Source organism: Salvelinus fontinalis, chromosome 14, assembly GCF_029448725.1.
Source record: "Salvelinus fontinalis isolate EN_2023a chromosome 14, ASM2944872v1, whole genome shotgun sequence".
Classification (NCBI taxonomy): domain Eukaryota; kingdom Metazoa; phylum Chordata; class Actinopteri; order Salmoniformes; family Salmonidae; genus Salvelinus; species Salvelinus fontinalis.
This window is the reverse complement of record NC_074678.1, coordinates 16,464,571-16,536,659: the sequence shown is the minus strand read 5'-3', so window position 1 is coordinate 16,536,659 and position 72,089 is coordinate 16,464,571. Positions and strand designations below refer to the sequence as shown.

The 72,089-nt window shown below is 43.9% G+C and overlaps 1 protein-coding gene across 1 annotated transcript; it reads left to right on the top strand.

Moving 5' to 3' along the window:
- Window positions 1-27,998: 27,998 nt before the first annotated feature.
- LOC129869557 (desmoglein-2.1-like) lies at window positions 27,999-52,876 on the top strand. Its single transcript, XM_055944062.1, has 14 exons — window positions 27,999-28,185; window positions 31,047-31,178; window positions 33,389-33,547; window positions 33,677-33,818; window positions 34,176-34,339; window positions 34,761-34,895; window positions 35,231-35,416; window positions 35,547-35,992; window positions 36,148-36,290; window positions 43,037-43,258; window positions 43,948-44,187; window positions 46,660-46,790; window positions 46,946-47,263; window positions 47,916-52,876. Exons 1-14 carry the CDS (start codon window positions 28,135-28,137, stop codon window positions 49,095-49,097), a joined length of 3,651 nt encoding a protein of 1,216 aa, XP_055800037.1. The 5' UTR covers window positions 27,999-28,134; the 3' UTR covers window positions 49,098-52,876.
- Window positions 52,877-72,089: the final 19,213 nt, after the last annotated feature.

The window sequence follows — 72,089 nt, the reverse complement described above, 5'->3', positions numbered from 1 at the left end:
GATAGCCTTCATTTCTCAGAACAAGAATAGACTGACGAGTTTCAGATGAAAGTTCATTATTTCTGGCCATTTTGAGCCTGTAATCGAACCAACAAATGCTGATGCTCCAGATACTCAAATAGTCTAAAGAAGGCCAGTTTTATTGCTTCTTTAATCAGAACAACAGTTTTCAGCTGTGCTAACATAATTGCAAAAGGGTTTTCTAATGATCAATTAGCCTTTTAAAATGATACACTTGGATTAGCTAACACAACGTGCCATAGGAACACAGGAGTGATGGTTGCTGATAATGGGCCTCTGTATGCCTATGTAGATATTACACAAAAAATCAGACGACTCCAGCTACAATAGTCATTAACAATGTCTACACTGTATCAATTTGATGTTATTGTAATGAACAAAAAATGTGCTTTTCTTTCAAAAACAAGGACCCAAACTTTTGAATGTTAGAGTATATATATTTTTTACAGTATTTGCAAACTGATATGTGACACGTATTGATGACAAAATAATATGCAAAACAGGCAAGCCGCCCCAGAAATTTGGGGCTCAAAACAGGTGGGGCAATCATTTGGGATTGAAAACGTATAGGCAGCCTAGCAAACCTAATTTTGAATATAAACCAAATTTGATCACGTTCACATTTTCTCCTGACACCCAAATGGACTATAAATATATAACGTTACCAATTAGTTACCCTTACCAAATGGACAGCGCACATAGGCTGTATGCATATGCTCTTATTCGTAGCCTACAGTTGATCAGGTGGGAAAATGGTCTCGTTTTCATCCCATACAGCAAGTGAAATCTTGAATGTTTAGGTGTAGCCTAGGCTGCTGCAACATTTATTTAATTCGTTTTTGCTTGTGTCTGTTCGGAGTGATTATGTGTTATCATCTTTGCTAAATAAATACCGGAGGAAAGTGGAAAGCCTACTTGAGCGCGCGTTAAAAACAACCTCTCTAACTTTTAATGGATGATGCGATGGAAGCTATCAAATCATTCTGAATGATCACATAAAAGAGAGTAGAAAGTTCCATATGTTCAGCAAGTAAAGCATCGTTACGTGCAATTACCGCTACAAAATCCTTGTGGTTGACCGAGGTAAAGAGAAGATTCAGGTTGGATATTCAACGAATATTCACCTGTAGTTTTCCTTAAATCCACCAACAGCAGTTAGGGACCATCAACTATTTTTTCTAATTTCAATAGCTCTTTAACCATTACTCCTAAAACTTTCAAAACTGGTTCAAGCTAACCCAATGGCATAGACACACATTGCACACACTTTTTTTTGTTGGTTTAAATCTCACACTATTTTAAATCATTTATTTTAATTTCTAAAATTCAATAGTGCCGTGGTCTTTTGACCCACACACCTCAAACAATATTCAGAATGGACACTCAGTGGGCCTACACATTGCACACGCTTTTGTTTGGCCATTTGCATCTCATGAGATTTTATGATAATTTTTTTAGCTCCTTAGTCTTATGACCTATAACCCTCAAACTACTTTCAGAATATCCACTGAGTAGCCTTATATGTAGTACATCCTTTTTTTTGTCCATTTTCATCTCACACGATTTTACTTTAATTTTCAATGTTTTTCAATGTTGCTCATTTCAATATCTCCTTGGTCATGAGACCTACAACCCTCAAACTACTTTCAGAACATCCAGTCACTTAATTGCACACCCTTGAATTGTCCATTTTCAACTCAGGTGATTTTACATTAATTAAAACTATGTTTTTTATTGTTTTGAATTTCAATATCTCTGGTCATGTGACCTACAACCCTCAAACTGCTGTCAGAATATCCACTGACAAGCCTTATATATTGCGCACCCTTTTTGTCCATTTTCATCTCAAACGATTTTACATTTTTCAAACATTCAAATTTCAATAGCTCCTTGGTCATGTGACCTACAACCCTCAAACTGCAGTCAGACTATACACTGAGTAGCCTTATATGTAGCCATTTTAATCTCAAGAGTTTTTACATTAGTTTTCAATGTTTTTCAATGTTTCTAATTTCAATAGCTCCTTGGTCATATGACCTACAACCCTCAAACTACTTTCAGAACATCCAGTTACTAGCCTTATATATTGCACACCGTTGAATTAGTCCATTTTCATCTCAGGTGATTTTATGTAAATGTTTCAAATTTCAATAGCTCTCTGGTCATGTGACCTACAACCGTCAAACTTCTGTCCGAATATCCACTGACAAGCCTTATATATAGCTGGACTCAAACAAGGTTCAGAATGTCCAATGACTACCCTTCCATATTGCACAACCTTTAGTTTGTCCATTCTCATCTCACACAATTTAACATTAATTTTTCAAACTTTCTCATTTCAATAGCTCCTTGGTCATGTGACCAACTTGACTCAAACAAGGTTCAGAATGTACACTCAGTGCACCTACACATTGCACACCCTTTAGTTTGTCTATTTTCATCTCAGTCAATTTTACATACATTTTTTTACATTTAAAATAGCTCCTCAATAGCTCCTTGGTCATGAAACATACTGTTAAATAATTTAAATGTTAAATTTCAATAGTCATGTGACCTGCTGACCTCAACCAAGGTTCAGAATGGCCACTTACATTTACATTTAAGTCATTTAGCAGACGCTCTTATCCAGAGCGACTTACAAATTGGTGCATTCACCATATGATATCCAATGAAACAGCCACTTTACAATAGTGCATCTAAATCTTTTAAGGGGGGGGGGGGGGTTGGAAGGATTACTTTATCCTATCCTAGGTATTTCTTAAAGAGGTGGGGTTTCAGGTGCCTCCGGAAGGTGGTGATTGACTCCGCTGACCTGGCGTCGTGAGGGAGTTTGTTCCACCATTGGGGTGCCAGAGCAGCGAACAGTTTTGACTGGGCTGAGCGGGAACTGTACTTCCTCAGAGGTAGGGAGGCGAGCAGGCCAGAGGTGGATGAACGCAGTGCCCTTGTTTGGGTGTAGGGCCTGATCAGAGCCTGAAGGTACGGAGGTGCCGTTCCCCTCACAGCTCCGTAGGCTAGCACCATGGTCTTGTAGCGGATGCGAGCTTCAACTGGAAGCCAGTGAAGAGAGCGGAGGAGCGGGGTGACGTGAGAGAACTTGGGAAGGTTGAACACCAGACGGGCTGCGGCGTTCTGGATGAGTTGTAGGGGTTTAATGGCACAGGCAGGGAGCCCAGCCAACAGCGAGTTGCAGTAATCCAGACGGGAGATGACAAGTGCCTGGATTAGGACCTGCGCCGCTTCCTGTGTGAGGCAGGGTCGTACTCTGCGAATGTTGTAGAGCATGAACCTACAGGAACGGGTCACCGCCTTGATGTTAGTTGAGAACGACAGGGTGTTGTCCAGGATCACGCCAAGGTTCTTAGCGCTCTGGGAGGAGGACACAATGGAGTTGTCAACCGTGATGGCGAGATCATGGAACGGGCAGTCCTTCCCCGGGAGGAAGAGCAGCTCCGTCTTGCCGAGGTTCAGCTTGAGGTGGTGATCCGTCATCCACACTGATATGTCTGCCAGACATGCAGAGATGCGATTCGCCACCTAGTTATCAGAAGGGGGAAAGGAGAAGATTAATTGTGTGTCGTCTGCATAGCAATGATAGGAGAGACCATGTGAGGTTATGACAGAGCCAAGTGACTTGGTGTATAGCGAGAATAGGAGAGGGCCTAGAACAGAGCCCTGGGGGACACCAGTGGTGAGAGCACGTGGTGAGGAGACAGATTCTCGCCACGCCACCTGGTAGGAGCGACCTGTCAGGTAGGACGCAATCCAAGCGTGGGCCGCGCCGGAGATGCCCAACTCGGAGAGGGTGGAGAGGAGGATCTGATGGTTCACAGTATCAAAGGCAGCCGATAGGTCTAGAAGGATGAGAGCAGAGGAGAGAGAGTTAGCTTTAGCAGTGCGGAGTGCCTCCGTGACACAGAGAAGAGCAGTCTCAGTTGAATGACTAGTCTTGAAACCTGACTGATTTGGATCAAGAAGGTCATTCTGAGAGAGATAGCAGGAGAGCTGGCCAAGGACGGCACGTTCAAGAGTTTTGGAGAGAAAAGAAAGAAGGGATACTGGTCTGTAGTTGTTGACATCGGAGGGATCGAGTGTAGGTGTTTTCAGAAGGGGTGCAACTCTCGCTCTCTTGAAGACGGAAGGGACGTAGCCAGCGGTCAAGGATGAGTTGATGAGCGAGGTGAGGTAAGGGAGAAGGTCTCCGGAAATGGTCTGGAGAAGAGAGGAGGGGATAGGGTCAAGCGGGCAGGTTGTTGGGCGGCCGGCCGTCACAAGACGCGAGATTTCATCTGGGGAGAGAGGGGAGAAAGAGGTCAAAGCCCCAGGTAGGGCAGTGTGAGCAGAACCAGCGGTGTCGTTTGACTTAGCAAACGAGGATCGGATGTCGTCAACCTTCTTTTCAAAATGGTTGACGAAGTCATCCGCAGAGAGGGAGGAGGGGGGGGGGGAGGAGGATTCAGGAGGGAGGAGAAGGTGGCAAAGAGCTTCCTAGGGTTAGAGGCAGATGCTTGGAATTTAGAGTGGTAGAAAGTGGCTTTAGCAGCAGAGACAGAAGAGGAAAATGTAGAGAGGAGGGAGTGAAAGGATGCCAGGTCCGCGGGGAGGCGAGTTCTCCTCCATTTCCGCTCGGCTGCCCGGAGCCCTGTTCTGTGAGCTCGCAATGAGTCGTCGAGCCACGGAGCAGGAGGGGAGGACCGAGCCGGCCTGGAGGATAGGGGACATAGAGAGTCAAAGGATGCAGAAAGGGAGGAGAGGAGGGTTGAGGAGGCAGAATCAGGAGATAGGTTGGAGAAGGTTTGAGCAGAGGGAAGAGATGATAGGATGGAAGAGGAGAGAGTAGCGGGGGAGAGAGAGCGAAGGTTGGGACGGCGCGATACCATCCAAGTAGGGGCAGAGTGGGAAGTGTTGGATGAGAGCGAGAGGGAAAAGGATACAAGGTAGTGGTCGGAGACTTGGAGGGGAGTTGCAATGAGATTAGTGGAAGAACAGCATCTAGCAAAGATGAGGTCAAGCGTATTGCCTGCCTTGTGAGTAGGGGGGGAAGGTGAGAGGGTGAGGTCAAAAGAGGAGAGGAGTGGAAAGAGGGAGGCAGAGAGGAATGAGTCAAAGGTAGACGTGGGGAGGTTAAAGTCACCCAGAACTGTGAGAGGTGAGCCATCCTCAGGGAAGGAACTTATCAAGGCGTCAAGCTCATTGATGAACTCTCCAAGGGAACCCGGAGGGCGATAAATGATAAGGATGTTAAGCTTGAAAGGGCTGGTAACTGTGACAGCATGGAATTCAAAGGAGGCGATAGACAGATGGGTCAGGGGAGAAAGAGAGAATGTCCACTTGGGAGAGATGAGAATCCCAGTGCCACCACCTCGCTGACCAGAAGCTCTCGGGGTGTGCGAGAACACGTGGGCAGACGAGGAGAGAGCAGTAGGAGTAGCAGTGTTATCTGTGGTAATCCATGTTTCCGTCAGTGCCAAGAAGTCGAGGGACTGGAGGGAAGCATAGCCTGAGATGAACTCTGCCTTGTTGGCCGCAGATCGGCAGTTCCAGAGGCTGCCGGAGACCTGGAACTCCATGTGGGTCGTGCGCGCTGGGACCACCAGGTTAGGGTGGCAGCGGCCACGCGGTGTGAAGCGTTTGTATGGTCTGTGCAGAGAGGAGAGAACAGGGATAGACAGACACATAGTTGACAGGCTACAGAAGAGGCTACGCTAATGCAAAGGAGATTGGAATGACAAGTGGACTACATGTCTCGAATGTTCAGAAAGTTAAGCTTACGTTGCAAAAATCTTATTGACTAAAATGATTAAAATGATGCAGTACTGCTGGCTGGTAAAGTAGGCTAGCTAGCAGTGGCTGCGTTGTTGACTTTGTTTGAAAGTGTTGTTGGCTAGGTAGCCTCTATAACTGGCTAGGTAACCTCGATAACTGGCTAGATAATTACTCTAAACTACACAATTATCTTAGATACAAGGACAGCAAAGACAACTATGTAGCTAGCTAACACTACAATAATCAAATCGTTCCGTTGTACTGTTTCGGTAGAAGTTAAGTAATTTAAATGTTAAATTTCAATAGCTCCTTGGTCATGTGACCTGCTGACCTCAACCAAGGACTAGCTAAGCTGTCTTCATCAGGGTATAATCACAAACACTGCGAGATGACTCGTTTATATAGTGTCAAAAGACACACAGGTGTCTGTAATCATGGCCAAGAGTGGCCTAATATCATTAGTTAATTCTCAAATATTAAAATGACATACAAAGTGCAGCATACAAAAAACTGATGGCCACTAACTACCCTTCTATATTGCACACCCTTTTGTTTGTCCCTTTTCATCCATTTTTCAAAATTGTAAATTTCAATTGCTCATTGGTAATGTGAGCTACTGACCTCAAAAAAAGTTCAGTATGTACACTCAGTGTGCCTACATATTGCACACCCTTTAGGTTGTCCATTTACATCTCACACGATTTTACATGAATTTTGTCAACTTTAGAATTTCAATAGCTCCCTGGTCATGTGACCTACTTGCCTCAAACAAGGTTCAGAATGTACACTCAGTAGGCCTACACATTGCACACCCTTTAGTTTGTCTATTTTCATCTCACTCATTTTTACATACATTTTTTACATTTATAATGTACATTTTAACAATTCATCTCAGGAGATTTTACATGCATTTTTCAAAATTGTACATTTCAATAGCTCCTTGGTCATGTGACCTACTTGAATCAAACAAGGTTTAGAATGTACACTCAGTGGGCCAACACATGACACACCCTTTAGTTTGTCCATTTTCATCTCACACGATTTTACATTCATTTTTTACATTTAAAATGTCAATAGCTCCTCAATAGCTCTTTGGTCATGCGACCTACATGACTCCTTTTTTTGTGGGTTTACATCTCACACTATTTTAAATCATTTAAATGTTACATTTCAATAGCTCCTTGGTCATGTGACCTACTGACTTCAACCAAGGTTCAGAATGTCCAATAACAAAACTTTTATATTGCACACCCTTTAGTTTTCCATTTTCATCTCACTCGTTTTTACATGCATTTTTCACTATTTAAAATGTCAATAGCTCCTTGGTCATGTGACCTTCTTGACTCAACAAGGTTCAGAATGTACACTGACTACCCTTTTATATTGCACACCCTTTGGTTTGTCTCTTTTCATCTCACACATTATTACATTAATTATGTAAACTTTCTCATTACAATAGCTCCTTGGTCATGTGACCTACTTGCCTCAAACAAGGTTCAGAATGTACACTCAGTGGGCCTACACATTGCACACCCTTTTGTTTGTCCATTTTCATCTTACATGATTTTACATTAGTTTTCAACATGTTACATTCAATAGCTACTTGGTCATGTGACCTACTGACCTCAACCAAGGTTCAGAATGGCCACTAACTACCCTTCTATATTGCACACCCTTTTGTTTGTCCATTTTCATCTCACTCGTTTTTACATGCAGTTTTCAAAATTGTACATTTAAATAGCTCCTTGGTCATGTGACCAACTGACCTCAAACAAGGTGCAGAATGTACAGTAGGTGGGCCTAGAGATTGCACACCCTTTGGATTGTCAATTTTCATCTCACTCAATTTAATATGAATTTTTTAAACTTTAGAATTTCAATAGCACCTTGGTCATGTGACCAAATTGACTCAAACAAGAATAAGAATGTACACTCAGTGGGCCTACACATTGCACACCCTTTACTTTATCAATTTTCATCTCACTCGATTGTACATGAATTTAGTAAATTATAGAATTTCAATAGCTCCTTGGTCATGTGACCAACTTCACTCAAACAAGGTTTAGAATGGTCACTAACGACCCTTCTATATTGCACACCCTTTTGCTTGTCTATTTTCATGTCAGGTATTTTACATGAATTTTTTTTTAAATGTACATTTCAATAGCTCCTTGTGACCAACTTGTGACCAACTTGACTCAAACAAGAATAAGAATGTACACTCAGTGGGCCTACACATTGCACACCCTTTACTTTATCAATTTTCATCTCACTCGAATTTATATACATTTTTCAACATGTTACACTCAATAGCTCCTTGGTCATGTGACCTACTGACTTCAAACAAGGTTTAGAATGTACACTCAGTGGGCCTACACATTGCACACCCTTTACTTTATCCATTTTCATCTCACTCGATTTTACATTATTTTCAACGTGATACATTCAATAGCTCCTTGGTCATGTGACCTACTGACCTCAACCAAGGTTCAGAATGGCCACTAACTACCCTTCTATATTGCACACCATTTTGTTTGTACCTTTTCATCTCAGGTGATTTTACATTAATTAATAAAAATTACATTTCAATAGCTCCTTGGTCATGTGACCTACTGACCTCAACAAAGGTTCAGAATGGCCACTAACTACCCTTCTATATTGCACACCCTTTAGTTTGTCCATTTTCATCTCACTAGATTTAAAACAAATTTTCAACATGTTGCATTCAATAGCTCCTTGGTCATGTGACCTGCTGACCTCAACCAAGGTTCAGAATGGCCACTAACTACCCTTCTATATTGCACACCCTTTTGTTTGTCCCTTTTCATCTCAGGTGATTTTACATTAATTAATCAAAATTACATTTCAATAGCTCCTTGGTCATGTGACCTACTGACCTCAAACAAGGTTCAGACTGTAAACTCAGTGGGCTTACACATTGCACACCCTTTAGTTTGTCCATTTTCATCTCACTCGATTTTACACGCATTTTTCAAAATTGTACATTTCAATAGCTCCTTGGTCATGTGACCTACTGACCTCAAACAAGGTTCAGAATGGCAACTAACTACCCTTCTATATTGCACACCCTTTAGTTTGTCCATTTTCATCTCACACGGTTTTACATTCATTAGATATATATATAAATATATATTCCAATAGTTCCCTGGTCATGTGACCTACATCCCTCAAACTACTTTCAGAACATCCACTGACTAGCCTTATACATGGCACACCCTTTTGTTTGTCTATTTTCCTCTCATACGATTTTATATTAATTGCCTGTTCTGCTCCCCCGAAGGACAGTTTCACTCACACACCTAATCACTTGGGCCTTCTCCCTGGGGCCTTCCTGACCTCCAGGCAGACCCCATTGAACTGGTGACCTCTGACTCGAGGCCTCTAGACCTACACTCCCTGCCCGCCTCCTTGCCCTCTCCCTGGGCCTGAGAGTGTATAGCTTACTCCCTGGAACTACAGACCTCCAAGCCTCCACACCCACTCTCCCTACCCGGTCAACACCCTTCTCACTGGGCATCACCCATCATCGCGTCTCGGCCGGGGCTCAGCCATCTCCATAACCTTGCCCACCAGGCGAACCGGGGCACCCACACGTCCCTCCCTGGACACTAAGACGTCTATATTTCCGCTGTCAGGAACCACGCTCATCTGGTAACCCGAAACAGGCTCTGTGTGCCAGGTAACCCAAAACAGTCTCTGTGCACCTGGTGACCCGCATACTTTTTTCCACTCAGAGACTAAGTCCCCTCTCCAACCTCCATGGCCCCCGAGTCCGGCCGCCCCTGCTCGGACTCTGAGTGCACTCGTGCACCTGGTGACCCTTTGACTTCCACAGCGAGTCCCAACCTGACTCACAGTCCCACCAGAGGACGACCCCGGGTGACCACCACCTGGCCCCCTACCTATCCAGAGCCCCATGTCAATGTCTTACGCCTTCTACCTGCCTGCCTGGCCTCTCTCACACTGTGTCCAACCTCTGGTCCCTGGCCCTTCTGCGTGAACCTGGTAACCTGTAAGTAAAGAAAGAGGATGGTGGAGGAAGACGCCTTCTGTCCCGACAAAAGCTTGGACTGAGTGCTGACTTTCAATAGATCACAGCGAGTGAGCTGCTCTGCTACGAATGAAACCCTGACCCAGAATCAGGTCGTCTTCGAGTGATTTAGAACCAGGTTCCCCACTAAATGCGGTGCGCATCAGGAGAGGGGCGGAAACTCATCCGGCCGCACCCCAACCCCGTCACGAACGGCTCTACTCACCTGCCAAAAGAGGCAGACTATCCTGGGCCAACCGAATATCCATGGTGCTACGGTATCGTTACGTTTAGGGGGGATTCTGACTTAGAGGCGTTCAGTAATAATCCCACAGATGGTAGCGTCACACCATTAGCATACACCAAATGTGCTTGGGTGATTTGAGTGTGGCCGCGACAGGTGGGTACGGTCCTTTGAATTTCATCAAGTTGACATTCAGTGATCCATGCCCAGTGGGAACCCAGGCTTTTTCTGTCCGTTTTATGGGTCCGCAGCAAATCAATGGGAGTGGGTGGTACTACCCACATCAGATGTAGGCCTCCCTCCCTAGACAATCTGGAGATACCTCTCCCCACTTTGTAGGGCATGATCCAGATCCATGCAATGCCCTATCACTGCTGAGCCAATGGGTTTAGTCTCCCACTCGAGTCTAGTGAGCGTAGAGGAGACCTCCCCACCTACAATGTGTGGTGTCCCACACTTAGCCAGCATTCAATTCAAACCTTCGCAGTTTAGAGTTAGCTAAGTATACGGGGGACGCGTGTTTCAACGTTTCACCACAGCCGCTCTGTGATCAGACTGATGCCAGTAGTACACTTTCATCAGCCGTCTCCCAGGACTTAACTCCCCCCTCCCAGCCAAAGCCAGGGATGCGTTCAAGCCATCATTCTCTGATTGGATTCCTGTCAAGGTCAGGATTCGTTTAAAAGAGCCCTCAGCAAATCATTGAGTCTGATGGAACCGCCCTCACATTTTCATGCTTGACCTAAAGCCCCATATTCCAGGACCGACTGCCGCCTTTCCGGGAACGATCAACAGCCGTCACCATCTGCAGGACTCTCTTTGCGTACGGACTAGTACCGAGGTAACTCCCGTTTGGTTTGCATTGTTAGCGACACCTGAAAACAGGTGACATACAGGGAGGGTTTGGAAGAGCCCTGCTAGAGGGTTACCTCATTATCTCCCTTACTAAGGCTAAGGACTCCTTAAGAGAGTCATTGTTACTCCCACCGTTGACCCGCGCTTTATTGAATTTCTTCACATTGACATTCAGAGCACAAGGCAGAAATCACATCGTGTCAACACCCACCTCAGGCCTTCGTGATGCTTTGTTTTAATTAAACAGTCGGATTCACCTGGTCCACACCAGTTCTAAGTCAGCTGCTAGGCGCCGGCCGATGCAACCCGCCGGAGACCCAGCATGAACAGGGCTGGCGAGCGCTGTAGCTGGGACAATCCGTGAAAAGGATCTCCCCAACACTCCAATGGTCTGCCTTCGGCAAGCCGACGGACACTACCCTGACGAACACCCGCACACAGTCCCTTGCAAGACCACGTACGAGAGACCGCGAGATGGGTCGCACAATGAACTTCTAACGGTGGCGAGAGGAGGGAGACAGAGCGACTGCTCCCCCAGCCGCGGCTTGAGCCCTGCTTCGCACCCCAGCCCGACCGAACCAGCCCTTAAAGCCAATCCTTATCCCGAATTTAAGGATCTTACTAGCCGACTTCCTTAACCTACATTGTTCTAACATGCCAGAGGCTGTTCACCTTGGAGACCTGCTGCAGATATGGGTACTGCCCGGCACGAGATTTACACCCTGTCCCCTGGATTTTCAAAGGGCAGCAAGAGCTCACCGGACACCGCTGGAACTGCAACGCTTTCCAGGGCTTGGGCCCCTCTCAAATCAAATCAAATCAAATGTAAATTGTATTAGTCACTTGCGCCGAATACAACAGGTGTAGAATTATTATTTTTTACGTATAATAATAAGAAATAAAAATAACAAGTAATTAAAGAGCAGCAGTAAAATAACAATAGTGAGAATATATACAGGGGGGTACCGGTACAGAGTCAATGTGTGGGGGCACCGTTTAGTTGAGGTAATATGTACATGTAGGTAGAGTTATTAAAGTGACTATGCATAGATGATAACAACAGACAGTACAGCTAGGGGTAGAAGCTGTTTAGAAGCCTCTTGGACCTAGCTCCGGTACCGGTTGGACCAAGCTCCGGTACCACTTGCCGTGCGGTAGCAGAGAGAACAGTCTATGACTAGGGTGGCTGGAGTCGGTGATAATTTTTTGGTCCTTCCTCTGACACCGCCTGGTATAGAGGTCCTGGATGGTAGGAATCTGGCCCCAGTGATGTACTAGGCTGTTCGCACTACCCTCTGTAGTGCCTTGGGGTTGGAGGCCAAGCAGTTGCCATACCAGGCAGTGATGCAACCAGTGAAGATGCTCTCGATGGTGCAGCTGTAGAACCTTTTTTGGATCTGAGGACCCATGACAAATCTGTTCAGTCTCCTGAGGGGGAATAGGTTTTGTGTCGTCGGCAAACTTAATCATGGTGTTGGAGTCGTGCCTTGCCGTGCAGTCATGAGTGAACAGGGAGTACAGGATGGGTCTGAGCACGCACCCCTGAGGGGCCCCTGTGTTGAGGATCAGCGTGGCAGATGTGTTGTTACCTACCCTTACCACCTGGGGGCGGCCCATCAGGAAGTCCAGGATCCAGTTGCAGAGGGAGGTGTTTAGTCTGATGGTCCCTTAGCTTAGTGATAAGCTTTGAGGGCACTGTGGTGTTGAACACTGAGCTGTAGTCAATTAATAGCATTCTCACATAGGTGTTCCTTTTGTGCAGGTGGGAAAGAGCAGTGTGGAGTGCAATAGAGATTGCATCGTCTGTGGATCTGTTGGAGTGGTATGCAAATTGGAGTGGGTCTAGGGTTTCTGGGATAATGGTGTTGATGTGAGCCATGATTAGCCTTTCAAAGCACTTCATGGCGACAGACGTGAGTGCTACGGGTCGGTGGCCATTTAGGCAGGTTACCTTAGTGTTCTTGAGCACAGGCACTATGGTGGTCTGCTTAAAACATGTACGTATTACAGACTCGGACAGGGAGAGATTGAAAATGTCAGTGAAGACACTTGCCAGATGGTCAATGCATGCTCGCAATACACGTCGTGGTAGTCCGTCTGGCCCTGTGGCCTTGTGAATGTTGACCTGTTTAAAGGTCTTACTCACCGGCTGTGGAGAGCGTGATCACACAGTCTTCCGGAACAGCTGGTGATCTCATGCATGTTTCAGTGTTATTTGCCTCTAAGCGTGCATTGAAGTAGATTAGCTCGTCTGGTAGGCTCGTGTCACTGGGCAGCTCTCGGCTGTGCTTCCCTTTGTAGTCAGTAATGGTTTGCAAGCCCTGGCACATCCGACGAGTGTCAGATCCGGTGTAGTACGATTCGATCTTAGTCCTGTATTGACGCTTTGCCTGTTTGATGGTTCGTCGGAGGGCAATAGCGGGATTTCTTATAAGCTTCCGGGTTAGAGCTCCGCTCCTTGAAAGCGGCAGTTCTAGCATTTAGCTCAGTGCGGATGTTTCCTGTAATCCATTGCTTCTGGTTGGGGTATGTACAGTCACTGTGGGGACGACGTCATCGATGCATTTATTGATGAAGCCAATGACTGATGTGGTGTATCAGAGGAATCCCAGAACATTTTCCAGTCTGTGCTAGCGAAACGCTCCTGTAGCTTAGCATCTGCTTCATCTTAACACTTTTTTATTGATCTAGTCACTGATGCTTCCTGCTTTAATTTTTGCTTGTTAACAGGAATCAGGAGAATCGAATTATGGTCAGATTTGCCAAATAGAGGGCGAGGGAGAGCTTTGTATGCGTCTCTGTGTGTGGAGTAAAGGTGGTTAAGACTTTTTCCCCCCTCTGGTTGCACATTTAACATGCTGATAGAAATTTGGTAAAACAGATTTAAATTTCCCTGCATTAAAGTCCCCGGCTTCTAGGAGCGCCGCCTCTGGGTGAGCGTTTTCTTGTTTGCTTATGGCGGAATACAGCTCATTCAATGCTGTCTTAGTGCCAGCCTCAGTCTGTGGTGGTCTGTAAACAGCTACAAAAAATACAGATGAAAACTCTCTAGGTAGATAGTGTGGTCTACAGCTTATCATGAGATGCTCTACCTCAGGCGAGCAATAGCTCGAGACTTCCTTAGATATCGTGCACCAGCTGTTATTTACAAAAATACATAGTCTGCCGCCCCTTGTCTTACCAGATGCCACTGTTCTATCCTGCCGGTACAGAGTATAACCAGCCAGCTGTATGTTGAAAGTGTCGTCGTTCAGCCATGACTCCGTGAAGCATAAGATATTACCGTTTTGAATGTCCCGTTGGTAGATTAATCTTCTGCGTAGGTCATCAATTTTATTCCCCAAAGATTGTGCGTTTGCTAGCAGAATGGAAGGAATTGGGGGTTTATTGGATCGCCTACGAATTCTCAGAAGGCAGTCCGCCCTCTGGCCCCTTTTCTCCGCCTCCTCTTCACGCAAATGACAGGGATCTGGGCCTGTTCCCGAGAAAGCAGTATATCATTCGCGTTGGGCTTGTCAGACTCGTTAAAGGAAAAAAAGGATTCTGCCAGTCCGTGGTGAGTAATAGCAGTCCCTGATGTCCAGAAGTTATTTTCGGTCATAAGAGACGGTAGCGGCAAAATTATGTACAAAATAAGTAAAAGAAATATGTTACAAACAACGCAAATAAACAAACAAAAACCACAATCGGTTGGGGACTCTTCTCTGGCGCCATTGTCATGCTTCCTCTTGGGGCGAACCCATTCCAGGGCGCCATGCACTTCACAAAGAAAAGAGAACTCTCCCTGGGGCTCCCACCAGTTTCTCCGGGATCGGTCGCGTTGACACACTGGACGCCTCAAGGCGCCCGTCTCCGCTAGTCCGTGGATATTCTGAAAGTAGTTTGAGGTCAGTAGGTCACAAATTAGAAAGTTGAAAAATGTATGTAAAATCTTGTGAGATGAAAATGGACAAACTAAAAAGGTGTGTAATGTGTAGGCCCACTGAGTGTACATTCTGAACCTTATTTTAGGTCAGTAGGTCACATGACCAAGGAGCTATTGAAATTCAAAAGTTTACCAAATGAATGTGAAAACGTGTGAGATGATAATGGACAAACTAAAGGGTGTGCAATATAGAAGGGTGGACATTCTGAACCTTGGTTGAGGTCAGTAGGTCACATGACCAAGGAGCTATTGAAATTTGAATGTAAAATTTTTTTGTACTTTGTTTACGCTCCCTAACTAATTCAACTAGGAATACAAAATGCTGCCCATATTTCCACATGTTTATTAGCTTTGGAAAGCGGATGAATGTCCAAATCGTGAAAATAACACCTGTGCAATTTTGTGCCCAATTTTTCCAACATCATGACACTTATTTGGAGTCTGTGGCTCAAGTGGTTTGAAAGCTATTGAGGTTTGAAAGCGTGAATATCCGTTGAATATCCAACTTGAAACTGTCTTTACCTTGGTTTGTGACTGCACTTGTTAGTTACCGGAACATTCCCTCTCGTTGTGTCCTCTAAAAGCCAATTATTGCATGCTCAAAAACACAGTGGTTTTGATAAGCCGCTTGAGAACATCCCTGTTTCATCTTACTTTCTCGTTGTGTTGCGCATTTTGAATACGCAGACCTTCGTCATGATCGATGCAGCTTTTTCCCAGAAGCTTGAATCTTATATGCTCCCTGCTTTTGTTTTGCCGTTTAGCTGAACGATTGATGATCTTCAGGTCACTGTACCCTCTTTCGCCCAAGGCTCACTTTCCAAAAAGCAGACAAGGCCAGCAATATAAGCGGATTCATGAAAGGCTCCCCGTTAACCAGCTATACTTTTGATACCAATTGGTATTAAACGCCCTCACCTTTTCATCTTTCTTCATGAAACAGATCTCAGGCAGAGGTCGACCCTTGGTTTTAATTTGCACCTTTTCTGTGTACCCCAGAGAATGAAAGGGGTTCAACAAAACCTAAACACAATTTGCGGTAGCATTGGTGGCGAAAGGTGCACACTCGAGCTGATAACTAGCTAGTTAGCTATTGCTAACAGTACTTGCTACTGAAGTTAGCAGGGCAAATTGAAATAAATTGCACTAACTGGACACAAAAAATAAAGTTATAAAACCAAGAAAACAATGTTTAATCTACCTCCTCCGTCTCCTGTAACTTGAAGAAACTAATTTGAATTGAAAAATATCAAAAAAATACTCAACTATCACTTTTCAATCTCTATCCAATAATGTCACCAACTCAAGCTTCTCAACACATAGAACTCCTTATAATCCTCTCGAATTCCTATACAACGCACTAGGTTCGTTTTCTGATCCTAATCGTATGATTGGATGGACAACATGTCAGTTCATACTGAAAAAGCTTTGATTGGTTGGAGGACGTCCTCCAGAAGTGGTCATAATTACCATGTAGGTCTATGGAAGGGGGTGAGGCCTACGAGCCTCCTAGGTTTTGTATTGAAGTCAATGGATCCAGACGAGGACAGAAGCTAGCTGTCCTCTGACTATACCATGGTGCTGACCCAGAGAGTGCTGTTGAAATTACTATAGATCTTCCTTGCAAAATAGTGTTTTAATCAATTATTTGGTGACATATGAATATATTTAGTATAGTTTTATCTAAAAAGGAAAACTTTTTTAGTGTATCACTATTTTTATAAAATTTCACTGAGGAGGTTGGTCCTCCCCTTCCTCTGAGGAGGAGCCGCCACTGGTTGTTACCTCACAATAACTAGTGTTAGACAGGGTGCTAGGCACCACAGGTAGATCCTGCTTTTGGGTGTGTCTACCTGGCAGGACACCCTGCCATGCCCCACCTGGTCATGCCTACCTGGTGACGGCCTTGCCACGCCCTGTCATGGCCTAGTAGGAGTGTCTCAGTCATGACAACGCCTGCCTCAGGGGGATGCATAATGATACCCAGAACGATACTGTTGCTGTCTCACAGAGGAGTGGACTGTGGAGTTCAAATATTCACTCTGTCTCCCAAGTTACATCTAGTCTATGAGACCAGGCTGGTGGGAAATAACCAAACTACTGTAACTGATGTTATAACAATTATGGTGCTATTTGGGACTCAACCCACAAAACTTTCAACTGAACTTAGTCAAATATATATACGTTTTGTTTTATTCCCAACTCCTAAACACACCACCGACCACACACACCACACCTACAGCAGCACCCTTGAATAACTCATTAGCAGTGTTCATAAACCTTTCCTCGACCCTGATCATCAATAAAACTCCCTCCAACTCCTCTATATTTGACAGAGATGTTTCCTCTCTCTCTGACCCCAATAATAACTGCCATGAAGAGGAACAGGTATGTGCATGTGTGCACCTGCTAGTCAACAGACATGTCTTAGGTGAGTCACCTGTTCAGTCTGTTCCCAGAACAGTCACATCTAATTAACAAGGTGTGTCCATCTCTAATACCTGTGTGAATATAGTACACTTGTGATCATAATACCTTTGTGAATAATAAACCTGTGATGATCATTATCTCACACTGGATTCCCCTCTTATTACTAAGAACAGCTATACCACAGAAGACAAAACACAAAACCTCCAGGACTTTCTGCAACACCTGATCAAGGTGAATTTCCTGAAGCCTTCGTAACTAAAGTAGCATGTTATTTCCCTCAACAACCCAGACTCACCCTATTTGTAGAACAGCAAAGTGTTTCAGTTCACATTCTCATGACTGTTTAGCAGGGTTGTGGAGTGAATTTATGCCTGTGTCCCAAACAGCACACGATTCCCTACATAGTGCATTACGTTTGACCAGGGCCCACATACTTCATTACTTTGACCAGAGTCCTATGAGCCCAGGTCAAAAGTAGTGCACTATGTAGGGAATAGAGTAACATTTCGAATGCAGTACGATTGTAATAATTTATCTACAAAGAAACCCTCCCCAGTGTGTATTCTACTGGTTAATTTAACATCATAACCCATATGTCCACATGAGGTTGTGTCAGTATAGACTAGAGCCAGCTCAGGGATGTCTGTATGCAAGCCTCTCTTTATGTCTCTCTCTGTGCCTGACGCCACCTCAGTTTGGGTTACACCAACACTGCTTCACCATGACAAGAGTGTCATGTTTCAAATGGAGCAGATAGAAAGAGAGGACAGAGAAAAGGAGAAAGTGAAGGTAGAGGGAGGGAGAGAGAGGGAGAATTTACAGCTGTACTCCACCCTTGTTATTAAGTTCCATTAAACATGTTAGAGCCAGTCTCTTTGTGTGTGTGTGTGTGTGTGTCTTTGTATGACATGCTCATACAGGGTTTGATTGTCTGTGTTTATACCTGTGGTGGACAAGTGTTGGGGCGTTTCCAGAAAGACTGGTTCTGTCTCTCTCCCTTTCCTCCCTCCAGTCCTATACCCACCTACAGTATATCCTCCTCTCCCTGTCCACCGCTCAAAGTTCTATTCTGCACTCTTTTTCATCCCTTTTTTCATTCTCTCTTCTTCCTGTACCCCCTCTGCCTCTCTCTTCATTCTCCCTTTCTCCCCTTCTCTCTCCCACTCTCCCTGTCCCTCATCTCTATCTCATTTTTTTCTCTCAGGTTCAGGTTTCCCTGAAAGTATGACTCATCCAACACTCCTCTGCGGCCGCACCCTCATATAAAATAATTGAACAGTTCTACTGAGGGCTCCTTTTAATCCCAATGTATTTTAATCTTGGTTATTTTATTTCCTGGATACATAGAGCTGTAGATGAATGAACAGAAACACACCCGTGCATGCTTCTGATTGAATTTAACCAATATTAATGCTTTGAGCTTTACAAAAACGAAAATGTACATCAATGATGAAGTGCAATTAATTAATTAATGTATTTTCCAGCACCATCTCTTTATACCATCACTACCAGCCACATGTCAGAACACGTGTATAGAACATTAATGCTAGCTATCTTTCCAGAGTGGTATACAGAATAGAGGAATAAAGAATACTGATAATGCTGACAGACGGAAGAATCTCTACTTTTACAAGGAATTGAAAGTGGCACATTTCATTTCATTGCAGTCTGAGGTGTTTTGTTATTTATAATGAAGCAGAGTTGGCAACTTGAATTTCCATAAAAATTCCCACTTTAAAACAACATTTTCATATAGGCCTAAAAGGCAAGAATGTTTGACTTTCAATTCCATTTAACCCTACAGGATATGTCACACAAGACTAACAAATACTTTTTTAAATGTTCTATAGCATGCGAAATGATTTGATAACTTATTTCCAATACATTTTAAATGGCACTGTCATAAGTCTAGGTGATGCGGGTAAGGCAGAGTCAGGCGCAGGACACAGAGATGAGAAATAACCGTTAATTTACTCAAAAACAATATTCCATAAAGGAGACAAATAATCCAGGTCACAAAACGAGACAACTTGAAATAAAACAAACACGCACAAAACCAAGTGGGAAACCAGAGGGTTAAATAGGGAACAATGATTATGGAATGGAAACCACCGGTGACGTCGACCACCGAACGCCGCCCGAACAAGGAGAGGGACCAACTTCGGCGGATGTCGTGACAGGCACAGTCCATCAGTCTAAGACATGTGCTACTGAAATTGTATACAGTATGGTCATCAAATAAGAACAATGGTGCAACACTAATAAAAAATGTATTCTTTTATAACCTGCGTTGGAAAGTGGTCGCTGTCTGCGGTTCAGAAACACATCAATGCGCTGTTGAATTGGCGCCTTTCCTAGACCATGTTGCTATGTGCATAATAGCAAAGTTAACCAGCATATTGGTGTTGAAGACAATGCTGCAGAGGCAGCAGCAGAATGAGGATATGAGAAAACAGCCCTTGCCTTATTAAAGAAAAAAAAGTGAGGAGAGGAAACCCCAACTTAATTAGGTCTATAATCAATAGCCTAACTGTTAAATGTGCCTGGTTTATAAATCATCAATATTTCTACAGAAATAAGACAGATCCTGCTTCTGTTGCCTATTTGAGTGGTTGTTTAATAGTCTACTGATTCTGTGAGCACCAAGCCTCACGCAATGACATTTTCACAAATGCTGCTTTTTTTAAATCTTTGCTTTGCTGTAATAGGCTTTACACTTTATTTTCGTTAGAACAGCCTCCCTGGTATTATTTAGTGTTGTTTACTCTGTTCCAAATTGTGAGAAAAATTATATTTATAATAATAATGCTCCTTTTTCTTGATCTCCTTCTTATTGTTATCATTACTATTATTATTATTATGATCATCATTATAATAATAAGTAATGTCATTATTATTAGCAGCCTTGTATAACCACCACTGAGCTGTAGGCCTAAGAGCGCATTCTGTTTAGTCTTAATACCATAACTTACTTAGGTCTATATTTCAAAACTCATATAGGCTAGTGTATCAATCAACCATTCTGTAACGGCTTTCCTCTTCCTCTTCATCAGAAGAGGAGGAGCAGGGATTGAACCAATATGCAGCGGATTGTGAAGACATGATTTATTAAAGAAAACACACGAAAACACGAACTTGACTAATAAACTAACAAAACAACAAACGGTGTAGACAGATCTGGAAGACGGACTCACATAACACACGAGAACGCACGAACAGGGAAAAAAGCCTACACATAAATGACACTGAACAAACAAACCGAAAACAGTCCCGTGTGGCACAACGACATACACAAACACAGGAGACAATCACCCACAACGAACACTGTGAAAACACCTACCTAAATATGACTCTTAATTAGAGGAACGCCAAACACCTGCCTCTAATTAAGAGCCATACCAGGCAACCCATAAACCAACATAGAAACAGAAAACATAGAATGCCCACCCAAACTCACATCCTGACCAACTAACACATATAACAAACTAACAGAAATAGGTCAGGAACGTGACATAACCCCCCCCATAAGGTGCGAACTCCGGGCGCACCAGCACAAAGTCTAGGGGAGGGTCTGGGTGGGCATCTGACCACGGTGGTGGCTCAGGCTCCGGGCGAGGTCCCCACCCCACCATAGTCAATCCCAGCTTCCATCTCCCCCTATGAATGTCCACCCTCATCTTACCCCCACAAAATCCTTTTGGTAACATCAACAACAGGGGCAGCACCGGGACAGAGGGATAGATCAAGACAGAGGGATAGCTCAAGACAGAGGGATAGATCAGGATAGAGAGGTAGCTCAGGATAGAGGGGCAAATCCGGACTGAAAGGCAGCTCCGGACAGAGAGACAGCTCTGGACTGAGGGGCAGTTCTGGGTAAATAGCCGCTCCGGGCTAAGGGACAGCTCATGACTGGCTAACGGCTCTGGACGCTCATGGCTGGCTGACGGCTCTCGACGCTCATGGCTGGCTGACGGCTCTCGACGCTCATGGCTGGCTGACGGCTCTTGACGCTCATGGCTGGCTGACGGCTCTCGACGCTCATGGCTCGCTGACGGCTCTGGACGCTCATGGCTCGCTGACGGCTCTGGACGCTCATGGCTGGCTGAAGGCTCTGGACGCTCATGGCTCACTGACGGCTCTGGCAGATCCTGTCTGGTTGGCGGCTCTGGCAGATCCTGTCTGGTTGGCGGCTCTGGCAGATCCTGTCTGGTTGGCGGCTCTGGCAGATCCTGACTGATAACTGGCTCTAGCGGCTCCTGACTGACTATCGGCTCTGACGGCTCGGGACAGACGGGCGGCTCTAATGGCTCAGGACAGACGGATGGCTCAGACGGCGCTGGGGAGACGGATGGCTCAGATGGCGCTGGGGAGACGGATGGCTCAGACGGCGCTGGGGAGACGGATGGCTCAGATGGCGCTAGGGAGACGGATGGCTCAGATGGCGCTGCGGAGACGGATGGCTCAGACTGCACCTGTCTGGCGGAAGGCTCTGGCTGCTCCTGTCTGGCGGAAGGCTCTGTAGGCTCATGGCAGACGGGCAGCTTTGCAGGCTCATGGCAGACAGGCAGTTCATGCGCCGTTGGGCAGACGGCAGACTCTGGCCGGCTGAGACGCACTGTAGGCTTGGTGCCGTAACTGGAGGCACCTGACTGAGGACACGCACTTCAAGCCTAGTGCGGGGAGCAGGGACAGGGCACACTGGACTCTCAAAGCGTGCTATATTCCTGGTGCGTGGTACCGGCACTGGTGGCACCGGGCTGAGTGCACGCACATCAGGACGAGTACGGGGAGAAACAACAGTGTGCACAGGACTTAGGAGACGCACATGTGGCTTAGTGCGCGGTGCCGGAACTGGAGGCACTAGGCTGGAGACACGCACCATAGGGAGAGTGCGTGGAGGAGGCACAGGGCTCTGAAAACGCACTGGAAGCCTGGTGCGTGGTGTAGGCACTGGTGGTACTGGGCTGGGGCGGGGAGGTAGTGCCGGAAATACCGGACCGTGAAGGCGTACTGGCTCCCTTGAGCACCGAGCCTGCCCAACCTTACCTGGTTGAATGCTCCCCGTCGCCCGACCAGTGCGGGGAGGTGGAATAACCCGCACCGGGCTATGTAGGCGAACCGGGGACACCATGCGTAAGGCTGGTGCCATGTAAGCCGGCCCGAGGAGACGCACTGGAGACCAGACGCGTTGAGCCGGCCTCATGACACCTGGCTCAATGCCCAATCTAGCCCTACCAGTGCGGGGAGGTGGAATAACCCGCACTGGGCTATGCACTCGTACAGAAGACACCATGCGCTCTACTGCGTAACACGGCGCCTGCCCGTACTCCCGCTCTCCACGGTAAGCCTGGGAAGTGGGCGCAGGTCTCCTACCTGCCCTTGGCCCACTACCTCTTAGCCCCCCCCCCAAGAAATTTTTGGGGTCTCCTCTCGGGCTTCCAGCCACGTCTCCTTGCTGCCTCCTCATACCACCGCCTCTCTGGTTTCGCTGCTTCCAGCTCAGCTTTGGGACGGCGATATTCTCCCGGCTGTGCCCATGGACCTCTCCCGTCCAATATTTCCTCCCAAGTCCATGATTCCTGTGTATAATCCTGCTTGACTTCACGCCGCTTGGTTCTGGATTGGTGGGTGATTCTGTAACGGCTTTCCTCTTCCTCTTCATCAGAAGAGGAGGAGCAGGGATTGAACCAATATGCAGCGGATTGTGAAGACATGATTTATTAAAGAAAACACACGAAAACACGAACTTGACTAATAAACTAACAAAACAACAAACGGTGTAGACAGATCTGGACGACGGACTCACATAACACACGAGATCGCACGAACAGGGAAAAAAGCCTACACATAAATGACACTGAACAAACAAACCGAAAACAGTCCCGTGTGGGGCAACGACATACACAAACACAGGAGACAATCACCCACAACGAACACTGTGAAACACCTACCTAAATATGACTCTTAATTAGAGGAACGCCAAACACCTGCCTCTAATTAAGAGCCATACCAGGCAACCCATAAACCAACATAGAAACAGAAAACATAGAATGCCCACCCAAACTCACGTCCTGACCAACTAACATATATAACAAACTAACAGAAATAGGTCAGGAACGTGACACATTCATTGGTTCATGTCACCACAAAGCACACCTCATTCATGATTTGAAATGCAATCAAGCATTTAAGTTTTAAAATAAAATAGAGCCTTGAATAATTAGCTTAAACAAGAAATAAACCGTTCCATTTCGGAAATTGCATTCACGAATGAATGCGACTGTTTATAGTCTTTGCTGTAATAAAGGCCTACCAAAACATGTTTTACATGTTACATGACTCTTTGGTACACTTATCATTTATTTTTTCATTTTTTTTATTTTTTTATTTTTTAAATTTTATCCCCTTTTCTCCCCAATTTGTGGTATCCAATCGCTAGTAATTACTATCTTGTCTCATCGCTACAACTCCCGTACGGGCTCGGGAGAGACGAAGGTCGAAAGCCATGCGTCCTCCGAGGCACAACCCAACCCAACCACTGCTTCTTTAACACAGCGCGCCTCCAACCCGGAAGCCAGCCGCACCAATGTGTCGGAGGAAACACCGTGCACCCGCCCCCCTTGGTTAGCGCGCACTGCGCCCAGCCCGCCACAGGAGTCGCTGGAGCGCGATGAGACAAGGAAATCCCTACCGGCCAAACCCTCCCTAACCCGGACGACGCTAGCCCAATTGTGCGTCGCCCCACGAACCTCCCGGTCGCGGCCGGCTGCGACAGAGCCTGGGGGCGAACCCAGAGACTCTGGTGGCGCAGTTAGCACTGCGATGCAGTGCCCTAGACCACTGCGCCACCCGGGAGGCGACTTATCATTTATTTTGTGTTTATATTGTTCCAAACGGTCAGAAAAATGATATTATAATCTATATAGCACCTGTTTGGCATACATAATATGCACGCAGCGCTTGCTCCGTACCTTATTGTTCTTCATCTGCAGTATTTTCCACAACTAGTTACATTTATTCCACATCTGACTTTCCCTTTACCTCCTGAGCAACCAGTAAACATTCACCCGTTTCGATTTTATTTGTCACATCCTATGCATTAATTTTGCTGTCACCTGTTACGGTTTTTGAGTGAGTTTGTTATAACCATTCTATTGATGTGATTATGATAAGTCAGGCCCTAGTGTGCCCTATTCAGACAGGATTAGTTTTACTGGGGAAGGTTGAATAACGTAATTATGTGCACGAGCACAAAACACCACATCTGTCATTTTAGTCCTCTGATAATACTAGTCCTGTGTGAATTGACATGCCTGTGTTTCGAGAAAAAGTATATATATGAATGGCCTACATTATATGAATGGCCTACATCTATTAACCCTTGCTGTTAATAGATCGCAAAGCAACATACAACTGACCTAAACGTTTAGAAATTATAAGTTAACTTTCTCATCCATAGCCTTAAAACACATCTCAAGTGTAATTGCACTTGAGAAAACAAGTTATTCTGTCTGGAATTAATAATCTCCTGGAGATGATTATGGACTACAGGAAAAGGAGGACCGAGGATGCCCCGATTCTCATCGACTGGGCTGTAGTGGAGCGGGTTGAGAGCTTCAAGTTCCTTGGCGTCCACATCACCAACAAACTATCATGGTCCAAACACATCAAGACAGTCATGAAGAGGGCACGACAAAACCTATTCCCCCTCAGGAGACTGAAAATATTTGACATGGGTCCTCAGATCCTCAAAACGTTCTACAGCTGCACCATCGAGAGCATCCTGACGCTTTGCATCACTGCCTGGTATGGCAACCGCTGGGCCTCCGACCGCAAGTCACTACAGAGAGTAGTGCGTACGGCCCAGTACATCACTGGGGTCAAGCTTCCTGCCATCCAGGACCTCTATACCAGGTGGTGTCAGAGGAAGGCCCTAAACATTTCCAAAGACCCCAGCCACCCTAGTCATAGACTGTTCTCTCTGCTACCGCATGGCAAGCGGTATCGGAGCGCCAAGTCTAGGTCCAAGAGGCTTCTAAACAGCTTCTACCCCCAAGCCATAAGACTCCCGAACAGCTAATAAAATGGCTACCCAGACTATTTGCATTGCCCCCACGCTGCTGCTACTCTCTGTTATTATCTATGCATAGCCACTTTAATAACTCTACCTACATGTACATAATTAGCTCGACACCGGTGACCCCGCACATTGACACATTGACTCTGTACTGGTACCCCCTGTATATAGCCCTGCCAATTTTATTTACTGCTTCTCTTAAATTATTTGATATTCTCTTACTTTTTGGGGGGTATTTTCTTAAAACTGAATTGTTGGATAAGGGCGTGTAAGTAAGCATTTCACTGTAAGGTCTACACCTGTTGTATTCGGGCGCATGTGACAAATAAAATTTGATATCTCACATCTGAAGGTTGGGTGGCATTTAGGACATACTGCGGATCGCGAGTTATCAATGTGGACATGTTGTCCATCACCTGGACATGTTGAAATACTGTATCTTCATGCCTAGAATAAAAACCTCCAAGCTTCCTTCATAACTGTTAATTTCTTTCTCTTTTACGTTAACATTTTTTTGAAAGTTTGAAAAAAAGGTATCCCATCAGAATTACAAACTAATAGAGTAATAATTACATAACCAACATTCTCCAACATTCTTTAGTCTTTGGTCACGTGCATGCAATGGTCACGTGCATGCAATGCATATATGTGTCACATAAAGAGAGCAAGGGTTCTGGGAATAGGGAATGTTTTTCCTAAACAAATTAGGGATTTTGGTAACAGAACTTTTCAGTCAGAAAAATGGCTGTTATTATGTTTTAGCTTCAGAGCGATAAACACTGATGTTCTGTGGTGGTCGCTACAGCAGGGAGGAGAGAGAGACGACGGGTGCTAGTCACACAGTCACTCGCTGTATTATTATTTTTTTTAACAGCGCATCAAGTCTCAGCCCGTGTCACGTTCCTGACCTGTTTTCCTTTGTTATGTATTTGTTTTAGTTGGTCAGGGCGTGAGTTGGGTGGGTTGGTCTAGGTTTGATTTTCTATGTTGGGATTTTGTGTTCGACCTGGTATGATTCTCAATCAGAGACAGCTGTGAATCGTTGTCCCTGATTGAGAGTCATACTAAGGCAGCCAGGGTTTCACTTGTGTTTTGTGGGTGTTTGTTCCTGTGTCAGTGTTTGGGCCACACAGGACTGTTTCAGGTTAGTCACGGTTGTTGGTTGTTTTATTTTGTAGTGTTTGTTGTTTTCCCATTAAAACATGAATATTACCAATCCGCATCTTGGTCCGATCCATGCTCCTCCTCGTCTGAGGAGGAGAATGACTACGACAGCCGTTACAACCCGGCCCTGCACAAACAATCAAATCAATTGCTGGTCGGACTCCCTCTAGTCATTTGTGTGTCTTAATTATTTAATCAAACAGTGTGATTAAAGCATCAGACAAGCTCAATGAATATAGTTGATTTGATTAAAACACATAAGATGTGTCAATATATGGTAAAATACACGTTTAAAGAATTCGGCCAGGATTCTCCTACCCAGTCTAACTGTGCCTAGGGGTCCCTGACAGCCTGCCTGCCTGAGTTGCCTCCTCTCACATCATCACCTAGCAGTGCACTCTAGACCTAAGCACCTTTTGAAGTCACTGTGTGATTTACAGTAGACTATACAGTATACTACCTTGCCATGTTCGTTTACCTTACATTACATTACATTACCCAACTTTACCCAACCTTACCAGAATGTGTGACTTCAACAGGTAATCTTTTGTCAATAGGCTTACCACATGACAGTTTACATCGCATACACTCTTTATACAAAAGACATCCATCAAGATCCTTGATGGACTGGCATTTCAGTATGTTAATGTTTCTTTTATGACATATCGTTTTCATGGTAGGCTACATTATGTGGAAATTTAGGCTGGATAAAATATTTTTTCATACAATACAACGAGATATGAGAGATAGCAAGAGAGGCGGAAAACATACAAATTCATCTGATATGGACAGTGCATCAAGAAATAGTAGCCTGGACAAAACAATAGCTTGGCATTAGAAGGTGAGTTATTTACATAGCCTTGTTCTGTTCAATGTTATCTACCTATATAACACTCTAAATGCCCCATGTCATGTTGTTAAGTTCAAAAGAATACAATATCAATATTGCGAAACACCATTCAAACCAATGAGGTATCGGCACTTTAAAACCAATTATCTGATAATCATATTTTTTTCAGATAGAACCTTATAGTCCCAAGCTCTTGAAAAGCAAAATAAATAAGCATTTCAGGTGTCTTCTCACTCGCTCTCTCTCCCTCTCTTTCAATTCAATGTAAGGGCTATATTGGCATGGGAAACACATGTTAACAATGCCAAAGCAAGTGAAGTAGATAATAAACAAAAGTGAAATAAAAATACAAATTAACAATAAACATTACACTCACAAAAGTTCCAAAAGAATAAAGACATTATTTCACATACACAGAGAGAGAGAGAGAGAGAGAGAGAGAGAGAGAGAGAGAGAGAGAGAGAGAGAGAGAGAGAGAGAGAGAGAGAGAGAGAGAGAGAGAGAGAGAGAGAGAGAGAGAGAGAGAGAGAGAGAGAGAGAGAGAGATATCTTACCCCAGGTGAGGGTGTGGATGTGGTGTCACCAGCCAACCAAAGAAGAGAGAGGAGGCACCGCCTCAATTTACAGTACATCAACAGTGCACTGAAAGAAGTATCTCACCCACGTCCACTATTATAACGTCGAGGACTCGCTTGTGGATATAGCTCGGATTCTAGCTCAGGTGTTTGGATTTTGGGACATTCTTCCGGTCATGAATCGGGTTTCTTTGCCCGCTGCTGCTCTTTTGCTATTTACATTCACGGTGAGTTATCTTATTTGACGTTGCCGGCGTTGTTTTTGGATTATAAATTTTTCTGTGTTGGTGAAGCTAAATTACTTGGTAAATATAGTTTACCCGCTACCAATTACGTCACAATGGAAGAAGTTAAGCTAAACTAAAGCTACCCTTAAGAAAAATAGTCTAACGTTACTTTGAAAAAGTAGCCTAGTTCACGAGATTCACGATGTGAAAAATTATCATATCTAAATTTGAAATGTCATATAATACAAATTGCATTAACAGATCCCTATTTAGATGTTAACATAATCTGTAATTTATCATATTAAACACAAAAACGATGTTTCAAGTGAGAATTAGGCTACAGGCAAGTCTGATGGTGAAAAATAAATTCACCGATGTTATTTTATTCTTTGCAAAACAAATAGTGTGCAACGTTAGTTAGTTTCAGTAGTTAGCTAAATTACACGGTACATGCCAAAAAGTAATTAACTAGACCTACTGAAAACACTACCAATATTTGAATTTAGTTAATCTAACACTAATACTGCAAAATGTAATTTAATTACTACCCAACATTGTCAATTTTACACTTTTCTTGTTGGTATTCGTTTTTTGGTCGTTCAGACATGGGCGTTTTGACACTCAAAACTGTACGGAAATGTTTGGCTGTAGTAGGCTACTGGTAGCCTAGCTAGTTCTTAAATACATTTATATTCCTTGCATTTTCAGTTTATAAGTCATAAAGTCTCATCTCGCTCCCAGAGTGGGCCGTTATTAAAAATACAAAAAGGAGTTGTGTAATAAACACTTTTATACATTTTATAAAAGGTGACTGCCTACTGGTCAAATATGCGCGAGACAAGTGCGCACAACTCATTGGCTATCAAAGGGATTATGACGGTCCACAAGCGCACCCATTCTTTCTGTAGGTCTATACAATTATTATTTTACTGAGGTTACAAAATAAAGATGTGTCACTTTTCTAACGAATATTGACAGTAGGCTTATAATCTTTAGGCCCCACATTTCAGGTGGTTAGGCATATAACCCAGTCAATCAAGAGCCCATAACCTTTACTTGGGGGTCAGGACTGACATGCTACTCAGTTATAACCCTCTGGTCGAGCCAGAACCACCATAAAAAGGAGAAAATGTCCAAAGTTTAGTGTTTTGTTATTTGCATATACACAGGTGTCATGGTAACATTGCTCTCACTCATGACAGTGAGAAATAATCCCTTTCATTTTGAGAGCACTGCTTGAAAAGGGGTTTTGAAATATGAATAAGGCCTCCTACAATACATTTTGAAAATGGCATCCACAGAACGGTTTCCACCAAAATTGGCTATGGGCGTATCATAAGAATAACTGAAAACAAATAAATGCTTTTTGGTCTGAATTTAAGGTTATGGTTTGGCATAAGGTTAGGGTTAAGGTTAGGTTTATAATAAAAATTTAAGAAATAAATTGTAGAAATAAGTAGGTTTATGACTTTGTGGCTGTGGTAACTAGTTGCAACCTTGCAGAACCGTCCCACTGGGCACAAACGTCAATTAAACGTCTTTTCCACTATGGTTGTGGAAACGATGTTGATTCAACCAGTGTGTGCCCAGTGGGTCATGGCTGCGGATCACAGCTGAGAGAGGCTAGTTCCGCTATATAACCTTGTAGATTAATAGAAAATAGTATTTCTACAGCATTCACTCAACTGTTCTTTAAAAGGCATGAATTTGACTTCATGTGGTTGTTACTAGTTACCACAAGCACAAAGTCAAAATGTGCTAGGCCTGCCTATATTGTAAAAATTCATGAAAACAACCATTTACTCTGTGGTTAATATTAGGGTTATGGTTAAGTTTTAAATCAGATTTTAAGAAGATCAATTGTAGAAATACGCAGGGTTTAGCCATAATTATGACTTTATGGCTGTTGTAACTAGTGACAACAGTTTCATGTTGACGATGACCTGGCTGTCAAAGCTTGCTGGTCATTCCATCCACAGGGCTATTTGTCAAACATGTTAATGCATCCCAAATCGCACCCTATTCCCTATTTAGTGCACTACTTTTGACCAGGACCTATAGGACTCACGTAGGGCTCTGGTCAAAAGTAGTGCACTATATAGGGAATAGGATGCCATTTGGCATGTGTTTTTTGCCAGTCCTGATTCATCTTTTGTTCTCACGTGCCCATCCACTATTACATACAGGTTCATACTCCTCCTTGCGAGCTACAATAACTATTCTTTACTTAGGAGTGGTTGTCTGGGTGGGTCTGCAGTAGGCTTGGCACGGTCTCACTGCTTTCACAGTTATGCCTCAGTACTTGTTGGTTTAGGATGTACACTATCATAACAGGTTTAAGTTCTGGTTTAGGTTCATTACAAGTCACAGTAAACTCATGGAACCTGAGTGTTTGAATGACAGATCAAAGAGTAACTCACTACAGGAGAGGGACATACAACAATGGCTCTTCCTATACCAGGACCCCAAACTAAAATGAGAGATAAAATTATTGACTGCCAGGTTAAAAAAAATATGCCATGCACCTGTCCCAGTCCATGGACTGGAAATTGAGATACACTGATCTAGAGAAACATAATACAAGTAATACTCTCTCTCTCTTTATCTTTTTTTCTCTCTCTCCACCTCTGAAAAACATGGGGTGAGCACAATCACTCACCATAAAGTATAATTCTGCCAGGTCTTTACCATTTGGAAGACCTGACTGAATTATGAGAACTTGAGAGGAGGAGCAATCAGTTAATATGTTCCGGACACATTGATAGTGGATGGGGTGGGTGAGATGATTGGGGTTTCTGCTAATGCTATGTCACTGTTATCCATGAAAGTAACCATTGATGTATTTTGTTTTGTGAAAGCAGGTTTTAGTGTCTGTGACTGTGGTGGAGACACGTCATTCCACTGGGCTAAGGAGACACAGGAGGGAATGGATCATCCCTCCCCAGAAACTAGATGAAAATGTAGACTACACCAAGAAAGAGTTTATCGCCAAGGTAATGCCACATGGCGGAGGTGCAATTGGTCGCTAGCAGAGCCATATATTTAGAGAGTTAAGCCAACTTTTAGAATTTAGAATATTGTTCTAATTCTAGATATTCAGTTACATAGCATTGTTTAGATTTTCCTGACGTAATGTTAATGGTGGGCTAACATGGTAAAGTACCAGTCAAAAGTTTGAACACACCTAGCAGCATAGCACCCTGCATACCACTGCTGGCTTGCTCCTGAAGATAAGCATGGTTGGTCCTAGTCAGTCCCTAGATGGGAGACCAGATGCTACTGGAAGTGGTGTTGGAGGGGCAGTAGGAGGCACTCTTTCCTCTGGTCTAAAAAAAAATGTCCCAATTCCCAGGGCAGTGATTGGGGACATTGCCCTGTGTAGGGATGCTGTCTTGCGGGTGGGACGTTAAACGGGTGTCCTGACCTTCTGTGGTCACTAAAGATCCCATGGCACTTATTGTAAGAGTAGGTGTGTTAACCCTGGTGTCTTGGCTAAATTCCCATTCTGGCCCATAATACCATCATGGCCACCTAATCATCCCCAGCTTACAATTGGCTCATTCATCCCCTCTCTCCTGTAACTATTCCCCAGGTCATTGATGTAAATGAGAATGTGTTCTCAGTCAACTTACCTGGTTAAATAAAAAAATGACTTATTCAAGGAATTCTCTACATTGTAGAATAATAGTGAAGACATCAACACTATGAAATAACACATATGGAAACATGTAGTAACCAAAAAAGTGTTAAACAAATCTAAATGTATTTAATATTATAGATTCTTCAAAGTAGCCACCCTTTGCCTTGATAACAGCTTTGCACACTCTTGGCATTCTCTCAACCAGCTTCATGAGGTAGTCACCTGGAATGCATTTCAATTAACAGGTGTGCCTTGTTAAAAGTTAATTTGTGGAATTTCTTTCCTTCTTAATCGGTTTGAGCCAATCAGTTGTGTTGTGACAAGGTAAAGGTGGTATACAGAAGATAGCCCAACTTGGTAAAAGACCAAGTCCATATTATGGCAAGAACAGCTCAAATAAGCAAAGAGAAACAACAGTCCATCATTACTTTATGACATGAAGGTCAGTCAATCTGGAAAATGTCAAGAACTTTGAAAGTTTCTTTAAGTGCAGTCGCAAAAACCATCAAGCACTATGATGAAACTGGCTCTCATGAGGATCGCCACAGGAAAGAAAGGCCCAGAGTAACCTCTGGAGAGGATAAGTTAATTAGAGTTACCAGACTCAGAAATTGGAAATTGCAGCCCAAATAAATGCTTCAAAGTTCAAGTAACAGACATATCGCAACATCAACTGTTCAGAGGAGACTGCGTGAATCAGGCCTTCATGGTCGAATTGCTGCTAAGAAACAACTACAAAACGGCACCAATAAGAAGAGACTTGCTTGGGCCGAGAAACACGAGCAATGGACATTAGACCGGTGGAAATCTGTCCTTTGGTCTGATGAGTCCAAATTTTAGATTTTTGGTTCCTACCACCGTGTCTTTGTGAGACGCAGAGTAGATGAACGGATGATCTCCGCATGTGTGGTTCCCACCATGAAGCATGGAGGAGGAGGTGTGCTGGTCCTCTGCTGGACAATGACCCAACACACCTCCAGGCTGTGTAAGGGATATTTGACCAAGAAGAAGAGTGATTGAATGCTGCAACAGAGGACCTTGCCTCCACAATCACCGGACTTCTACCCAACTGAGATGGTTTGGTATGAGTTGGACCGCAGAGTGATGGAAAAGCAAGAAGTGCTCAGCACATGTGGGAACTCCTTAAAGACTATTGGAAAAGCATTCCAGGTGAAGCTGGTTGAGAAAATGCCAAGATTGTGCAAAGCTGTCATCAAGGCAAAGGGTGGCTACTTTGTAGAATCTCAAATATAAAATATATTTTGATTTGTTTAACACTTTTTTGGTTACTACATGATTCCATATGTTATTTCATAGTTTTGATGTCTTCACTATTATTCTACAATGTAGAAAATAGTAAAAATAAAGAAAAACCCTTGAATGAGTAGGTGTGTCCAAACGTTTGACTGGTACTGTAAATGCACTATAATGCGGAAACCACATTGGTCCAACTCTCTAAATACGTGTCTCTCGTCTCTAGCAATGTTAATATTGCTGTCATGTTTGTTGTATTTTGTGTTTGTGTCGACTCACTCTCTGTTTATCTGTGTTTCTGTGTTTCAGATCCGGTCAGATTCAGACGATGGGACTGGTAATGTGCAGTACTCTCTAACTGGGGTGGGAGCTACTAAATACCCCTTCAACCTGTTCATAGTGAACCCTGACACCGGCTTTGTACGCATCACTGGTATCCTGGACCGGGAGACTATCGCCATGTACAATGTGAGTATCCCACCTACAGCAGAGCCAAATGACTGAAGATATAGCACAGGTGTATTAGTACTGTCGCAATGTATGATGTCCTTTGGTTTATTTATAGATAGATAGATGATGATGTTTTTTTCTCTTCAGTTGTCAGGTACCGCTAGGTTCACTGATGGCAGTCAAGCAGAAAAGAACATTGATTTGAGGATCCAAGTTGTGGATCAAAATGATAACCCTCCTATTTTCGGTGACATTAACCCAGGAGAGGTGTACGAGCTCAGCTCAAAAGGCAAGTGTTTGGCAATAAATCAAGAACTTCCCCTAGAAAAGTGGGTTGCTCTGTTTAAGAGCGTCTGCTAAATGATTCAAATGTAAAATGTAAAATGTTTACAACTTCCCCTAGAAAATGGGAATGTGCCAATGCAATCCCAATGTGTTTTCCAGCTAATGACAGCATAATCTCTCATGGACAGACAACGTAACTAATAATCGAGTAGCTGGTGCAAGATTTTCATTCTGGGTTGCCAAGTTAATGATAGCATGACAACATCCCATGAATGTTTTTTAAATGTCCTGGGGCAATGTTATTTGATGAACATTAATAGAGATATTAGTGTTGATGACAGTTTTTTTTCTGTTTCTGTAGACACGTCCATCATGAAGTTGGTTGCGACAGACGCTGACGAACCAGGGAATGAGAACTCTCAGATTGCCTACACCATAATTAAACAGGAGCCTCCAGGAGAGAGCATGTTCTACATCACCAATGAAGGAGAACTGAGAGTAAAACAGCGCACACTGAACAGAGAGGTACATACAGCATAGTCACCCATCTTTATTTATTTTTTCTTTCTATTTATTTAGACTTTATTTTTACCCCTTTTTCGGGATATCCAATTGGTAGATAGTCTTGTCCCTTCACTGCAACTCCCGTACGGACTAGGGAGAGGCGAAGGTCGAGAGCCGTGCGTCCTCCAAAACATAACCACGCCAAGCCGCACTGCTTCTTGACACACTGCTCGCTTAACCCGGAAGCCAGCCGCACTAATGTGTCAGAGGAATCACCGCACCCTTGGCGACCGTGTCAGCATACATGGGCCCGGCCTGCCGCAGGAGTCGCTAGAGCGCGATGGGACAAGAACTTCACGGCCGCATGCACACTGTTTTTAGTAGACAGATTGTTATTAGACACTCAGTTTTTATATATATATTTATCTCTTTTGTTTTCTAGGTGCAGGACTGGTACATGCTGACAGTGAAAGGTACAGATCTGAACGGTAGACCAGAGGGCAACACCGGCACCGGAACCTTTAGAGTCAACATCAAGGATGTGAACGACAACCCTCCCACTCTGGAGAAAGATGAGGTAATTAGTACATTACTCCATCAGCCTGATCCCAGATCTGTATGTGCTTTAGGAAACACTCCCAACAGCATACTCCAGCCTGATCTTAGATCTGTATAATATAATTGTTTCATTGTCTCACGTCAGATGATGACTCCATATCCACTGTTCATGGCAATGCATTGCTTTGGAGTTGTGCCATCTGTCGGAAGACAATGTTAACTAGTAATGCTAGTCAGAGGTGTTGACTAGCACATACACAGATCTGGGACCAGGTTAATATTACTCCCCCTCTGTATAGTATTAGGACACTAGAGGCTGATGTAGTGTCTGATACTCTTTGTGTGGTTCTGCAGTATGAGGGCAGTATTGAGGAGAACACAGAGAATGTGGAGGTGATGAGGTTCAAAGCGAATGACCTGGACATGGAGAACACTCCTAACTGGGTGACTCAGTTTGAAATCGTCAAGGGCAACGAGGCTGGCTACTTCAGCATTGAGACAGACCCCAAGACCAACGAGGGAGTTCTGATGCTCAAGAAGGTACGGCGTGAGTATCACACTGCACAGTCATACATTCACAGATATACACACACACACAGCACACACTTTCTTTTTCTGCTGAAACGATCCATTTGTTTACATGTGCCTTTTTGTTTCTTCCATCCATTAGTCTGTAGACTATGAAGACGTCAAACACCTTGAGCTGGGAATAGCCGTAGCTAACCAGGCTCCACCCTATAATTCTGAAGGAGGAGGAGGAGGAGGAGGAGGAGGAGGAGGAGGTGGGACAGGAGGAGGAGGAGGAGGTGGGACAGGAGGAGGTAGTGGAGGAGGAGGTGGGACAGGAGGAGGTAGTGGAGGAGGAGGTAGTGGAGGAGGGGGTAGTGGAGGAGGAGGAGGTGGAGGATCGTGGTTTGGTGGTGGAGGTTCTACAGGGAAACCTATGAAGACCTACCCAGTAAAGATCGCCGTGAAGAACCAGCCAGAGGGGCCACGGTTTGACCCCAAGGTCAAGGCTATCCCCATCTCAGAGGGAGGAGACTTCAATATCAACAAGGTGATCGGCTCCTACCATGCCATCGACGGAGACACACTAATGCCTGCACAGAACGTCAGGTCTGTAGTGGCTCTCAAACACACACACACACACACACACACACACTTGGCAATACCTTGTCTGATCTGTTGAGCTCAAATACACAACACCCATCCGATATGCATAAGTTCATATACCAAAACATTTTCCACTATCCCTGTTTTTCCTGATGTAGGTATGCTAAGGGCTCTGACCCAGACAACTGGCTGACCGTTGATGAGTTGACTGGGGATATTAAACTCAATAAGATGCCTGACAGAGAGTCCAAGTTCCTGGTCAACGGGACATACTACGCCAAAGTTCTCTGCATGACCCAAGGTAAGCTAGTTCAGCCTCTTGGTAGTTAGCTTCTTAGCCTTGACACACAACACCCTACAGTATATTGAATGTCAATGTGCCAGTGGAAGGATCTGAACCTGGGTCTCCCATGGGAGAAACCAAAAACTTAACAGTTAGTGCAATATGAAATTCCATCTTTGCCTGAGGGTGACACTGTTTTTGAAGCTGCACAGAGGGCTACCTCATCACATCTGCTACCTTTGTATCAGACATATGTTACATAACATGAATAACTCAAGTTGAACTAGTTAGTCTATAGCCTTCTGTAGCATTTCTGAATGAAATGACATGATCTCTTATTACAATCTATTCTACATAGCACAAGATTATATAACATCAGTCTATATAACCCCTGAGCCTGAATCCTACCTTGTAACACTATCCATGTTCTGTGGCTCTGCTAAGCACTGAAAATTGAGAAGAGTACACTCCTGTCTCCTTATAGCCTTGTATTATGCTCATACTCCGTAATCCATACATCAAGGCTGACCGGATGTAGCCTGTTCCTAGATCTGTTTGTGCTCTTGTAAACTCCATTGCTGTCCTTGTCAAGCCAAACATTTCATGTCATGTTTGGCATGACAATGAGTGACAAGGAGGTGACATGATAGCACAAACAGACTGGCACTAGATCTGATGTGCAGTAAAGGGGCCTGATTCACAAAACCTTCTTAAGAAGACATTTCTTCTTAACTGCCATTTTTTTCTTAACTATAGACTTGTGAAGAAAGTTAAGCAAAGTTGCTATTCCTCAATAAAGTTATTGGAAATGTTCTTAATTTTTTCCCTATGTTTCTTCCTAAGAAAACCATTAAGAAGAAATGGGAATCTTGAAAAGAATGTTTTAGGCTTTCTTCTTGGAAATGTCCTTAACTTTAGGACAGCTAAACCCTTGTCCCGAGACAAATGGATACTTTTGTAACCATGAATGTTTTCTTGCGCCACAGACACAGTTGGCTACGGGGTATTTAAATACAGCAAGAAAACAAATTAAACGCGCATTATCTAGCTAGCTAGTAATTAGCAATATATTACAATATTCTAGAAGTGTTAAATATTTTAATGTTAAATGACGAGACAGAGGAATTGATGCGAGTAACCAGTCTTGTTCAGGACATTGCAATACATCCGGGTATCTCAAGCACACCGGTAAAAACACTGGAGTTGCAGTAATTAACATTTACAGATGGCATCACTGTGCCATCTTACACCTATAACATCTTCCCTTTTATAAAATAGGACAGGAGCTGTCAATTCACTAACAAAACAAACCTAGTAATAATTTCCAACATGAACATTTTAGTTTTTTTTTTCAGGTATCAACTTCACACATTTTGATGTCTCTTCACTTTTCCCATTTTTTTTTTATATCTCTGTCTGTCAACAATCCCTAATGGGAAACCTACAGATTAAGTATGTTTGGTGGCTGGGACAGACGCCCGCAGCGTAAAAAGAAAGGGGGCGTCTACGAGGACTGCGTGTTCACGCACAGGCGTGTCACCTGACTGTCTAAGGGGAGTATTGATGGGCGAAGGAGCGGCCAACCTGGGATCCCTTAGCTCTTCGCAAAGTGCCTCAGGCCCCATGTGACTTGCTGAGGTTCCGTCCTTTGTCATGCGACCCCTATGACCATCGGGGTTCTGAGTAGGTGCTGGCTCAGCAATCCGAAGGTCAACCCTGTTACGATGGTACAGTGATCCATTCACTTTGACCAAGTAGGAGCATGGTAGCAACTTTCTGTACACAGGATTCGAGTCTACAGAGGCCCGTCTGGTCCCCTGGTAGTGGCTTCATCCGCACTGTTTCACCCACCCTGAGCTCAGGTAAGTATTTTGCTGATTTGTCGTAGAAGAACTTGGAGACCTGTCTTCCGTGACGTAGCTTCAGTGGCACGTCTGTCACCACACAGGGCTCCAGGAGAGTGTTGGGTGGGTGTAAGTGGCTCACACAACTCAGAGAGCTGCGTTAGGAACTTGGCCAGATAGGCCACGAATCCGACGAAGTGCTGCACTGCCTTCACGTCAGATGGGGGGGGGGGGGGGGGGGGGGGGGGCATTTCCAAGACAGCCTTCACTTTCTCAGGATCCACCTTCAATCCGGTGAAGGACAAGATGTGCCCATGAAAGCGGACCTCTGGCACTTTAAACTAAAGCTTTTTTATGCTTAGCCTTAGCTTGACCTGTCTGCATCTGTCCATCAGGGCCAGCAGCTTGGCGTCATGGTCACGTTCTGCCTCCTCATCACTGTCCCCACAGCCCACTACGGGGATGTAATCTGCTATTGGTTCCACGCCACTGAGTCCCACCAACAGCTCGTGCTGTTTCCGCTGATACACCTCTGGTGCCACGGAGACCCCAAACGGGAGGTTCAACCACCACTTCCTGCCCCAGGGTGTCCAAAAGGTGGTCATGTAGCTGCTGGGCTCGTCGAGCTTGCACTGCAGGAAGGCATCTCTGGCATCCACGAGCGTGAAGACTCTGGCCTGTGGGAGCTTGTAAAGAGCATCCTCCAACGTGTCCTCCACATAATGTAATGTGAACGTCGCAGAGCCCGGTTGAGGTGTTTAGGATCAATGCATATCCGTAGCTTGTCTGGTTTCTTGATGATAACCATATTACTTATTCAGTCTTTAGGCTCAGTGACAGATGTGATGTGGCCATCTGCTTCGTATTTGTCAAGCTGAGCATTCGTAGCTGCTTTCATGGACACTGGTACACTGCCGGGGGCACACTGGACAGGCTGGATTACTGCGTCCAACTCAAAGTGGACTTCACCGGGAACTGACTCAACCAGTGAGTTGAAGACATCATGGTATTTGCTTAGGAGTGTCTCCAGGCCCAGCCTGGACTTTGTCTATAATGTTAAGGTCTGCTGCGATGGTGAAGTTAATAAGCCCAAGGCGCTCACATGTAGAACCTGGCAGTAATGGCTGTTGACTAGCCTCAACTATTTCAAACTCAAGGGTGTGTTTCTGGCCACGTAAAACACACTACGTCACAAACAGGCCTAAAGAGTTCATGAACTGGCCTGAATAGTTTCAGCTTGGTACTACTCTGTGTGAGTTTGTCTCAGGGCGCGAGCCTCCTTTTGTCTTTAAGGCTCATAACTTAACATGTGGCTCCCAAATCTAGCTGGCATTGCTGTGGTTTATTATTAAGTAGTAGAGTGACAAACCACTTTTTTCCTTTTGCCTTCACTGCCCCTATGCACTCGCTAGCATATACCTAGTCTGTGCTGTTGTTCCCTTCATCTGGGTTTGTTTCAATGGAGTGCACCTTACCCTCCTTTCTCTTGCTTTTCATGCAGACCCCCTTGTGAAGTAATTAGCTGTACCACAGGATTTGCATATTTTCCCATAGGCTGGGCAGTGTTCTTTACCCCGTCCATGAGAAATGCCACAATATCTGCACGTTTTGGGGTTGTCTACTGCAGAGTTGGCTGTAGTATTAGCATTAGCTGTGGCAAAGGGGAATTTCTTTACTAGCTGCCTGAATGTAGCATTGACATTGTCCATATGTTGCCTTTCTAGCTCCATGGACCTTATCCGTATATCAGTAAGCTCTGCTGCACGGCATGTCTCCACTGCCAAAACCAGCGTCAGGTCACGTTCTCTCAGCAAATGTCTGCGCGTGCCCTCAAACTATACCAAGCACTATCTGATCTCTGATCAGTTCATCTCTTAAAGCACCATATTCACATGTAGCTGCCTTTTCCCTTAGGCTGGTGACAAAGCTGTCAATGGACTCCCCGTCCCCCTCTTTGCAACAACCGAAAACATAACACTCGTAGATAACGTTCTTTGCTGGCTTAAAGTAATTTTCAAGAGCATCAAGAATAGCTGTTGCGTTAACCTTGCTGAGCTGCTGTTAGGTTCAGGTTGTGTTTGTATACGTGTCGGCATTCAGTTCCTATTATTGTCCTCAAAGTGGCAGCCACTACCTCCGCGTCCTTTTCCAGAAGTCACGTGGCTAGTGCATAGTCCTCCCATTCACCTCTAAATGTATCCCAGTTCGTGCTCCAATCTCCGCTGAGCTTCACAACGGCGGGATGGGGAATATTCACTGCCATGTCTAACCGGTGCCACACAACTCTTAAGCTAACTGCTAACTAGCAAACTCACTCTAGCTAAGGTTAATTCCGGCAACATTTACTCAAGGAAGCATTTTTCTCAAGGAAGCATCACAGTTCACTCTAATTTGCGGAGATCATGGTTAGTTATCCGACTCTCTGACGCCATGTTTGGATGTTAAATGACGAGACAGAGGCATTGATGCGAGTAACCAGTCTTGTTCAGTACATGGCAATACATCCGGGTATCTCAAGCACACCGGTAAAAACACTGAAGTTGCAGTAATTAACATTTACCAACAGATGCCATCACTGTGCCATCTTACACCCATAACATTAAATAGCTAGCGCTATCTTGTCAATTTACAAAGAAGAACTTGGCTAACGTTAACGTTGTTAGCTATGTTGGCTATAATGTCGTTACGCGTTAGCTAGCTAACGGAGCTACCTAACTTAACGGTCGCGCAGTCTACCACCGTCTCTCCTATCATAGACGACACCTTCTCCTCCAGCTGTTCCACGTGAATGGTCTCTCAGCTCCCTTCTTCTTTGCAGCCGAATTGATGTCGGACCACTTATTTTGTACAGCGTCACTGTCCCTTGACATACCCCAGACGGTGGCGACAAACTCGGCCATTCTCACCCATCCTCTCTTTTTGGTCTCTGTATTGACCCCGCAGTTATCAAGTCTCCCCAACAGCAACCCTTTCCTGGCTGCTATTTCCTCCACCATCACGTCAAGCTATTTTTTTATTGCTCTTTCCTTGGTTATCCATTTTTGGTTTTGATATAGGTAGCCTGATGGCTATAATGACCAATGTGTGAAAAACAACAAAATAACCAAATCATATCATCCCTGTCACATAGGCTTATTTATTGGTTTCAAGCACGTCACTAATGTCAATGCCACATAAGATGATATTTACGAAGTTCTTAGAAAATATATTTACAAAGTTCCTAAGAAAACTATGAATTCCTAAGAACATTTTGAGGAATTGCATTTACGCGCTAGTTATTTTTGCCTTAATAAACTTCTTAAGTTTTTTCGTAAGTAATGTTTTGTGAATCCGGCTCCTGTAGTCAAGGATTTGATTAATACATCTATATAATAGGTTTATCTTGTGGTATGTTTCGCACCATTCATACTTGTGGTATGTCTGGGCTGTGGAACAAACGGGAGCAGTACTGCTTTACATACACCAGCAGAGGGAGCAGACCAGCCTCACAAGCAGATGAACTGTAGTACTCTGTTTCCACCAACAGGAGGTAGCACCCATTATTTATATACATCAGGCGGTAGCACCAAAGATTTGTATAACGAAACCAAGATAGACCCCAGCCTGTCATTTCAAATGGGAACAAATGAATCATAGTGGGCAGAACAAGGAAGAAGGTGGGCAGAGTCAAGCACAAGCTAGCGAGACCCTATTTGCACGTTCTAGCATGTATTTCCATTAGGGAACACCTACTCTGAGAAGTGGGCTACTACCATATTTGGTAGTGAGTGGTAACGCCAATCGGATACTTCACTTTACATCTGGTGAAATATCTGTTTCATTGTTCTATCTGTGGTAGCACCCTACAAGCAGGGTTGTTGTAGTACTCTTTAACCCAGCAGAGTGGGATAAAGCACCGTCACTTAACAGGAGTACACAGCTTTCACTCATAACAAATAACAATGTGCATGACAACTGTCAAAATCAGAAATAGGTTGCCTCCCCTAACAATCTTCTTCCCTATTCCTTTGTGACAACTACTGATGGTAAAAAGGGCTTTCTAAATCCAAAAACACTCCTTACCCCAGGACACTTAAACAGGTGACTATCCAGGGAAATAAAGAAAAAGGAGCCGTCTGTTTATGCATAGATCTGATAGATTTATTAACGGGACAAGCAAACAAACAGGCTGACGTTTCATCGTAGTTCACCTTCATCAGAGCCTTGAGTAGAAAAAGGTGGAAGGCACCTATTTAACCTCACAGGGGAGTGTCACACTTGCCATGTTTTTCAAACATGTCATTTAGAGCTGTCAATAATATCAACTAGACATGGGCTATTTAACCAAGTATAATAAGCCTTCTAGATTCCTTCCTACATATACAGTGCATTCCACTTGAATAATAACAAAGGAAAGAGAAATAAACAAAAACAAAACATATTTACGAAAGAAGAGAAAGAGCTGACCCTTTCGCTCGACCGCGTCTAAGCAGTCCGTCCACAATGCCTCTATCGGTAGCAATTACCTCACGATATTGCCTCTGGTGGAGAGAGAAACTTTCTCAATTCCCCAGAATTTCAAAGTGGAGGCTGAGCCATGGTTAGCACTCGCTTAGTGCCTGCCACCTTTTCCTACTCAAGGCTCTGATGAAGGCGAGCTACGCCGAAACGTCAGCCTGTTTGATTTTTTCGTTAATAAATCCATCAGATCTATGCAGAAACAGAGTGCTCCTTTTTCTGTATTATCCCTGATAGTCACCTGTTCAAGTGTCCTGGTAAGGAATGTTTTGGGATTTACAAGTCGAGCACATGATTCCGTTTGTTCAAGCTGGGCTGAAGTGCTTATGGGTACACTTCCTTTCTATGTCTTTATAAATACATTTGGTTGATTTATTAACTGACTGACTGATTGATTGATTGTTGCACTCTTTTCCTGTTCAGACATGCCCTCTAAGACAGCCACGGGTATGGTAGCCATCCAGGTGGAGGACTTGAACGACCACTGCCCCACGCTTACTAGTAACGTTCAGACCATGTGTATGACAGCCGATGCTATTACCGTGACTGCAGTGGACAAGGATGCGTTCCCCAACGGAGCCCCCTTCACCTTCACCATCATCCCAGAGGGAACAGAGGGAGTGTGGGTGGTCGAGCACCTAAACGGTGAGAGGCCTGGAGAATGGAGTTCCTACTGAGGGAATAAGATGATGATAGCACACAATAAAACCATTAGGGTTATTTAGTCTAGTAACAAAGAAGAGCTACACTGAGTGGTAGCATAGCCAAGCATATCACATCACATATACTGTATTCTATACTATTCTACTGTATCTTAGTGACTTAATAACGTTTACATATCTTGCATTACTCATCTCTTATGTTTTTACTGTATTCTATACTATTCTACGGTATCTAAATGACTTAATGTTTACATATTTGGCATTACGCATCTCATGTATATACTGTTTTCTATACTATTCTACTGTATCTTAGTCTGTTCCGCTCTGACATCGCTCTTCCATATGTATATAGTCTTAATTCATTCCTACTTAGATTTGTGTGTATTGGGTATATGTTGTGTAATTTGTTAGATATTACTTCTTAGATATTATTGCACTGTCGGAGCTAGAAGCACAAGCATTTCGCTACACCCGCAATAACATCTGCTAATCACGTGTATGTGACCAATGCAATATGATTTGACAGACATGCCTATTTCCTTAGTCATAGAGATACGGAAGGAAAGTGATACCGTCCATGTTGTGGTCCCAATCCCCAGACAGATGTAGTATATCTATCTGACAACCTGTCTCATGTATGACTGTGTTTGTGTCTAACCTCTGACCCTACAGACACCTCGACCATCCTGAGGTCCCAAAAGGATTTGTGGCCGGGCTCCTACGCAGTTGCCATGGAGATCCGCGACCAGCAGGGGCACGCGTGTCCTGACCTGCAGAAGCTAAAGGTAGATGTCTGCACGTGTGCGGACAAAGGGAAGGCGTGCGCGACGCGAGGAGCTAAGGGCTCAACCGGGGCAGTGCTAGGGCCTGCAGCAATTGGACTGCTCTTCCTGGGTCTGCTGACGCTACTGCGTGAGTATGATGTCATCATCTAGAAGAAAAAAAGGCAGAATGCATTCAGGGATTGGCAGTGAAACAAGGAAAATGTATTCCATATTTTCAGGACAAATCTTTTGACCAACTGGGTTCATCAATGTCTACAATAGTGAGAAAATCAAAGTCATCATTGTGACATGGTTAGAGCTAGAGTTAGTCATTGAGGGGATGGGGATTGCCTGAGCAAGGCGCAGATTCACTGATCTTGATCATATAATGAGAAGATATTTCTGATGCAAGGGAATTTGTATTGTAGATCAGTAATTCTGCTTAGAGCCCTGCTCAGTCAGGCCGATCCTCTTAAATATTCTGGTACCATAGAGATAGATGACTCATCTTTATATCTGTGCTATTATAGCGTCTGTGACAGCATGGGCAGCGCCATTGAAGCTACAGCCCATAGGAATCCCCACCCAGTTGACTACTTTAAAATAGCATGGTGGAAGCCCTCAATTGCAATGTCCATGCTAAAATGGGTCAGATCCATGATGAATCCTCTATCCATCTCTATGGCTGGTACACTAAACTCTTCCCATAGTCCCTCCTCTCTCACACAGCTCTGAACTGATCTGTCTTTAAACAATCCCAGCTTTAGTTGAGGAGACAAGAGAGCCATATCACTAAGTCATCTATTATTTTTTTATTTTACCGTTATTTTACCGTTATTTTACCAGGTAAGTTGACTGAGAACACGTTCTCATTTGCAGCAACGACCTGGGGAATAGTTACAGGGGAGAGGAGGGGGATGAGTGAGCCAATTCTAAACTGGGGATTATTAGGTGACCATGATGGTTTGAGGGCCAGATTGGGAATTTAGCCAGGACACCGGGGTTAACACCCCTACTCTTACGATAAGTGCCATGGGATCTTTAATGACCTCAGAGAGTCAGGACACCCGTTTAACGTCCCATCCGAAAGACGGCACCCTACACAGGGCAGTGTCCCCAATCACTGCCCTGGGGCATTGGGATATTTTTTAGACCAGAGGAAAGAGTGCCTCCTACTGGCCCTCCAACACCACTTCCAGCAGCATCTGGTCTCCCATCCAGGAAATGACCAGGACCAACCCTGCTTAGCTTCAGAAGCAAGAAGCTTTATTGCGCCATTTAAGACTGAATTTCCTACAGAATGCCTAATCAAACATCATTGCCTGAACTTGATTGATATTTATGTCAGAGCAAGTCTGAGTCGACACCTGAAATATACTGATCAAAAATATAAACGCAACATGTAAAGTGTTGGTCCCATGTTTCATGAGCTGAAATACAAGATCCCAGAAATGTTCCACATGCACAAAAAAACTATTTCTCAAATTTTGTGCACAAATTCGTTTTCATCCCTGTTTGTGAGCATTTCTCCTTTGCCAAGATAATCCATCCACCTGACAGATGTGGCATATCAAGAAGCTGATTAAACAGCATGATCATTACACCTTGTGCTGGGGAAAATAAAAGGCCACTTAAAATGTGCAGTTTTGTCACACAACACAATGCCACAGGGGGGTTGCTGAGGAGTATTTATGTCTTTAATAAAGCCCTTTTGTGAGGAAAAACTCATTCTGATTGGCTGGGCCCTGGCTCCCGAATGGGTAGGTCTATGCCCTCCCTGGCCCACCCATGGCTGTGCCCCTTTAACTAAATCATACTGTATAAACAAAAAAGTAGTTGGTCTCCTGCTACACTTGTAAATACATCAGTCTTGTACTGTGAGTGGATTTACGTTTACTACATTACATCTAGTCTATGAGACCAGGCTGTGATTACGGCTCAACTTGAATGAATCATTAATAATTATTAACTTCGCACCATTACAATTACAGGGGAGGTTAGCATTTTTGGGGGGTATGATATTTATGCCGCTGTGGCTTTCTCACTCATCATTATTCACAATTAATTCAGGATTATCTGTAATCATGGTAGCTTCCACATTAATAGAGAAGTGTTTAGAAACATATTCTAGTTTAATTTACTCCAAAATGACACGATACATTATTTACCATTAATTTCTATTGGGCACAAAATAATCTGAAACGCAACCAAAACAAACAGAAAATGCATCCAACAAATGTGTAGAGTCACAAGCTTGTTGTAGTCATTGCGTGCTATGAATATGGGACCACCAAATACATAACTTTTTACTACTTTAATACACATAAGTAAATTTGTCCCAATACTTTTGGTCCCCTAAAACGGGTGGGCTATGGTCAAAAAGTGCTATAATTTCTAAACGGTTCACCCGTCAAATCCATAGTGCTGGAGTACAGAACCAAAACAACAAAAAATGTATCACTGTCCCAATACTTTTGGAGCTCACTGTATAGTCAGCATCAGCCCTACTCTTGCTTTCTTGCTTATGCCGTGTAATGGCAGGTCATAGCTCTTGGTTTTTAATTGAAGATGCTACTCTTATGTATTGTCTAACCCCCCTCTCATGGTCCTGTCTCCACAGTAATCCCTCTCCTGCTGTTGTTCTGTACGTGTGGGGGTGCCGGAGGTCTTCCTGGGGGCTTCACTGAGATGCCCTTTGACGCCAAGGCACAACTCATTTCCTACCACACTGAGGGACAGGGGGAGAACACGGTAAGAAGGGGAAAGAAGGGTGTGTGTGCGTGCGGGGTCACAGATAATCTTTTGTGTGAATGATTCCACTATGGTAGTATGTTTCTCGTTGGGGTTAATGGTCCAATATGTCACAGCAATATTTTTTTAACCCTCTGACCCCTGACCTCTTACAGGAAGTACCTCTGCTGAATGCACCAGTTCAGGTCGACACAGGAAGGGTCAAAATGATCAACGCGGGAACCATTGCAGCAACGACCGGAGGGGCGGGGCTAATGATAGGTGGTGATCAGTTCCAGAACTCCTCCTCCACGATGGGCGGTGGATTCTACCAATCAGACGGCCTTATGGATATTGGATATAAGAATGGAGGAGAGATAATCGGCCATGGGAATGGAGGAGGCTTTTATTCTGAGTATGAGAGCAGAGAGGGAGGAGGAGCCTATGAAGGCATCGCCCTGCCTGATCACTACCTGGAGGAGTACTACTCTCAGGTAAGGAGGCAGAAAATAGATCTACCCTCTGACTGTCAGGTCAGTAGATTGTGCATCAACATGGAGTAGAGAACACAAATAGAAATACAGTGGCCATATATGAAAGGTTGTGTGTATATTTAACTGGTAGAATAGACAGGTTGGTTGTTTAGCAACAAAACCGACATATGCGGAATTATGGGGCAAAACAGCCGGGGTTGGCTTAGATTGTTGACAATATGGGTCTATATTTAATCTCCAAATGTTTATTGAAAACATAAATACATTTGCACAATGAGCACTTGATGTCTGTCAAATACATCATTGCCGTTGTTGGTTAACTTGCTAGCGTATTTTTTGCCATATTAGCATTGACATGAAATCAGTCAAAACACCTCAAAACAAGACATTGTATCAGAAACTAGCTGAAACTAGTCACTTACGATTCCCCTCATGGCAGTTTGTCATTGTTGGTAGCTATATGGCCATCCAGAATCACAACAACTCATGGACTTGTGCCCCATTGAAGCGGGCACAAAATTTCCGTGACCTTGTCAGCTAACCCATCTATATACACTGAATGTATGGTATAATGAATGGTGGCAGGCGGTGAAGTTAATTGATGTGTCTGTATTGTAACATATGTCTGTGTGGGTCTGTGTTGTATTTTCAGAAAGCTCATTGTGCAGCTGAAAACCACATCCAGAAGGACAGTCAGTTGGTGTATGACTACGAGGGCCAGGGCTCTCCTGTAGGCTCGGTGGGATGCTGCAGCCTCCTGGAATCTGACAACGACCTCCAGTTCCTCAATGACCTGGGGCCAAAGTTCAAGACCCTGGCCGAGGTGTGCCGCGGAGAGAGGATCCAAACTGAAGTCTCTGCCCCTCTGCCACCCAGACCCATCATCTCCATGCCAACAGCAGCCAGCAGTGTGACGACCAATGTGGCGTCCAGAGTGGTTTCCGCCGCCCCGGTCCCGGTCCCAGCCCCAGCACCGCCCCCTGCCCCGGCCCAGGTGACACACGTCGAGAGGGCTGTGGTGAGGGAGTCAGATCGTTCAGATCGTTTGTCTACTCTGAGGCAGGACATGGTGGGAGGAAGCCAGGGCCAGACCTTCCTACTGCAGCAACAGCCTATGTACTACACCACCATGCAGCCTATGATGCAGCCCGTGGTGCAGCAGATGCACTATGTAGTGGAGCAACAGGTCCCCAACACACAGGGCATGATAATGGTCAACGGGCCTCCGTCAGGCTCGGCCCAGGGCCTGGTGCTGCAGGGGCAACGGGTGGTGACCGGTACCCAGGCTCAGGGCACCCTTGGCAGGGGAGAGGGAGGCCTGATCCATATGGGGAACATGTCTGGTTCTCAGGGTATGATGGTTGTGGATGGGCCGGTGATGCAGGGGGGGCAAATGCTGCAGGGGGGGCAAGTTTTTCAGGGGGGGCAAGTTCTTCAGGGGGGGCAGTTGGTACAAGGGGGTCAGGTCCTTCAGGGGGGTCAGGCCTGGCTGCAGCAGTGTAGCTCCCTGCAGCGAGGGGGCTTATCAGGGTCACAGAGCATGCTGGTGATGGAGGGACAGGGGGGTAGCAGCGGCGGTAGTGGGGTGCAGAAAGGCCAGGGAGGGGTGTTAGGTTTCTCCCAGGGGTCCATGCAGAGGAACGGCCTCTCTGGCTCACACAGAGTCCTCTACACCACAGAGCAGAGCTCCGCCGCAGAGTCCAGCGCAGGCTCACAGAGCGGCATTGTAGGATTGAACGGGTCCTCCAGCAAGGTCAGCATAGGCCCCGCCTCCACCTCCCGCAAGGCGGTGATAGAGAAGAGAGTTGTGACCAACCAGAGCACCAGTAAATAAGGTCTCGACCAATAATATAATACTATAAACACTAGACACATTAAATGCCACTGAAGCTATTTATTGATGGAAATGTCACCACCTTGGAAGTTTTGATTTAAATTCAGTGCTCAAGATGGGGGGTATTTTTTTGTCCCTGAAAAGCATATCACTCTTAGATGTATAGTGGGGTTTAGAATGAGAAAGTGTTAGATTGTTGTTTAAAAAATGTGGCAGTGGGCAAGTGTAAGTGTGCAGGTTCAGAATATTTTACAGATTGTGACCTTGTGTCTGCTTGCACAGCGAATTCTATTAGCCAGGCCTATAAAGCATCCCACCTTAGTTCTACCAGACAGTGTGTACATGTGTGTTTTCACGTGAGTGCGATTCAGCTTCCATCTGAAATAATGAACTGTTTGATTCCCTCGTGTGTACAAACACAATATGGTACCTTTATTTGACTTTCTAAACTTCTGGGGGACAATGGTAATTCTTCTTTTTAGCGGTTAAGTAAATTATATGTATTTCTGTCCCCTACTAAAAACAATCTTGGTCGACCGAAAGTTGTCTGTTCTTTTGACCAATCGATTGGTTAAAACGTGTATTTTTCCATGTATAGACACAACCTATGTGTTTTAATCAAATCAACTATATATGCATTGAGCTTGTCTGATGATCAAGAGGGAACCAGGGATAAAGATAACCAGAATTTTTTTAATATTTTTTTTTACCAATCCCGACCGTCCTCCCGCTCCTACTGGCCTTCGCAGATTCTGACGTTACTGTCCTGAACTTGCTAGGAATAGGCTACACGAGGAGTCAAACTTTTTCATGTGGAATGCAAATTTATCTTACCATTTCTACCGATCTGTGTGCCAGTTATGATTTTCATATGCACATTTTTGTTTAGCAGTTTTCATTTATAATAACATCTTTGTATCTCAAAATCATTGTCATGTGGTTAGTCAAAATTATATCTAAATGAAAATGATACGAACCTAAAAAGTTACTTCTATTGCCATTGCCAACTATGTAAAAAGAGTCTATAAAGCCAACAAATAAAAACATTGCAGCCTGCAGGTAGGAAATATCCTGATAAAAATAAATATCCCATAAATCACATTGGCTACACATGCCCTGTCTGCAACAAACTTGAAACATTGTATCAACTATTAACTTGGGTCTGGCCTGAAGAACCTTGCCACATTATATAAAATATTCTGGGCCCTCAAGAGTTTCGCGAGCCAATGAGACACACCTGTAGGCTATTTGTGCAAGGGATAAGAAGTAATCAGGTAGGCCTATTTTATGACTTTTCCACTTGATCAGAGCATGACATTTTTCCCTTTCACACAGTGTTTATCAAAAGGTAGAGAGCTGGAAAGATTTTTCAAATACATTGATGAACTATTGTCATTCTCAATTGATGTAAAAACAGACTTTGTTTGCTTGCTGTTTGAGGGGAAGAAAAAATTACTTTGAGATGCTCCACAGTGGTGATGCATTAGGCCGAACAGAAATGCTATCAGATCCCCAAATGGGCACATTTATATGCCTACATGTGCCTGCAGGCCAGGTAGCATATAGGCCTACTTCTATGGGTAATCAGGTGCGCGTCCTTACTCAACATTGACAGGAGCACTCCAAACAAAAGACAATGGCGAAATTGACAAAACTCGTAAATGGAATGAAATAAACCAAAACTTGTTTCTCACAAGTGTAGCCTAGGTTGTGAGCTCTGCAAACAACGTGTCCACTCCTACAATGACAACGGTAAAATACTGGAATTATATTATATTGAATGCATTAACACACATTACCGTAACCAAAAAAACATTGTAGATTAGAAATTATAGGAATTAACTGAATGTACTACTGGTGATATATGTAATGGGGAATTGATAGACACTAACAATCAGATGCCAACAATTCACACTATGAAGTTATGAAACAATGAATGTGCACAAATTGGCGGGAGAGACCGTGTTCTGGAGAGGGAAGTACATCGTGAAGCCACATGCCCCTTCTTGGACTGTGCCATCCCCACGACCTCTGCAATGGATTAGTTCACTGAGATGGCCGCGAATAAGACAAGCATGTCCTGTGCCATAAAAAAATATATATATATTTGCTACTGCTCAACTAAAAAAAAAATCTTGGTCGACCAACAGCCTATATACCAAACATTCGACCAGTCAAATAATAGGGGTCAACCCTAATTTCTGTTGATTAGCATCAAGGATCAACCTGATTTTGATTAGGGGCACTGTATTGAGTATTGAGCACTTCATTACAGGCGAAACAAATCTAAAGCTTTTTTGTTTTTCTATTGGCTGTTAGTGTGAGTTTGTCATCCACAGACATGTGATTGCTGTTATTCTATGTGAACGTCTCCACCTACAGACACCTCCTCTTCAGTCCGTGGGACTTGTCCATGCACACCAAGAGCATGTTAGACTGTACATTTCCATACCAACCCTGACATCTTGTCCAGTCAGTGTGAGATTCTGCACCTTGTTGGCAACTTGGAACCTGCTAGTCCGGCTGAGCAGGGCTCTGAGCAAGCCTCACATAGGACAGAAGTGGATGAGCTATAGCCAATAGGCAAAGAGATACAACAGAATTGGCTGAGCTATAACCTATATATTCTACACCCATCTCTGGCATACACACCCATGTTTGTTATTTCAGTGATTAGACAGGTTTGTTTAGATATAATTTTTTTGTCTCTGCTGGCCATGTATTGTATTGTAACTATTTGATGGTTTTGTTTGATCTGATTTTAACGTATACGTCATTAATTGGACTTTCTAAAAGCAGCAAGCATGAAGAATGTGCTTCCATTTTTCAGTCTTAAGTTCTAAACATGAAGTCGGAGTTTGTCAACGTAATAATACTGAGATTGTCACAGTTTCTCACTCAACTGTTGGGTGCTCATTCTGAAACAAAGTATAATAGCTATGCCCCAAAGATTTTAATTAAATCCAGGTTTGATTGAATCTATACTTGTAGTTGCATCAGTTATAGTACTTGAGGATGGGTCTTAGTATTTTTATGTTGGTTGTGTTTTTGTGTACAAATATTCTCATATTTTGATGTCACTTTTTTATACCTTGTTGTGTTTGTGTATGCACTCAGACTGTTACCTAAACATGGATTCGTCCAATCAGGGTTTATTTTGTTTAACAAGAATGGGAAGAGGGAAATTATTACCACTTGTCTAAGACTATCTAATAATTCTCAAAGTACCAGGGGAACATTGTATAGTTTATTTTATGTTACTCTTCTATTAAATGCACTGGTATGTATTTTGTCAAACGCTGGGTATATCTGAAAACAGTTTTTCTTAGTCGTGTTTGTTCCAGAGAATGTTTGGCAAAAAGGAGACGACTGAGATAAAGAACTATTGCTGTATTGCACAAGAAGACACAAACTACTGACCTCCTGCACAGTCACTGTCTTTGTGGTCTGTCTGATCTCAGATTTCATCAACCAAATGTCATCGAGCCAATGTTTCATCTCAACTGTATTTAGAGATCAAAGTCCTTTTGATTATTTAGACTGAAGTTAGGCGTGTCCAATACATTAATTATATACAACACTTTTGAAGCAAGTCTATTATATGAATAACAATCATAGTACGCTATCCCTTAAAGTTTTGACACGAGTCACAGTCCAATCAGGCTTTTATCTACTGAAACGTCTCTGGAACACTCGCCCTTAAGTTTGGTTTCTATTTTGGTTTGTAAAAGAGACATTATTTTAAATGTTACAGCTTCAATAAAGCTCCTCTTTTATTATTCCTGATGCCGTCGACTAGCCTTTTTAACCAAAGTGAACTATGAACTCTCTCTCTCGTGACCTTTTTATAATTGCCGTTTCAATTTAACACTCAAGGCTCACCTCTGAGGAATGAGGTCTATCAGGACAGGGCATGCTCAGGCAGTATACTACCACAAACACAAACCAAGTGCGAGTCTCTCCAAGTCTGCAGTCTAGAGAAACAGGTTGGGTTTCTTTGATCTCTGTTTGTCCCCATTTTCTCTGTGACATTTCTGTAGAAGTTCAAGTTACATAATTAATATGCTGTGGGTAGCTTCGCATCTATCAACAGTTTTCTTTGCCCTTGTTCAACAGTTATGGGTTCCATGTAACTTTCTTCTCTTATGCACTTTTTAATCTGGTCTTTTAATTCTACAGAACCCTCAGGTTTCTTTGATCTCTGTTTATCCAATTTTCTCTGTGGCATTTCTAGTGAAGTTCAAGTCAGATCATTAACATATTGTACACAAAAAACAGCCCTCTTCCACCTCAGAAACGACTCAGACCCTCTCTCTCTAACCTCACTGCTGAAATTCTGTTCACGCACACCACATGGCTTTGTTTTATCACACCTGGACTACTGCAACGCCATTCTATACAGACTCCCTGTCAAAACACTGGACAGAGCTGTACAAAACTCAGCTGCACGAGTCCTCACACACACACACCAGACCTCACCACATCTCTGACCTTATCCTCCTGGCACCTTTTTATACTATTAATCCCTTTTTTAAATCCAAAACGAACGTGAAGGAAGCTTACACAGGGGCCTTCTTTATAAACACACAGACAGAGAAACGCACGCAACGGAGACATTGGAAAGGCATTCAAAGAGACTCCAGAAAGCGGACTTTAATCTTAAAAAGGATACAGAGGGTGAAAGAGAGACAGAGAGAGCGGGAGGGAGAGAGAAGAAAGGAAGAGAGAGAGAGAGAGGGTGAGGCAGCCATGTATAAGAAATAGAGAGAATACAAAGGGGAGGTAAGACAGAGGATTGAGTGAAAAGAAGATAGGACTGAGAGGGTGTTTTCAGTTGGGTTTTTACCTCAGTCTGTGCAGATTGTATGCTGCTGGGGAGCTGCACTGCATTGGCTTCATACCTACCTGTAGGCACTACTGCCATATCTCTGCCTCTGAACCCTACTCATCCAGAGCAGACACTCTTAACTATCGAACCACGACCAATACAAATTCCACACAAGGATAGACAGACAGACCATAGGCGGAAATCCCAGGGGGGACGGGGGGGACACGACCCCCCCATCTTGGGAAAAATATGATTTGTCCCCCCCAATATATCACTGTAAACATAACTATGTAATTTCAATAATATTAATAATACGCAATGAAAGCACTGGGGTGCGACCCCCCCGCCCTTTGCCTCACAATGGTTTGATCCACTGCCAGTTCTTTAGCTGGCAAGGTAATAGAGAGTTCGTATCTACTGTCCGAAAGGCACATGTACGTAACTGACATGAGGTTAATCCAGTCAATCCATAGCAGGTCCATAGCAATGTTATTTATTTATTTTCATGTTGGCAGGGTTCACACACTAGTTGAATTTGCAGAGCTAGCGCGCAAACTAAAGCAAACATTAACTATCAAGCTAGCTAGTACCTATTCCATTTATGTGGCGTCGTCAAAGATGGAATCTTTGCTATCGTCAGTTTATTCCAAGATCAGCATGCAGCTGTAGTGCTTCGACATCCCTGTGATAAGGTTAGCAATAAACTGAAGTCCAAACTGAACAGAACAGAACTACACTCTCTTCTACCATTGTCTTAAATATATATAATGGTCTCGTTGCAAAAGATAAATTGTCGATAGTGAACTTTTTTTATTTTATTTTATTCACCTTTATTCACCTTTATTTCACCTTTATTTAACCAGGTAGCAAAGATTATAGCAAACCCACAGAAACGGAATTGGTGCTCGCTAGCTTTACAAATTCAGCTATTGTTGGAAGCCAGCCATTATGAAACAAACTATTTAAATTACAAAAGGTTGCAGCATGTGTTGTGTAAATGTGTGTGTGTGCAGCTAGGCCAGCCAGCCAGCCAGGTAGAAAAATGGCAGAAAAAAGTAAGAAGACGGACATCAGAGTATTTGTCAGTACACCAAAACGCATAGTAAGAACTCTAGTATCCTAATATCTCAACGACTAGTTGATAAAATGTTCATAAGAAAGAAGTGAAATGCGAATGGAAATGTTTCACAATGATGTCATTAGGCAGAGCAGGCAACAGATGGCACACAGACAGCAGAGTTGGGGACAGATATGCAGGGACAGACTGGCAGACAGGGAGTCTCAGGTAAGTTTGTTGAGTCTTTGTTTGGCAACATTATGAAAGGTTCTCAATTTTTTTGACTTGTAAAATAGGGACATAATTGGAAAATGCCATGGATACCCCCACTCTCAACTTAAACTGGTGACTAAACTAAGATTTGTTTACGGCAATGGTATTGCTGTTGTGATTAATTGTGTAGTTTTGGGTACCGGTAGTTAGGAGTACGGCAAACACCTTATTTATTTTCTAGGAGACAGACTGAGTCAGTTAGGGTGGTGAAAGGGAAAGAGCCAGGGAGAGAGACTTCAGAGGACAGTGTCACAGCCACGGCAGGACCAAGTGTCACCCTTGTTGCCAGCAGCACCAGTATAGGGGACAGTGGCACAGCAATGTCCAGTTACCACAGTGATGGCACAAAACCATATCAGCCACACCCACAATTTATAGAACCGCAAACTCTTGCCAACAGAGTGTTGACGTTTCAAGAGAGATGGTTTCGCGATTTCCCCTGGCTACATTATAATCCATCAATAAAAGGAGTGTTGTGTTTTCACTGTAGCCAAGGGTTTTCAAGCCAGCCATCTTTTGGCCAAAGAGCTGATGCTGCCTTCATTAGTGCAGGATTTAGGAACTGGAGAAAAGGCATTGAAAAATTCACAGCACATCAAAATTGCCAAACCCACCGCTACTTTGTAATTGTAACAGCACACCAGCTAAATCCAATCAGTGTCCAGTTATGTCCAGCGCGTGGGGTAAACAGCTGGATGACGCAAGGCATTGCTTGATGAAAATTGTTAGTTCGGTGCGGCATGTAGTAAGACAGGGACAAGCCTTTAGAGGCCACACGGATGACAGTGGGAATTTATACCAGATTTTGAAACTTAGGGCAGAAGAGGATGATCCCATTTTACTGAAGTGGTTAACAGAGCGTACCACAATGTACACAGGCCCCAAAGCACAGAATGAAATTCTGAACATCATGGCCAATAGTCATTCGAGGCATTGCAGCTGAGATTAGGTCTCTTCCGATTGTACAATTTTCATTAATTGTTGATGGTACTCAAGATGTCTCTGGTGCTGAACAGGAGAATGTCTGTCTGCGTTATGTTGACCATGACCATGTCCCTCACAAGGAGTTTATTGGGCTATACAGGGTGTCGGAGACAACAGGCGAGGGCATTGCGAAAGTGCCAACTGATGTGTTGTTGAGGAAACCCGCAAACATATGCTCGGTTCTTTTGTTCAGTAGTGTGTATAGCAGTGGTTCTCAACCTTTTTGGGGTACTGGAACCCCTGCATATTTTGAGGCAAGGCAGGCAAGGTTTTGAGCGGTCCTCAGGGACCTCCACCCCCTCTATATTATATGTAAACTTACTGGAAACCTTGCGGTACTGACTACATTCATTACACTTTTTTATTTCACGGACCCCTTGCAATTAGTCCATGGACCCCTGTTTGAGAACCCATGGTGTAATTGATAGTTGTTCTTTTGTTTAGTAGTTTTTAGTACACTTACAAATGATTTATTTCATGTTATTTTATTTAAAATTGCATACTTTGTGCGACATACTTGTCCATAGCTGCTGTTTGAAGAGTTGAGACACTGACTGAAGGATATTTTGGTTGATTTATTTGGGTTTTTCATTGAAGTAGTTATTTTGCTTTTAGAACTGTACTTATTTTAAGCTTTTTGTTCTTGCAAAGATATTGTAGACTCAGGCCAGGCGGACATATTTAATGACTATATAAATGTATCAGAAAAAGTCAAATTAAAAGGTCAATTCAATACGGAGACCAACTTTGTGATGGTTCTCAATGGAGATTCTTTTAGATGTGATCACACCATGTTCATTGTATTTATGAAAACTACACCCATACAGTGTACAGTACCATTGTCACCTACTGACCTTTCTTGATATTGCTGGTTGTAAGTACGAATACCTGCATACATACTGGACTGGTAAGGAGCACTGCTATAACTATTATTAGTAGTAGAATTATAATGATTTAAACATTTCAACAAGTTGGGAAAACCCTTCAGTTAACTACTGTACCTATCAATTATCCAGTTGTAGGAATTATGGTTCCTCAATATACATTTAACAACATATGCTATGTGTTACAGCACTACTTTTGGTGTCCCCCTCAGGAATTGCTCTTGAGAAAATTTAATGTAATTGTCCCCTCCAAGGTTGATCTCAGATTTTCGCCCCTGAGACAGACACACAGTGGCTGGGCTGCAGCAGGAGCAGTAGCAGAGCAGTAGAACAGAGCACAGCCGTTAGCCGTTTGCTAGGTTTACAACCACCTGTGTTATCCTGTCCTTCAGGCAGTTGTCTTCTCTACCTGCCAGGTGTACCACTGGCGGCGGCCAGTGAAGGTGTGGATCTGGCAAACCTAAGATGGCTCCCCTACCAGCTGTCACTCTGTTACTGAGTTCACAGAGAGTTGTGTGTGTGTGTGTTGCTACTTTCTACCTAAGGCTGCATCTCTATTTGTTTACTGTCAAAATCAAAATAAAGAGGGTGTAAGGTCCAGTGTGTGCGTAAACAGATTAACATTCTATCATTATTTCAGAGTATGTTATAGTCGTTGGACTCAAATGCAAGAACAGACAGAGAGGAGTGACAATGCTCTATTAAGATCAGGGTCCCTGAATAAGTCACTTAAATTGAGTACTGATAACTTGAGCCAGTGTTGAAGCCAGTGTCAGCTCAAACTGTTTAATTTGATTTAGGACAGAACCCAATGTGCTGCTTGTAAATGTGATTGTGTGTCATGACTAAGGCCCATATTGAGTCCATTTTATTTGACCCAATATATTAGTTATCATACAGGATTTAATTCTAACATTTTCAGAGCAAAGTTGTCACTTTTGTCATACTTCTGTATTTTTCAGATGTCCTGTTGATGGCTTATTGAACAGAACGCAACCCTTTGTTTGTGTGTGGCTTAAATCAGCCTTCAAGACTAGTGTCTTCCCACTGGGCACAGACATCAGTTCAACGTCTAGTTTTGATTTACATTTGGTTGAGTTGTCAACTAACGTGAATTCAATGTAAAATCAACAAAACATTTCACCATGTTATTGGATTTAGCTTAAAAGTTGTGGGAAAAAAGACGAAATGCTCTTATGTTGATGACTTTTTGCAAATCCATTTAATTTTCCACGTAGATTTTTGGGGTTGAAACGACATGGAAAGAACGTCGATTCAACCAGTCTTTGCCCAGTGGGAGGTTATTTTGGAGTTGCTAGCATGTATCTTACGGTCAGTGACAGGGAAGGGGACAACTGCAATTCAACTGTTTGTCAGTAGCAGAACAAATTCAAGTCAGTTAAAGACTAGCTTGTTTTGACAGTATAGCCTAGCTAACTAGCTGATTCCTCTAGCCTACATTAGCAATGAACAGATGATACAGCCCATCCCAATTCTAGCAAAGATACTTAACTCCCTTTCATATTTGGTTGTAGCTTGATTTAGTGTAGCCTAGCCTACAATGTGTGATGTGTTTTTGCAGAAAATGAAGGCCTTTGTTCAAACAAATCATGGAGAATTTGGCTTATTTTCTTTGAAATAACATTTGGTTCTCTGCCCCTTTTCAGCAATGTTGGGACTGGTTTGTACAGTAAAGTAGAATTTCACTTTAAGGCTGAATGTCAATGCACTCCTCCTACTTGCCATGTCACCCAAATGTAATGCGCTATATTTCATATAGAACACCTGCAGAGAGTCCTGAATTATGGGATCTCTATGGTGTCACCACTGTTCCATGCCTTCCTGGAGAGTTGTGGAGACATACTGTGTACCTACTGAAAAGGTGTAATGAATACTCATGGAGAAAATGTAGATTGACGCGCAGAGCGCGGCAGGTGTTTATTTCACCTTCACAGAAGGCAGGAATCGTGGTCACAGGCAGGCAATGGTCATACACAGGTAGGCAAACAGGCAGGTGAATCAAAACTAGGACTGAAGGCTATAACTGGTTCTCACAAACGAGCTAGGAAAAGGTTTAGTAGAGTCAAAACGAACAATACCTCACAAAGGCACAAACAGAATGAACTAAATAAGGAGCTGATGAGACCAGGTGAGTAACTAACACAGGTGAAATCAATGAACAAAAATGAAAGACAGGGCTATGTTCAAGAACACAACAGAACACAAGGTTGACTAAGAAAATAAATACAGAACCTTACAAAAGGCTGATGTTTTAACAGAGTGAGCTGCTGTTTCTTTGGCAACCTCCATCCAAATGTATATGCATGAAAGATGCTGCTCACATCTTAATCCCTTATATATTTTAGTATTTGAAAATCCAAAATGTAATATAATCTGGACCTTTTCATGCATAAATGAAAAAGCATACAAACACATCTCAAAAACATTTAACAGAAATGCTGAAATAAAGTCTGAGCTAGACAGACACATGTTTACAGTGAACTTAGGGTGAATCGTTATGGCTGAGGGAATCTGAAAATATTGATGTAAATTACAGTGCCTTCAGAAAGTATTCAACCCCCTGACCCTCCCCACATTGTGGTGTTACAAAGTGGGCTAAAAAAAAAGGTAGTCCTTTTTTTTGTCAACTGTCTACACAAAATACTTTGACTTTTTCTTCCGCTTTGACATTACAATTTATTTAAATGAACGAAAAATAAAACACTAATATATCTTGTTTAGAGAAGTATTCAACCCCCTGAGTCAATACATGTTAGAATCACCTTTGGCAGCGATTACAACTGTGAGTCTTTTTGGGTAAGTCTTAAGAGCTTTGCACACCTGGTTTGTACAATATTTGCCCATTATTCTTTTTAAAACTCTTCAAGCGCTGTCAAGTTGGTTGTTGATCATTGCTAGACAGCCATTTCCAAGACTTGCCATAGAATTTGTCAAAACTGTCCCTAGGCCACTCAAGAACATTCAATGTTGTCATGGTGAGCAACTCCAGTGTAAATTTAGCCTTGTGTTTTAGGTTATTGTCCTGCTGAAATGTGAATTAATCTCCCAGTGTCTGGTGGAAACCAGACTGAACCAAATTGTTCTTTTAGGATTTTGCCTGTGCTTAGCTCTATTCCATTTCTTTTTATCCTGAAAACTCCCCAGTCCTTATCGATGACAAGCATACCTATAACGTGATGCAGCCACCACCATGCTTGAAAATATGCGGTACTCAGTAATGTGTGTCGGATTTGCCCCAAACGTAATACTTTTTATTCAGGACAAAAAGTTTGTTTCTTTCCCACATGTTTTGCATTATTACTTTAGTGACTTGGAATATTTTTATTCTGTACAGACTTCCTTCTTTTCAATCTGTCATTTAGGTTAGTATTGTGGAGTAACTACAATGTTGTTGATTCATCCTCAGGTTTCTCCTATCAAAGACTTTAAACTCTGTAACTGTTTTAAAATCCAAATCTGCCTCATGGTGATATCCCTGAGCAGTGTCCTTCCTTTCCAGCAACTGAGTTAGGAAGGACACCTGTATTTTTGTAGTGACTGGGTGTATTGATACACCATCCAAAGCCTAATTAATAACTTCACCATGCTTAAAGGGATATTTTACTTTTATCCATCTACAATAGGAGCCCTTCTTTGCGAGGCTTTGGAAAACCTCCCAGGTCTTTGTGGTTGAGTCTGTGTTTAAAATGCACTTCGACTGTGAGCCATATGTGTCACAATGGCGTGTATAGGTGGCAGAGGAAGTCAGGCGCAGGAGAGTCAAAATAGAGTGTAGCATGGAGTACTTTAATAATAGTCCCAGTAATTAGCTCCATAACACTCACGGAAAATTATAATACAAAATCTGGGTACGAAGACCCATCGCACACCTATACACAGAACACACAACACTTGACAACGAACAATCTCTGACAAACACATGAAGGGAAACAGAGGGTTAAATACACAACAGGTAATGAATGGGATTGACAACAGGTGTGTGGGAAGACAAGACAAAACCAATGGAAAATGAAAAATGGATCGATGATGACTAGAAGACCGGTGAAGTCGACCGCCGAACACCGCCCGGACAAGGAGAGGCAACGACTTCGGCAGAAGTCGTGACATTACCCCCCCCCCTGACGCGCGGCTCCAGCAGCGCGTCGACACCGGCCTCGGGGACGACCCGGAGGGCGAGGTGCAGGGCGATCCGGATGGAGGCGGTGGAATTCTTTTAACATAGAAGGATCTAAAACGTCCTCCACCGGAACCCAGCATCTCTCCTCCGGCCCGTACCCCTCCCAGTCCACGAGGTACTGAAGGCCCCTCGCCCGACGTCTCGAATCCAAAATGGATCGAATAGCGTACGCCGGGACCCCCTCGATGTCTAGAGGAGGCGGAGGAACTTCACGCACTTCAGCCTCCTGGAGCGGGCCAGCCACCACCGGCCTGAGGAGAGACACATGGAACGAGGGGTTAATACGGTAATTAATGGGCAGTTGTAATCTATAACATACCTCGTTCACTCTCCTCAGGACTTTAAACGGCCCCACAAACCGCGGACACAGCTTCCGGCAGAGCAGGCGGAGGGGCAGGTTTCGGGTCGAGAGCCAGACCCTGTCCCCTGGTACGAACACCGGGGCCTCACTGCGGTGACGGTCTGCGCCAATTTTCTGGCGCCTTATGGCACGCTGAAGGTGGACGTGGGCTGCCTCCCAAGTTTCCTCAGCGTGCCGAAACCAATTGTCCACCGCAGGAGCTTCGGTCTGACTCTGATGCCAAGGAGCCAGAACCGGCTGATACCCTAATACACATTGAAAAGGGGTAAGGTTAGTGGAGGAGTGACGTAGCGAGTTCTGGGCTATCTCTGCCCAGGGCACGAACTTCGCCCACTCCCCTGGCCGGTCCTGGCAATAGGACCGCAGAAACCTGCCCACATCCTGGTTAACTCTCTCCACCTGCCCATTACTCTCGGGGTGAAAACCTGAGGTAAGACTAACCGAGATCCCCAGACGTTCCATGAACGCCTTCCAGACCCTTGACGTGAACTGGGGACCCCGATCAGACACTATATCCTCAGGCACCCCATAATGCCGGAAAACATGTGTAAACAGAGCCTCCGCAGTTTGTAAGGCCGTAGGGAGACCGGGCAAAGGGAGAAGACGACAGGACTTAGAGAACCGATCCACAACGACCAGGATCGTGGTGTAACCCTGTGAAGGTGGAAGATCAGTCACAAAATCCACTGACAGGTGCGACCACGGCCGTTGAGGAACGGGTAAAGGTAAAAGCTTACCTCTAGGCAGGTGTCTAGGAGCCTTGCACTGGGCGCACACCGAACAGGAGGAAACATAAATCCTCACGTCCTTAGCTAAAGTGGGCCACCAGTACCTCCCATCAAGACAGCGCATCGTCCGACCTATCCCAGGATGACCAGAGGAGGGTGATGTGTGAGCCCAATAGATCAATCGGTCGCGGACAGCAGACGGAACGTACAGACGACCAGCTGGACACTCAGGAGGAGAGGGCTCTGCACGTGACGCCCGCTCAATGTCCGCGTCCAGCTCCCACACTACTGGCGCCACCAAACACGACTCTGGGAGTATGGGAGTGGGATCCATGGGTCGCTCCTCTGTGTCATACAGCCGAGACAATGCGTCTGCCTTGACGTTCTGGGAGCCTGGTCTGTAAGTAAGCGTAAACACAAAACGAGTGAAAAACATGGCCCACCTTGCCTGGCGAGGATTTAGTCTCTTCGCCTGCCGGATGTACTCCAGATTGCGGTGGTCAGTCCAGATGAGAAAAGGGTGATTAGCCCCCTCAAGCCAATGCCTCCACACCTTCAAGGCTTTTACGACAGCTAACAGCTCTCGGTCCCCCACATCATAGTTACGCTCCGCCGGGCTGAGCTTCTTCGAAAAGAAAGCACAGGGGCGAAGCTTCGGTGGCACACCCGAACGCTGAGAGAGCACTGCTCCTATCCCAGCTTCGGATGCGTCCACCTCTACTATGAATGGCAAAGAGGGATCCGGATGAGCCAACACAGGCGCCGAGGTAAACAGAGCCTTCAGTTTACCAAAAGCCCTATTCGCCTCGGCTGACCACTGCAAGCGCACCGGCCCCCCCTTTAGCAGTGAGGTAATGGGAGCTGCAACCTGACCAAAACCCCAGATAAATCTCCGGTAGTAATTGGCAAACCCTAAAAAACGCTGCACCTCCTTTACCGTGGTTGGAGTCGGCCAATTACGCACGGCTGTAATGCGGTCGCTCTCCATCTCCACTCCTGAAGTGGAAATCTGATGCCCTAGGAAGGAGATGGATTGTTGGAAGAACAAGCATTTCTCAGCCTTGACATATAAATCATGCTCCAACAGGCGACCAAGCACCTTGCGCACCAAGGACACATGCTCAGCGCGTGTAGCAGAGTATATCAAAATATCATCGATATACACCACTACACCCTGCCCGTTCAGGTCCCTGAAGATCTCATCTACAAACGATTGGAAGACTGATGGAGCTTTCATCAACCCATATGGCATGACCAGGTACTCATAATGACCTGACGTGGTGCTAAATGCCGTCTTCCACTCATCACCCCTCCTAATACGCACCAGATTGTACGCACTCCTGAGATCCAATTTTGTGAAGAAGCGGGCCCCGCGCATTGACTCCATTACTGTATTTATCAAAGGTAGCGGGTAACTATATTTTAACGTGATTTTATTAAGGTCTCTATAATCAATGCACGGGCGTAAACCGCCATCCTTCTTCTTCACAAAAAAGAAACTCGAAGAGGCGGGTGAAATGGATGGCTTAATGAACCCCTGACGCAGGGATTCAGAGATATAATTATCCATAGCCACTGTCTCCGCTTGCGACAGAGGATACACGTGACTCCTGGGATATGCAGCGTCTACCAGGAGATCTATCGCACAATCCCCCTGTCGATGGGGTGGTAATTGAGTCGCCTTCTTTTTACAGAAGGCGAGTGCCAAATCGGCATATTCGGGGGGAATGCGCACGGTGGAAACCTGGTCTGGACTTTCCACCGTAGTAGCACCAACGGAAACCCCTACACACCTACCTGAGCACTCTCGCGACCACCCCGTGAGAGCCCTCTGTGGCCAAGAAACAGTGGGGTTATGAGTAGTTAACCAGGGTAGGCCTAACACCACAGAATACGCAGGAGAATCAATAAGGAAAAGACTAATCTTCTCCTTGTGACCCCCCTGCGTTATCATAGACAAAGGTGCGGTGACCTCCCTGATAAACCCTGACCCTATTGGTCGACTATCTAAGGCATGAATAGGGAAAGGCATATCCACAGAAACAATAGGAATCCCTAAACTATAAGCTAAATTTTTATTAATGAAATTCCCAGCCGCGCCTGAATCTACTAGCGCCTTATACTGGGAATGCAGGGAAAAATCCGGAAAGGTGACAGAGACAAACATAAGTGCAGCAGAGGGCTCTGGATGAGTATGGTGCCTACTCACCTGGGGTGATGCCAGAGTGCCCTGCCTGCCTTCTCTATTCCCAGAGGAACCAACCCGGCACCGATCAGCAGTGTGATCTCTGCGATCATAGATGGTGCTCGAGCGGGTACCCCCTCCGGTCTCCCTGCGCACCATCCCTCCCAATTCCATAGGTTCGGGAGAGAGAGTGCGGGAGGATGGAACAACCAGACCCCGATCTAGACGTCCCCGAGTAGCCAGCATGTTGTCCAGCCTGATGGACATATCCACCAGTTGGTCGAAGTTGAGGGTGGTGTCTCTACAGGCCAGCTCCCGACGGACGTCCTCGCGTAGACTACAACGGTAGTGGTCGATCAGGGCCCTGTCGCTCCATCCAGCGCCGGCAGCCAAAGTCCTAAACTCCAACGCGAACTCCTGAGCACTCCTCTTCCCCTGCCTCAGATGATAGAGGAGCTCACCTGCTGCTCTGCCTTCGGATGGGTGGTCGAATACCTTCCGGAAATGGCAGATGAGCTCCTCAAAATGGTCCAACGCCTTATCCTCTCCACACACAGCGTTGGCCCACTCCAGGGCTTTCCCGGTAAGGCAGGAGATGAGGGCGAAGCTTTTCTCACGGTCTGTTGGTACTGGAGAGACCGTGGCCAGATACAAGTTCAGTTTTAGGAGAAAACCCTGGCAGCTGGCAGTATCTCCATTGTATCCCGTGGGTAGGGATAACTGGATCCTGTTCTGTTCCGGAGGGGAAAAAACGTTCGAAGGAATTCCAGGGGGTGGTGGAGGTACTGGACACGCTCCCTGTCTCTCCCAGCGGTCCATACTCTGGACAATGCGATCCATGACAGCGCACAGACTGTCAATCTCCGCCGCGTGTTCCAGGACGCGTTCCTCAACCTCCATTAGTGAAGTGCCTCCTCCTGCTGACTTCATTTTTATGGTCAGAGATTCTGTCACAATGGCGTGTATAGGTGGCAGAGGAAGTCAGGCGCAGGAGAGTCAAAATAGAGTGTAGCATGGAGTACTTTAATAATAGTCCCAGTAATTAGCTCCATAACACTCACGGAAAATTATAATACAAAATCTGGGTACGAAGACCCATCGCACACCTATACACAGAACACACAACACTTGACAACGAACAATCTCTGACAAACACATGAAGGGAAACAGAGGGTTAAATACACAACAGGTAATGAATGGGATTGACAACAGGTGTGTGGGAAGACAAGACAAAACCAATGGAAAATGAAAAATGGATCGATGATGACTAGAAGACCGGTGAAGTCGACCGCCGAACACCGCCCGGACAAGGAGAGGCAACGACTTCGGCAGAAGTCGTGACAATATGTTATTGTTGAATCACTATTACTGATGCGATGTCCACGTAAACATTGTGTATTTTTCTTCTGTAAATGAAAGTTAAACTTTGTCATCCTCTAACAACAGCATTAATCACCATTGAGACACCTGACCAGACAGGAAACATTCACACAGACAGAGACAGAGAGAGGAAGAGAGAGAGAAAGAGAGATGCCGCTTGAGCCCCACCCTCTTCGACATACAATAACAGTCAAAAGTTTGGACACCTACTCATTCCAGGGTTTTTCTTCATTTTTACAATTTTCTATATTGTAGAATAATAGTGAAGACATCAAAAATATGAAATGATGTCGTAACCAAAAAACCTGTTAAACAAATCAAAATATATTTTATCTTTGGTATTCTTTATAGTAGCCACCCTTTGCCTTGGTGACAGCGTTGCACACTCTTGGCATTCTCTCAACCAGCTTCCTGGAATACGTTTCAATTAAAAGGTGTGCCTTGTTAAAAGTTAATTTGTGGAGTTTGTTTCCTTCTTAATGCGTTTGAGCCAATCAGTTGTGTTGTAGGGGTGGTATACAGAAGATAGCCCTATTTGGTAAAAGACCAAGTCCATATTATGGCAAGAACAGCTCAAATAAGCAAAGAGAAATGACAGTCCATCATTACTTTAAGACATGAAGGTCAGTCAATCCGGAAAATGTCAAGAACTTTGAAAGTGTCTTCAAGTGCAGTCGGAAAAACCATCAAGTACTATGATGAAACTGTCTCTCATGAGGACCGCCACAGGAAAGGAGAGTTACCTCTGCTGCAGAGGATAAGTTCCTTAGAGTTACCAGCCTCAGAAATTGCAGCCCAAATAAATGCTTCAGAGTTCAAGTAAGAGACACATCTCAACATCAACTGTTCAGAGGAGACTGCGTGAATCAGGCATTCATGGTTGAATTTCTGCAAAGAAAGAGCGAGAGAACGAGAAATTACGAGAGAAAATGAGAGCGAGAGAGACAAATTTGACCCCAATAACTACAGTGGGATATGCGTCAACAGCAACCTTGGGAAAATCTAATGCATTATCATTAACAGCAGACTCGTACATTTCCTCAGTGAAAACAATGTACTGAGCAAATGTCAAATTGGCTTTTTACCAAATTACCATACGGCAGACCACGTATTCACCCTGCATACCCTAATTGACAAACAAACAAACCAAAACAGAGGCAAAGTCTTCTCATGCTTTGTTGATTTCAAAAAAGCTTTTGACTCAGTTTGGCACGAAGGCTTGCTATACAAAAAAAGTGAAACATCGTCTTTGTTCATATTTCAATGAAAGCTGTACACCACCAGGGTACAAAGATTGTCTGATATGGAATTTTATTATCAATGTTCATAAATTTCAATTATTCTAATCGGTCTGCAAACCAGATTTTGTAAAGTTCTGGTTTAAATGAAACAGACAGAATTCCCAGCTCACAATAGTCAAATCAATGTTTATTCCCGAGAGCTCTCCAGTTAATATACAAAGACAATCCTTTTATAACATTCTTCTCACTTACGCACACCCTAACATTATTAGAGCTATCTTCTTCTCCATAATTCTCACCGCAGTTTATCACTACCCAGCCGACAGTTCCATTCCCCCCAGATTAGGGAAACCTGGAGGGGTACTCCTTGTCCTATCGTAATTTCTCAGTGTTCTAGCCGGGTCGGTTCAAACGCAGTTTAATTGTTGTCTGTGTTTTCTTTAGGCACACACACATTCCTCTCTCTCCCCAGTCCAACCTAGTTGGACTTACTCCCTTATAGTTAAGTTTCCGGGTTGAATTATGTAATCATTATATTTCACGTTATAATTATTTTATCATTGTCTTAGGGTCATTTTTCATTTACACACCACAAAAGCCACAAAGACACACACACGAGAAATTGAGATTATGTGTGCTACTGATTGAACTCAGCCAGCAGCTCCTGAAGAGTAAGATGGTTGGCGCAGTTAGAAAGAACAAGCCTGAGCTCCCCCCTGCACTCCTCACAACAAGGGGGAGAGAGGCCTTCTCATCAAAGTTTGCCTTTACCCCATCACCACTCTTGTTACCTCCCAAAGGGGAACAAGAATGTGGTCCTCCTGAGCACACTGCACAAAACAGCTGAGATCAGTGATCGTGAGGACAGGAAGCCAGCCATCATCCTGGACTACAATCACAAAGGAGATGTGGACAACCTGGACAAGGTGATTGGAACTTACAGCTGCAGGGGGATGACTGCCCGCTGGTCATCTTCCATAACATCATTGATGTGTCCTCATACAATGCCTTTGTGATATGGAACAAGATCAACCCTACCTGGATGGCTGATAAGTGAAACAAGAGGAGGGTGTTCCTGGAGCAGCTGGGAAAGGCACTTGTAATCCCACACACTCAAAGAAGGGAGCACCTCCCCCGCACAGCAGCCTCTGCAGCACTTGTGAAAGCTGTTCAGGGGGCTGAATCTTGTCCTGATCCACCTGAGGATGCAGCTGGGGCAGGCAAGAGGAGGAGATGCCAATTCTGCCCCCCAAAGGACTGTAAAACAAATAATGTGCTACACATGTGAGAAATACATCTGCAAAGTCAATGCACACACACTTGCATACTGTCCTACATGTGCTAATTAGAGTTGAAGGATTTATGTTCTTTATGTTATGTTCTCACATTTTTGTTTTGTATCCATCTTATTTTATTCTTATGTATTGTTGCTGTTTATACACCTTGTGAGTGGGGGCAATGTGTCACGCCCTGACCTTAGAGATCCCTATTATTCTCTATGTTTGGTTAGGTCAGGGTGTGACTCGGGTGGGAAAGTCTATGTTTTCTATTTCTTTGCTTTGGCCTAGTGTGGTTCCCAATCAGAGGCAGCTGTCTATCGTTGTCCCTGATTGGGGATCATATATAAGTTGTCATTTTCCGTTTGGGTTTTGTGGGATCTTGTTTTCTGTTTCGTGTTTGTACCTGACAGAACTGTGCACTTTCGTTTTCACTTTGGTTATTTTGTTTGAGTGTTTTTTGAAAATAAAAATCATGAACACTTTCCACGCTGCGCTTTGGTCCACTCCTTTCGACGAGAGCCGTAACACAATGGTTAAAAAAATTGGAGAAGACTAGTATTTTTGTAGTTGAAATCCTCATTGTACAGTATAAGAATATAACACTATGTTGCCAAAAAAGTTCAAGACTGTTATTGTTTCCCTTCAATAAAATGCATTCAAACTACTTTCTGCACATTTCTGCTACTTTCTTAGGCTATACAAGTGCTACCTCTTGCTAGAAGCAATAATAATAATAATAAACCTCTACTTTAGTAAAGAAAATAATGATGACAAGTGTGTTGTAATAAAAACGAGTGGTGTCCACTGATCAGTCTTTCTGCAATGTGAAGAGGAAAAACCCAGATATTCACAAAGTTTGTGATGAATGACAGGTTGTTTCTTAATGAAAAATAGATTTGGGTTAAACAAGGGTTAAACAAATGTGGTTTCTACTGACAATTGAGATGTACAAACTATGGCATAATGGAACGATGAGTGGATAAGAGGCATTCCGACATTAATGAGCGAGCTACAGTAAGATGGACGTAGTCAATATAACTATGTGTTCAGCACTTTTGAAATGTACAGCGACAGAATGCAGACCATGGGCTGCTCTTACAGCATTTTCCATTGTACACCAAGTCAGAAGCGTAGGATAATTAAAGGGCGCATATAAGCAGACAATGAAACCTCTTACAATATTAGATGATGACTTCTCAAAAACAGGTTATAGGCTACATGTGCAGCACCACCGAGTCAGAACAGTAACATTAGGCGTAATTAAGAGGGGAAAATAGACCAAATTATTAGGGTGAGGCACATGGGCAGCTTACTACACAACATACAAAGTGTATTACTTTCTTAGCTACAGTATACATATCTCCCTTGCATACTACATAATTTATGCTGCAGCATACAAGACATTTTTGGACTCACCTTGGCTTGTGATGTGCTCACTTAAACATGGCGCGGTGGTCCTTTGTGGGCACATTTTATCATAACATTTTGTCATCAAAGTCTCGCATTCTCTGGATTTATGGGGGTTACTCGGAAAAGAAAAACACAGCCACAATCTCCTTTTATGCACTGTGGACATGCATCGGTAGTACCCAACTCGATAATGACAATCAGGTCATAATGGTCTGGTACTCAGGGCTCTATTGTTCCTCTAACCACTCTGACATCAATGCAAATGCAATAGAAAATCACATCAAACACTAATCCTCTAAACAGTATCGTACTTTTAAAACTCACCTCACTGTGATGAAGACAGAAGTTCAACAGCAGGTTGAAACTGAGTGGAAAACATGGTCATTGTGGATGTTGTTTCAAAGCCTAACACAACGAAATGGACAGCGATTTCTAAGGTGATGATTAATTCAAAATAACCATACACATAGAGCTTATGCATAGGCCTATATATGTGCCCAAACTCGGGGGGAAAAAAGACTATTAAAATAATGATTGTGCCGTTATACAATACATAGCCTACCTCATACAACTGATTTAAGATGTCTTTGGTACATATTGGTCTAGCCTATACTCCATAATTAAACAAATTCTAGAAATCGCCTCTGAGTGTGGACTATTATTATGCATACTGGTGGACTGGTTACCTAATGCTACACTCCAATTGTTTTATCCATGAGTCTGGGAGAGAATATATAGGCCTAGGCAATGCTGTTGGTCAATTGATTGGCTTACAAAGTTGGCTTCAATACAATTATAGTGAATTTGTATTTGATTTTGAATAGCCTAGTAATAAGGCATTTACGTGAAGGAGCCAATGATAGACCAGGAAGTATATACATTTGGCCTCATTGCTATAGACCAGCGTTTCCCAAACATGGTCCTAGGGACCCAAAGGGGTGCACATTTTGGTTGTGTCAACTCATCATCAGCTGTGTAGTGCTAGAGCAAAAAACAAAAATGTGCACCCCTTGGCATCCCCAGGACCGAATTGGGAAACGTTGCTATAGACCAGTGTGCCTTCTGTCACTGCATGTCTATATTGTGCACCTAACCCCTAACCTTAACTCTTAACCCTTAAAAACAGAATATTTTTCTAATCTGTCTACAGAGACAGAGTTCTTACATTCTGACTGTCCAAGGATCTGATATGGATGGGGCACCTGAAGGCAAAACAGGGACAGCGATAGTGCACATCAACATACTGGACATCAATGACAATATCCCCACATTGGAGAAGAATGAGGTGAAAACTGCAGCTGTAGTATTTTAACATATTATTCAAATGCAGTACCTATATGCCACACAAAACCAAACAGAGAGTACAGGTTGGTTTATCTGCAAAGATGTGCAGCACATCTTTATAACCATTACTGAGATCATCACACATAAAATGTGTGAGATTATTCTGAGATTATTAATATAATTTTCATAACTATCCATCTGTCCTGTATGTGTAGTACTCTATCAGTTTAGTGAACACAGCCAACGTGGTAAGGATGGGGGTGGTAAGGATCTAGGCGTTAGATCCAGAACTGGAGAAGACATAACTGTCTGGCTATGTTTGCGATCGTCAAGGGCAACGAGGATAGCGTCTTCGCCATTGAGACAGACCCCAAGACCAAAGAGAGAGTTCTGATGCTCCTTAAGGTAGGAGATGATTCTGTCAGTATAGTGACACACAGGTTAATGAAAACAGTGTCAATTATGCTTTTCATTCATTAAGAAGTATCTCTCTGTAAACTATTGTAGGATAGCAAATACTGCCACCTACTGGAGAAATGGTAATGTCACAATACAGTTCATGTTAAATAACGGAAGTGAAGATATGTGTTGTAATGGTCAGACTGGCTAGCTGTTACGGTCCGACTGGATCATTTAGCTATTTGATTTTGAATTTTAGGACCCCTTTAGGTATCCCAAAAATACACTTTAAAAGTATTTGGTAAAATATTGAATTTGGCCTTTAATACTAAAGGTATTTAATGCTCACCTGAGCTAAATTTGAAGTCTCATAGCAACAGGTCTGAATACTTATGTAAATAAGGTATTTCAGTTTACATTTTTTGTATACATTTGCAAACATTTCTAAAAACCTGTTTTCACTTTGTCATTATGGGATATTGTGTGTAGATTGATGAGGA

Coding starts and splice junctions, on each gene's coding strand:
- LOC129869557 (XM_055944062.1), top strand. CDS start 28,135: ATGAATCGGGTTTCTTTGCCCGCTGCTGCTCTTTTGCTATTTACATTC. Junction 31,179..33,388: donor AGAAAGAGTTTATCGCCAAG/GTAATGCCACAT, acceptor TCTGTGTTTCAG/ATCCGGTCAGATTCAGACGA. Junction 34,896..35,230: donor CCACTCTGGAGAAAGATGAG/GTAATTAGTACA, acceptor GTGGTTCTGCAG/TATGAGGGCAGTATTGAGGA.